The sequence below is a fragment of the Zootoca vivipara genome, chromosome 3, assembly GCF_965207765.1.
Source record: "Zootoca vivipara chromosome 3, rZooViv2.hap1.1, whole genome shotgun sequence".
Classification (NCBI taxonomy): domain Eukaryota; kingdom Metazoa; phylum Chordata; class Lepidosauria; order Squamata; family Lacertidae; genus Zootoca; species Zootoca vivipara.
In genome coordinates, this window is record NC_142586.1 from 72700182 (window position 1) to 72767945 (window position 67764).

The 67764-nt window shown below is 45.1% G+C and overlaps 3 protein-coding genes across 3 annotated transcripts; 1 reads left to right on the forward strand and 2 right to left on the reverse strand.

Moving 5' to 3' along the window:
* Positions 1-2345: 2345 nt before the first annotated feature.
* Positions 2346-15319, reverse strand: RHOU (ras homolog family member U). Its single transcript, XM_035108459.3, has 3 exons — positions 14474-15319; positions 11647-11705; positions 2346-6180 (listed from the first exon to the last, which is right to left on the reverse strand). The coding sequence occupies exons 1-3, from the start codon at positions 14781-14783 to the stop codon at positions 5725-5727; spliced, it is 825 nt and encodes a 274-aa protein (XP_034964350.1). The 5' UTR covers positions 14784-15319; the 3' UTR covers positions 2346-5724.
* A 27544-nt stretch (positions 15320-42863) lies between these two features.
* EXOC8 (exocyst complex component 8) lies at positions 42864-49837 on the reverse strand. The gene is made up of 2 exons (XM_035108458.3): positions 48173-49837; positions 42864-46031 (listed from the first exon to the last, which is right to left on the reverse strand). The coding sequence occupies exons 1-2, from the start codon at positions 49721-49723 to the stop codon at positions 45423-45425; spliced, it is 2160 nt and encodes a 719-aa protein (XP_034964349.1). The 5' UTR covers positions 49724-49837; the 3' UTR covers positions 42864-45422.
* A 120-nt stretch (positions 49838-49957) lies between these two features.
* Positions 49958-57723, forward strand: SPRTN (SprT-like N-terminal domain). Its single transcript, XM_035108455.3, has 5 exons — positions 49958-50342; positions 51366-51465; positions 52542-52670; positions 54397-54655; positions 55683-57723. Exons 1-5 carry the CDS (start codon positions 50092-50094, stop codon positions 56396-56398), a joined length of 1455 nt encoding a protein of 484 aa, XP_034964346.1. The 5' UTR covers positions 49958-50091; the 3' UTR covers positions 56399-57723.
* The last annotated feature ends 10041 nt before the right edge of the window (positions 57724-67764 follow it).

Below are 67764 nucleotides of genomic sequence, written 5' to 3' on the forward strand. Positions count from 1 at the left end.
CGGCTATGGAATACAAGGCAGGGGACAGAGGAGGTCTATTTGGAAGCAGACAGCTTCCCAGGACCCCAATTTGGAAGGAAAATATGTCCTTCCTCTATTACTATGCGCTGGAGTGAGCCATGTAATGGCACAGACCTATTTTAGGCTGTTAAGGAGAGCAAGCTCAATGTGCCATTTAAGCACCAACAATGAAATTGACAGCAGCCCATGAAATGCACCCCTCAGGACATGCAAGTAGCCTCATGCTGGCTGAGGGTTATGTAAGTAGAAATCACCAGACTTCCTTTGGGGTAGCAGTATGGGAGGGAGAGGAACGCTGTCTGTAAAACAGGCAGGCCAAAGAGCCATCAGAATTTATTTTCAGAGGGGAGGGGGAATGATAACGTTCCCACAGAAAGCTTGCTTTTAAGTATAGCCCACACTTTGGAAAACAAAATGTCCTAAGGCACATCAGATTATAGGCTACAGGAGACACTTCCTACTCAAACGGGCAAATTAGGTGTTTTTGTTTGTTGTTTTTAAAGAAACATTACTTCTAATTCAAGAAGAGCGTGTAGCTTGCAGTATACCAATATCTACTACGACAGTATTAAATCATTCAATTCATATGTACCAAGTTGTCACACTGTTTGGGGAAAAAGAGAAGTCAGAATGAGCTGCATTTTTGAAAAGCCATGATTTTTGCGGCCTTATGAAACTTGACTGCTTTATAGAGTGTAGTACGGTTTGGTATGCGGCCTGAGTAGCCCCCATGTGTTAATAGTAGATAGGCAAAGTTTCCACTCCCTTTCCAGCAAGCATTGTATTCTTTTGAGCTCCTGATAAAAATGTAATCATCCATCTTTTATTCCCATTGTACAGGGGAGCAATAAAGGAGGCAGGATGTGTGTGTTATATTGCCCCTTACATTTGAGTCAGTATCCACATACCCACAGATAACACCAAAGTCCTGCATATAGAAAGTTCAGAAAACCAGATGTTAACTTCTCACCATTATGAGTTTATTGTTGACCATATGCAAGCAAGTTAACATATAGAGTTTCTGTGCAATGGAAACTTATTTTCCAAGCTATGGCACTGCAGGAGAAAACATGTTTTTATTGAATCAGGCTCATTTGACTCCAGTCAAGATTTCCACTACATTTTGAAGCTTTCAGCAGATGATGTATATTTTATGCATTGCTCTAGCACACCTAAGTCCCATAGATTCTGGAATATTGGTTATGTCAAACTAAGACTCAAGAGTAGACCCAATGGAATCAAGTCCATGGATTTCAGCAAGTTCACCCTGTGATTTAGTTGGGAATTGGCCTCGATCTTACATGTAGTTCAACTAGGTCAGGAGCAGCAGTGTAGCCAATTTTTATCAAGGGGCTTTTAGGAAACAAAATAAAAAAATTCCTTCCAGTAGCACCTTAGAGACCAACTAAGTTTGTCATTGGAATGAGCTTTCGTGTGCATGCACACTTCTTCAGATACAGTACCATAAAAGGAACAAAAGGAGGCTGTTAGGAAAAGACACAGCTTGATTACCGTAGCTCTTAAATAAATAAATGTTCCAATTACTGGATTTTATATAACTGATTCAAAGTATTTGTAACGGTAAAATGGCTGTATATGCATTGAAGGATATGTACCCAAAGCACTAAAAACAAGCTCTTTTTGTAGTCATGGATCCCAAGATAAGTTAAGGAACATCATAGATGCCTCTTATCTCCAGCAGACTTCCTGCATTCCAGAACAATGTAGAATGGACTGCAAGATGCCACTGGGGCATGGAGAACATAGCTGCCAAGTTATCCCTTTTTTACAGGGATTTTCCCTTATGCTGAATAGGTTTCCTCGCGAGAAAAGTGAAAACTTGGCAGCTATGATGGAGAATCACCCAGAATTGGGCTTGGATTCCAATAAACATGGAGTGTCCCATCCATTCTTCCCCAAGCAACCCAAACCCCACCATATATTGTGCATGACAGCTCCCACCCTGCAAGAAAGGCTTTTTAGGGACCCCAGAGCAAACTTCCATCTACAAACTTCCCTTCCTTTCACTCATCTTAGAATCCAAGCCCAATAGTTTTTCTTCTCCTTATGTATGTACACTGTTACATTTTCTCCTGGAGCTGGAGGGAGAATTTAGAACGGAGGAATGGCATAGATAGTAATATGTTTAAATTCATTTTTAAAAACCTTCCCGCAAAGCCACTGCCCCGATCCAATTTGGGGAGCCCTGTAGCTATAATTTACTCAAATCGGAAAAGTTAGGCTATCTAATCACAGCCCTTGTGTAAGCTTGGCCCTCTGTAATATAGATCAGTTTGCTACACTAGAAAAGGAGAACAGTCCCGAAAGGTTGAAGCATCATTTAATGTTATTTAAACATGGCGTCAATGGAGGTAATCACAGACAAGCATGATAAGAGACATGTAATGCAGACTTGGAAGAGTTTGTTTTTAAACACATTTTAAGAACAAGAATGAACAAAATAAGCAGTCCGTCCGATTGTGAGGGTTTCCCCCCACTTACCCTTGATCTTCCCTTATTATCCTTACTCCATTTTGGTCTCTTTTCCTGGTTACTGTGACCTACTTTCTTATGGAGAGGGGATACCAAAAAGCAGAAGAAGAAGAGGAGGAGGAGGAGGAGGAGGAGGAGGAGTTTGAATTTGATATCCCGCTTTATCACTACCCGAAGGAGTCTCAAAGCGGCTGACAATCTCCTTTCCCCTCCTCCCCCACAACAGACACCCTGTGAGGTGGGTGGGGCTGAGAGACTTCAGAGAAGTGTGACTAGCCCAAGGTCAACCAGCAGCTGCATGTGGAGGAGCAGAGACGCGAACCCAGTTCCCCAGATTACAAGTCTACCGCTCTTAACCACTACACCACACTGGCTCTCATAATAAGAGGAGTTGAAAGGATTCAATATTTAAATCACACTGCAAGTGAAAGTACTTCCCCCTCTTTATTTCCCTCTGAAACTGTATGCACTGCTAGTTATGCTTTTATTACTTACAGCAATAAGTACAGTAACAAAACGACAGACTTACTGTATGCATTGAAAATTTAAAAAATACGTGTTCTACATTCTGATGGGCCATGCAAGTCTATGGTCCCTGGGAGTGTTTTCCTGGGGCTATGGGATGTATCAGACCTCGCTCTGAATAGAAGTCAGACCAGGGGTGGGGTGGGGTGTGTTGCGATAGGACCTCCCACTGCGGAAATCTCTGTGGCCCTTGCCTCACCAACACTTGAGGTCCAATATCATCAGAGGCCTAAAGGAAGCGTGCTGGGGGTGGGTCAGGGAAAAGCATAGCTTTGATAGATCTCACAAGTCCCCTTCTCAGTCCCCTGAAACTAAAGGAAACATATGTAAGCCCTGGAAGTCATGTCTGTGCATTCTCTCCCATTATAAACAACTGGAGAGGAATAATTCGCATTATAAAAAAACAACTGGAAATGCAGAAACCGTTACTTCTGCCCTGCTGCAACAAGTCCAGTGGGGCTTTGGACAACTCTGAATCTCTGCTGTCTGCCCCCACCATCACCACTCGGCAGGAGAGGGCTGAGTCAGTCTAAGCTACTGCCAACATTGAAACAGGAAACTTATCCCAACCAGGTTAGGAAAAATGAGAGCCACTGAAAAAACTGTAGGCAGCAACTTCACCTAAGGCTGGAAGAAAAATTCTTTAATGCCCTGGGTGCTAAACAATTGGGCAAGTAGGTGCCTGGGGTTTCCGCACTGGTATTTCTCATGTACAAGATGCAGTGAATACAGAGGTTCTGCAGGAGCCCTGTGAGATCTGATGTGGATTCTGTTTGCAAGGCTTGCATGTGTAGACTGCATTCAGACATAACGGGAAACTCATGTGCTTCCACCTGCCCCCTAGCTTCCACCTGTTTGATCCTACCTTATTCTAAGCATGGAAGTCTTGGATTCACATGTTCCCTCTCCGCTTATGTGCCAACATCTGCTTTAGCTTTTGAATTAACCACAGTTCCCAAAGCCTGGACTCACAGAGAACTGTGGTTAGTTTAAAAACTAAAGCAGATGTAAATCCAAACTTCATTCATGTAGCAGAAAACCATTGTTCCCCATTTTGCCTGAATTAGGTCAGTTTAAACCTAAGATGATAATTGAATGAATAAGAAGCCTACTTTAAAGGCGGTGGTTGGTGGGGGGAGGAATCTTGACAATACAGAAAAGGAGACAATAACTTAAGGCTTTTGCGCTCATTTTGCAAATATCAGGTTCCTAAATAGCTCAATCTCCAGAATTCAGAACATTGCACTACTTAATTAGAAGAGGAATTTCTATAGTTAGATATTAGAGCAAATAATATTCCACATTTTAGATCCATCACACTGTAATCTATTGCAAGGGCAGGCCATTTTGTTAAAATTTAAAACATACCTTTGAATTGTCTTGAAAGGGATTTGGGTCACCAAAATGTGTTGCATGTCGGCTAATGTTCATTTTTTTCAAAGCAATATGGAAGACCATAAGAAAGCATGGACAAAGCATGCAGCCCAGGTAGTTACCACCACTGCTAGCCTGCATTTGTGATCATTTGAAACAAAAACATTTAAATCACTACATGAAAATTGACAGGGACAGATTTGGTATATTTTGAATCAGGACCAATTCCTATGGCCATGCATTTACCTGGAAGACTTTTCCATTGGCATCAATGAATGGATTTCCTACTGCTTATGACTGATAGCTTGTTCTAATCCCACCTCACCTTATATTGATAGGCACTGAATTCCATCATGCAGAAAGATGGCCCTATCTAAGGTACATAAATGTGCGGTACCTGACTATGTGAAAAAGACTATAATGTAATTAGTTGAGATTATCTTGTAGAAAACATCGTCGCATTGATTTAGACCATCAGATACAAACATTTCACAGGTATTTGGTGCATCGTTTAAGGGAGGGATTACATCCTTTATAAATTGACTTTAAAAAAACCTGTCATGGGGTCTCTAGAAATAGAAAAGCAACCCAAGGCTATTCAAAATATCATCATTATTATTATTTTTATAATTTGGCAAGCATGCACATTTACACCATGTAAAAGATCTGTAAGTCAGGGGTCTACAAATAAGATGCAGTTATGTAAGCAGCTCATTGTGTTAAGACATCCCTACACTGTGCATGAAGTAGGCATATCGTCTTAAGAAAAATATATAGGATTTACGTGCAAGTTCTGCTAAGTTTATCAAACTATGGATGTTTCTGGAATGCATGTTATAGTTTCTGAAGATGGCAAGACTGAAAACGGGCTCGTGGGAAGCCAAATGTCATTAAGTAGCACACATTTTCTAACATCCACCTGTCAAACTCTGTCCTCCTATAGTCTTCTCCTGGTTTCTGTGTCACCTTGGCATCAGAGGCCTCTGTTGTGGCTCCTCCCACTTCTGCATGGAGTCAATTCCTTGGCGCAGCTTCTGGTTTCACAGAAGTGTGGGATAAGTTGTCCCTTGGCAACAGGAAACTCCACTGACTCCGGGTGGGAACCTTCCACCTAATGCACATCACCCAGCTGCCTCAGGTCCTCCCACCACCACCTCCTCCTCTTCCTCCAATGACAACGGATGACTTTTAGCAGCATGTAGAGCTGTGGAATTCAGTCCGTGTGCTCTGGAATAGAGAGATTTTGGGCTAATATAGCTTTGACCCGCTCCCAGTATCCAACTGTTGTTTTCAAAGCCTTTGCAAAATATACTATACAAAACAGCAATACTTTTTCCACCAGGATTTGGAGAGGTTTTTCATTTTGTCTGGAGTCCGGCTTTTCGATTTCTTTGGCTGCTGCTGAGTATCCGAGTACTGAATGCCAGCAACAATGGCTGCATCAAAGACTTCTTTGAGGTTTTTCTGAGTCAAAGCGGAGCACTCGATGTAAGAGGCGGCTTTCATTTCCTCGGCACAGAGCCTCGCGGCCTCCTCCCCCACGGGCTTTTCTTTGCATTTGTCCAGCTCAATGAGAACCTTGACGTCCTCCCGGAGGTCCGATTGTGTCCCAACGAGGATAATGGGTGCTTTGGGGCAGTGGCATCGGATTTCAGGAACCCACTTCTCGTTCACGTTCTGGAAAGAGGAAGGGCTCACCACGCTGAAGCACAGCAGGAAGATGTCTGTGTTGGTGTAGCACAGTGGCCGGAGCTTGTCAAATTCATCCTGGGCAAAAACAGGGAAAAGAAGCGTGAATGTTGAGAGACCATTTGCTCAGCCACAAAAAGCCCTTCAAAGCTCCATGGTTCAAGGTGAGGAAGAGAGTTGTTCCAACTCCCCAACGGCTTAAGAAATCACCTCACACACCTAGGAATTCTTCACAGACCCTACATCCTCTCTGTTGCCTCTTCCCCTTCTCTGCAACATCTAAATAGGGCTACATCTAAACTTACAGATCAGAGCTTTCAGGGAAATGCTGGGATATAGCTCTCCTGGGACTGCACCCACCATATGAGGTACTGCAAAGGATTGCATGTTTGAATGCTACCCCATTTGAAGAAAAAAAAAAAACCTCAGAAAACCAGCAAATCAGGGCAAAGACTAGGGTAGCCTCCATATTCCCCTGACAAGCAAAGGAGTTTTTGACATGGGACATCATTCCTTTTTATGATCCACCTTCTGCATTAGGAAGTGGCAGGGTCCTATAAGGCTGTCCCAGATGATTCTGCTGAATGCATAGCCATACAGGAGTGATGATACAATAAAAGCAGACCACGCATCCGGCAAGAACTGACAAGCAAATGGGAAACGGAATTGAATCAAAGGAATGGGTTTGCTGAAAAGACAGCTTTTACCCCTTTCCTGGTGGAATTCCTCAGAGATTACTATTGGGTTTTGTTTCCTATAACTATTTTCATTAGTGACCCTGGAAGGGAAGTGGGAGCACGTAGATGAAACTTACAGATGGCACTAACTTAGGAGGCACTGTAAATACCAGAAGGATTGATGAGAACTCATGTAGGATGAATGGGTTAGCCACCTGAACTGGTGCAACACAGGGGGAATTAAATGGAGTTAACACAAAGCTAAGCAAAAGGAAGGAAAATTGCCACCTGGAGATTTGGCAGCTGGAAAAGAGTTGTGCAGAACCTGATCTCCGGATCTTGTCTAATCACAGGATGGCTATGAACTGCCAGTGTGAGCAGTTGTAAAAGGGAAAAGGCAGTTCTCAGATGCATGAAGCAATGCAGAGATCCAGTCTGACGTACTTGGCCACAATCCAGCTAAGAGTTAGGTAAATTTAAACTAGAAGTGACTTTGCCCCAAAACATGAGGCAGTGAGATTTTCTAGGGACCGGAATGAATAACAGCAGCACTTCTTGAACTCTGCACCTCACCAGGTGGGCAGTTTTCGGGCTCCAGTGCATACCCAGAGACTGGGTTTTTGTACCTTTGCTTAAGCCCATTGATAGATTCTCACCAATGGCTAATTAGGATTAGCTCAGAGTAAACCAGCTACAAGGGACTACTACAGGAAAGAAACGGGGAATTTCTCCTGTAAGCAGAAACTAAAAGATCTTGACTTGTTTACTTTAAGATGCTGCAGACGTCCCACAGGAAGTAGCACAGTGATCTGATTTCCAACCTAACTGTGTTGTACCAATTTGGCAACCACAGTCTTAAAACTGATATTAGAGTAACACTTAATTCGGAGAAGTGTAAAACACTCAGGAATATTCCGGGGAAGTATGAGTTCAAAGTTCAAAATAGAGCTGCACAGGTATTTCTGGCTATTTGTCCTGGTCCTTTGGGCTCTGTGGTGTTAAGAAGGGCTTGCTGCCCCCTCCCCCCGAATATGGGAACAGTGTGGGTGGGGTTTTTTTTGTTTTGTTTAGGACTCCCCTGGTCAATCTCTGCATCAGGTTATCTATTAACCCTAAATTTGTAAACAGACGGCTTGCTGCTGCCTCAACACGGCTTGGAACATTGTCTGAGTAATCCCAGGCTTCCTTGCTCTGTGGGTACCTGCTCTCAGCTTGGGGTGACGGCTGTGGTACGAATGGATCAGGCTGACCTGTGCCAGAACACTTTGCATAGTCTAGAAAAGCACTTTTGACCTCTTTCAGCACTATGCAACGTAGTCTATGTTCACATTAGCAGCTTGAAATACAACGAACTAATTCCCCCACCCCTCTGCATTTTAAGCCCCATTCACATGGTTTTCTTCACATCAGAGAGAGGGAAGGGATGCCTCCACCCAACATGCACGATGTTTTTTGCTTCCTTGCCCCCGCAACCGCCCCCCCCCCGTCCCCGGAACTCTTATTCATTAAGCTCTCTCCTGCACGTGCATGCACGATGGCTGCTAGGGCATGTTCACATTGGCACTTACTCTGCATCCAGTTTTCTAATTGTATGGAAGCTGGTTTCAGGAAGAGAACACACCAAACAGCAGTGTTTGTTAATTAACTTACAAGATCAATATGATTTGTGTCTAATGGTCAGCAGTAAGATAGCACTTCTTGCAGAGTGAGTGGTAACGGGAAAAGGCCCTGAATATTGTTTGTTTGCTTCTTATTTCAATGTGTTTCTTATTTTGATTTGGTTTATCCAAATAGTTTGTTGACTGAGCAGAGGAAAGCAATGGATCTGGATAACTGAGGAATTCAGATGATCAAGACACAGCTGATAAGAGATTTCACACTAAATCCAGGCAAAGCAAAGGAAGGTGCGAGGGATTTAGCACCACACTGTCATATAAATGATCCTCTGGAAGGATTCAAGACGTAATATAGCCCTTCAGAGGCCTGCTGTTCTAGGTTCAGATTTATTGTTGTCATCCAATTTTCATGATCTACACTTGACACACTTCTGGTGCCATGAATAAAGATCACCCTTACGTTCACATTTCCCAATGTACTGCCTCCTTCCCCACTCAACCTCCATGCTATGTGCCCTTTTGTAGCTCTTTCTATGCAGCAAAACTGTGATTTTGCCATGGGTTTAATTTTCTGATTTGTGGATCCTGTGCGATGATCAGAGTGTTCTGGTCCTTCGCAGTTTATAGTCTGTTGCAGGGAGAGCCTAACAAAGGAGAGACCTTCCAGATTCTGTTTCAGATCACGGCAGTATGTGTCACTTCTGCACCACTAAAGATTCGACTAGGTCTTACATGAAAATCTAATTGTAGGGAGGAAATTTGCAACATACCACTCAAGAAAATCAGCTTTGTTGTGTAGCTGTGTCTTTAAGTGTAGGGTTTTGTGTATGTTTTACAAAAATTGCTAGTGGGACTGTTCTAGATTAGGATCCTAGTGTGGGTTAGATTTTGAAAAATCCTTCAAACCCTTTACGGCCTACGACCCTCGTACTTACGGGACCGTCTCTCCTGGGATATAGTAACACCTTAGAGGTCCCAGGCCCGAAGGAAATCAGATTAGCCTCAACTAGAACCAAGGCCTTCTCAACACTGGCCCCGACCTGGTAGAACGCTCTGTCTCCTGAGACCTGCGGGACCAGATTTCTTTCCGCAGGGCCTGTAAGACAGAGTTGTTCCGCCTGGCATTTGGCCTGGAGCCAACCTGATCCCCTCCCCCATTTTCCCTTTCTTTTTCCCTTTTGTATGAGGCTGCATTTTTAATTTAAATTTTAATGTATTGAGTCTTCTTGTTGAGTTGTATTTTAACTAGTTGCTTTATATTTGGTGTTAGCCGCTCTGAGCCCGGCCTTGGCTGCGGAGGGCGGGGTATAAATAAAAAAATTATTATTTTATTTTTTATTATTCCCTGTCCTGATTCAGAACCCCATAAAAAGGACTCCTGATCTGGACGGAGGCCTCATGCCGACAATGTTTGCAACACACACATGGGGAAAAACTCCACTACACTTACTGGCACAGATATGCAGTTAACCAAATCTTTTGTTGGGCCCAGAGGCTTCAAGAGCTGCAACTCCTTGCCTGCACCCAACCTTTCCTTCTTGCTGACAGCAGGACAAAAGCCCAACATCACCGGCCTCCCAAACCAATACAATTTGCCTCAGTTGTGGTAGCCTCAGTTTTAATTAAAATACAGCATGCTTCCAAGGGTTTTAAATTAAGAAGAGCGAAGCGCAAACACAGCCCGAGATGCACCTCCAGCGCCAATGTTTTGTTGCCAAACTGAAACATGCATCTTAACTTGCAAGGGGTCAGAGGTTCTTACTTGGAAATTTTCGAAGGAACACAGACGTGCAGTTCTTCAGAATACATCTAAAGAAATTACTACAAGCCCCCTTCCACTTGAATACACTTCTTTTCAGGGGCACTTGCAAAAGAAGACCGAGGCTTACAGGGCAAGAGTCAGGGACGCTGGGTTCATGAGCTCATTTGTTTCCCAGATTTAAGCCCCTTAGGAACCAAGGCCAGAGCCAAAGACTCCTGTCACTTGGCTTCGGAGGCAGAGTTTGAACTGAAGCATGCTGTACCGCACTGAAGCTGTGGGCCGCGGTTACAAATATTTGCACAATTAGAGCTTGTTTCCATGTCCTCATAGTAATTGTGACATTGATGACGCCGTGTTGCTTAAAACTGGAATGCGTTCCCACAAGGAGTAGAATTGAGGAGCAGATTCAGAGACCAAGATGAATTAGGAGTGCGAAAGAAAGCCCTCGATTATCAAGGCTATTTTTCCATCTCTTATCTACAGCTAACAGGCCACGGGAACAATGGATCTAGGACAAAGATGTCACGAGCAATCATGGCTCCAAAAGGCCCTCCATAGCAAGATGGAGAAGACAGCAACTAGGTGCCCACAGCTCATATGCCGCCAACTGCTGGATTACCCAGTATCAGCCAGCGGGAAACAGTCCCCATATGCATTGTATGTTTGAAGCGACCACTCTATGAAAATGCACTGTGTGGCGCAGTATATTTATGTCTTTTTGAGCCATCCATTGCAAATCAGGTAGTGGGCTGCTTGCAAATTCACCTTAAACATGTGCTTTTTTTTCACAGGTGGGTGACTCATCCCCACCCAGCTTTGCGCAACAGAAGAATACTCCTACCACAGATCAAAGCAGGAAGTATTTCTCCTCCCACTGTAGCCGTTCCTTCCTGTGTAGTCCTAGTACCGTGTTTCTCATATTATAAGACATGTCTTATATTTATTTTTTCCTCAAAAAAACACACTATGACTTATTTTCAAGGGGTGTCTTATTTTTTTCCTCCTCCTCCTGCCGCGGCCGGCATAGCTGCTGCGCCTATCACTATGTCTTATTTTCGGGGTATGGCTTATATTCCTTGAATGCTTAAAAATCCTGCTATGGCTTATTTTATGGGTATGTCTTAAAATATGAGAAACAGGGTACTTACATTACTCTGGCAACAAGAGAGCTGTTGCAAGGCTGCTCCTTCCCATGCCCTCAAGGTAACTGAGAAGCCACTGGGACAAGGCCATGCTTCAGCCCTTCCCTACACAAAGCATCAAGCCTTGGGAAGCTGGGATACTCCCAATGTGGGAAGGACCTGCATTTGGGGTCCTGCTGCCTCCTCCCAGCCTTCTCATGTCACCCAGGGAAGCAGCCTGGGAAAAAGTGACAATGCATAGCACACACCACTCCACCCAAAAAGGGTCTTAGCTCTTTCTTCCTCCCCTTCCCTCACTCTGCCCCAGGTTAGGCCACCCTTCCACTCAAGTAAGTAGTTTTACTGACCTGGCCAGCTGTGTCACAGAGCTGGAGCCTCACTGGCCGGCCATCAACGGATACAACAGCTGAAACGGAAGGTGGGGTAAGAGTCAGTGAAACTTTCATCCACTCATGAAGAATTATGTCTTTCCTCGTACAGTATTTACTTGAACCGGTTGTGATTTAAGGAGCTCAGAAGCCGCCTCAGCCCCAACCCCTGAGGCCTACCAAAGCCCTTCAGGGCTCTAAAAATTTGGTACACTCCAAAATGGGCTAAGTAGCAAAATCACTGAATGATACAAAAGAAAGAAGAGAGTTGTCCCCAAACACTCAGGCAGTTTTGTATCCCCAACCACCCACCCTGTTTCCCTTCAACTTGCTTGAGGATTGATTTTCTTGTCACACTCCCCCCCCTAAAGTCCTGGCACAAAGGAGGCCCCTAACCCAACCCCTCCTTGCTTTAAAGCAGAAAAGACAATGCAAATATTGACACATCCCTTGCGAAGCTGCTGCTCTTTTTGCATCCCTTTCAGTTCTGACTAGAGGATTTATCATTCCACCCTCAGAAAAGAACTAGCTTCATAAAGAACCACGTGTAATCACAGGCCATTGTTACCATCACTTCCCTGTTTAAACACAATATGCTATTTTTTAATTGAGGGGGTGGGATTTGCTTAGTTTAATCCCCTCCCCGACAAAAGGTTGCCGATTTATTGCTTTTGTCACTTTCTTTTGCTGCACCAATTTTCAATACTGCAGAAAAACTGTGCCCTTCAGGTATTTGCTTGCTGCAAAGCAAAGCCGCTTACAGTTTAATGTGAGGCAGTAACGTGCTCCAGGAAGGAGTGGCTGGCTGGACTGGGCTCACATAAAGTCTCCAAACTGTACTGCTGTGGAAGCAGCTGAGCACACCTAACTAACTCCCTTTGAACTCTATGGAACTTACTCCCAAGTATACCTGCTGCAGAGGGCTGCGTTGCTCAGGTCTAAGCTGGTGCAAAGGACAGGGAGAGCACCTTTGGTGGCATGAGGTTGTAAGAGCCTGTTCTTCAAAATGAGAATGTTTCACCACAAAGGACAAAGGCTAGCGGCAAACAACGAAGAAGACCCCAGCATTTCCACAGCAGGTCAGCAGTGTGTTGTCTGTTTGAAGGGCATTTGAATACCTGGACAGTGAACACACACAAACCACCTAGGACTGAAACTCCCAACTGTAGGTGCGTGTTTATCACATGTTCTCAGGCATGAAAATGCCCTTCAGATGTTGGAGAAGAGACATAGTCAGCACAGAAATGCACGGGGACACTTCTTTTCTGTAAAAAATGTGAAGCAGCTCCCAGATTTGTATCTATCCCCGAAGGAGTTAAGCCAGGACTGATGACCCAGCAGCTTCCACTTAACACCCAGAAACCTTATTAAAAACTGGGAAGATTGACAGGGGCTATTTAATTACAACAATTCACACGGCAAACAGCAGAAAGCCATCTCTCCACGCTGTTCCCTGCCCCCCCCGAAAATCAATGGAGATTTAAACTAATAGAAGATGGGGGAAGGGGACTGGACAAGGGCTTACTTTCCCCCCTTCTGAACCCAACTAAAGGGATAAGGATTATGAGACAGCCAAGAGTATTTGCAAGATGATAGGAAAGTGTGACGTTTTGGGGAAAATAAAGAACAGAATTATCTGTGTGGACACAGCACACTCAGCATAGCTTCTGAGCCCGGGGTAAATCAGACCCACACGAGCCCTTGGCAGTAAAAGTACTTTGCCCTGAAAGAATAATATCTGCCATATGAAGGCATATTTATATATACCCCCACACACTAGAGGTTGCCCCCGTAAGAACTAGTTAGAATTCAAAGGATTCTGTTTTTAGTTGTTACCAAGTTCCTAACCCTCATGGCTGGAAACTGCATGGAAAATACTGTTCTAAATGGTGGAGACTTCAAAACTCAGAAGCAAACAAGAAGTGCATTAAGGTGTATGCACGTGTCAGTCCCATTTAACACAGTGGAACTTAATTCCAAGTACAGTAACTCCAAGTAAAAATCGCTTGTACAGAGTCAGACCATTGGTCCAGCCAGCTGCAGGTCTCCAGAATTTCAAATGTGGGCCTATCTGGGCCCTAGAAATGCCCGAGATTGAATCAGGGACCGTCTGCGTGAAAAGTCAATGTTGCACCGCTGAGTTACAATCACCCTTGACCTCGGTTGTTTCCAAGTCCAGGTCAAGATTTGTAAGAGCCTTTCAACCTTGCAAAAAACAAAACGTATTCCAGAGGAAGCACAGCACGTCTGCATTTTAAACGGCGCGTGTTATATACAACTAAATACGAATAATTCGGTTTATGCAGGGCCCTTCTTCAGTTCGGGCCCTCAGTTCTGATCTGGAACGGGCATGCGAAAGAAAAGAACGAACAGTTTCTTTTCCACGTATCTCTCGGAGCTGCTTTCTCTATCAGACGATCCTCCCGAGCAAAGAGGCTTAATCTAACCCGTTTGGTCCCCTGGCCGTAAGACTGATCCTTTCCCAATATATTCGGATGTGGAGAAGGGGGGGATCCTCTTCCGGCCCCTCCTTTCTACCTGCATCCACCTGGAGCTCAAAGAGCAACGCAGCTCTTCCTCCCGAACTTCCCAAGGAGGGGAGCCGCCCCTTTTTGAGTCTCGAGGCTGGAAATGGACGGCGATTGAAAGAGAAGCCAGAGAGTCCACGCGGCGCTCCGAGGGCGAAACGCGCCTGCCCAGCCGGATCGCCTGCTGGAGGGGACGCCTCGCCGCGACCCTGCTGCCCCGAGGGGAAGTGCTTCCTCGACAGCCTACGAAGAACACTCTTCCGCCGCCGCCCCCTTACCTGAGAAATTGTCGAAGGCGGTGGGGATGTACTCCGTGGGGTAGCCGTTGGTGGTGTAGCTCACCACCAGGCTGGTCTTGCCCACCGCGCCGTCTCCCACCAGCACGCACTTGATGCTGCGGCGAGGCTCGGATCCGCCGCCGCCAGTCCCGCCGCCGCCCGCCCCGGCCCGGCAGCGGCTCCCAAGCGCGGCCCCCAGCGCCGCTGCCCGGCTGCTGCGGACCCTCCGCGGCGGCACCGGGGGCACTTCGCAGCCGCCCGGCAGCGGCTTGCTGATGTAGCCCGTCTCTCCTTCTTGCTGCGGCGGCATCCGCCTGGCTCCCGGGCGGGAGACCCCCTCTGAGGACAGCGGGACCCGCCGGGGCTGAGCCACCGGGGGACAAGGGGAAGCAAGCAAGGCGCGGCGGCACGGCCGACCGAGGGGAGCCGTCCTAAGCAGGAGCGCCCAGCCGGCGCAGCAGCAGCAGCTCGATCGCTTCTTCCCGATCGCCTGCAGCTCCGGGTCCCTGCACAGCGAGAGACGCGCCTCCTGGATCCTGCGGCTCGGCCAGCCGCGCTTCTCCGCTCACTGCACGCCGACTCGGGAAGCCTGGCCGGGCGCTCCGCTTGCAGATGACATAATACACCAGGAGACCCGGGGAGCAAGCGAGTGAGCGAGCCGAGCAGGGCGGAGGGCAGCCGGAGGGGAGGAGCCAGGCGCAGGAGAGGCGGCCGGCAGGCGGCGCTCCAGTCTGCCCAGGCGGACGCGGGAGGCCAGCCGCCGCCTCCGCCGCAACTTGTGGACGGCGTGGAATCCTGGCTGCGTTCGAGAGCGCTTCTCATTGGACGACCGCTGTTCCTTTCGAACGCTGACGGCAATTCGGACGACGCCTATTGGCCGGGCATGTTTCGCAAAGCTCCCCCTTGCCACGCTTCGCCCAAGGCTAACGCGCTGACCCGCCCCTCCTTTTCTTACCTGCGAGCGGAGCCCCTTCTCCTTCCTCGGCGGCTTCCTGACCTCTTTCCCGCGAGCCCCTTCCCCGATCTTCTGTTTCTCCAGGGCTCTTCTTCCCCGCGTGGCCCCCCGCCCTGCCAGAGCGAGCGCTTTCCAAAGGGCAGCCGCGTTGAAGAGCCACAAAGAGCCCGGTGCCACCTTGAAGACGGCCGCGTTTAGGGTTGCATTGGGCTCTCGGCCGCGAAAGCACCGGCCCTAATGAATGACCTGGTCTTTCAGGAGGCACAAGTCACTGCGTGGCATTTGCAGAATGATACTCAAATAAATGCTACATTTAACACGCTGGGAAGCCCACCGCAGTTACCGACTGGGGGGGCGGGGACATCGTGGTCTACGGAGCTGAGATTGCCTAAAGGGGCAATAAAAAGAGGCTGCTGCCGGCCCAGGTGTCCTTTCTCCAACCCCGTACACTCACTCATTGTGCATAAGCAAAACGGGTTTCTTCCCTGCGAGCCATTCTCTTCCCTTCTTATCCTTTCTTTCCCCACCCCCACTTCTCCAGGCTGAGCTGTAAAACTGTCTAATCTTATCAAAGCTCAGCCTGTTTCACAGAGGGAAAGCAAGTTTCTTAGCCAATTTATCAGTATTAATGAGACAACTATGTGCTTCGGTGCAGCTAGGCACTCTTAAAACTGCTCTAGTTTTTATTCCGTCGTGTAGTTTTGCCTCCCCAGTTCTGGATTATTACTGAGGATGCTTCCAGGCAGGTGTTTATTGTGGACTTGGCTCTCCATGTTTGCAAATGGCTGTTCACCCATTGCGGCATCCATACAACACCACTGACAAAGAAATGCCAGCCCAAACCCCTGCCCCACAATTTAATCCTCATATGCCTTTTCTAGGGGAAATATAAGAGGAGGAGGAGGAGGAGGAGGAGGAGGAGGAGGAGGAGGAGGAGGAGGAGGAGGAGGAGGAGGAGGAGGAGGAGGAGGAGGAGGAGGAGGAGGAGAAGAAGAAGAAGAAGAAGAAGAAGAAGAAGAAGAAGAAGAAGAAGAAGAAGAAGAAGAAGAAGAAGAAGAAGAAGAAGAAGAAGAAGAAGAAGAAGAAGAAGAAGAAGAAGAAGAAGAAGAGAGCCTATTGCCAAAGACCTGTTTATGATATCTCAAAGACTTTGCAAACTACCATAAGCCCCTATTTGGAAGAGTCTAAGAGTAGAAGAGGAATGATGCCACCTATAACAATCATCCCCCCCCCCCCCGCAAAGAATATGGGAAATATTTGTTCTGGGTGGCTTCAAAGCAGAAGAGGGGAAGCAACGTTTACTTTGCATGTGCTGTCTGAAAGCTCAGGAGAACACAGGCATTTCAGAACCAAATGCAAACAATATGTTTGATATTTAGCAGCCTCTCTCTGCTGACCCCATTATATCCCCAGCCTATGCAACAAATGGTTTTTGTGTGTTTTCAGACCTGCAAATGCCCTCCAGGCATTATAAAAAATGCACCCTCAGCAAAGCTGTGGAAATGGGTAGCTCTTTGCTGTAAATTAAGTGTAACATCACCTTCAGTAAAAAAATTCCTTCAGTAGCACCTTAAAGACCAACTGAGTTTTTATTTTGGTATGAGCTTTCGTGTGCATGCACACTTCATCAGATGCACACGGAAGCTCATACGAAAATAAAAACTCAGTTGGTCTTTAAGGTGCTACTGAAGGAATTTTTTTATTTTGTTTCGACTCAGACCAACACGGCTACCTACCTGTAACTACGGTATCACCTTCAGTAGTGAGAGACTGAGTTTTGAGGGACAAGATATTTGAGCAGCAGCATATCTGAGGTGGCTCAGCTCTGCTTTAAACTAGCTCACACCTGTACAACAGAGATGGGGAATTGGTTGCCCTCCAAATGTTGGACTACAGCTCTCATTATGCCAGACCTTTGGCCATGCTGGCTGTGGCTTATGGGAGTTGGAGTCCATCAACGTTGAGAGGGCCACAGGTTGTCTTTGTTGTTTTGCCATCCTTTCCTGATGTCGCTGCATTCTTGCCATCTGGAGGCACCCTTGTGTGCAACAAAAGCAGGATAAAACAAGCCCAGAACAATTGTTAATATAAAAAGTTAGGTTGCTTCCACATTTTCACTATTTTCTTGTGAGATTCAGTCATGTACCAGCAAATTCAGGTTGCACGATCATAGGCTGCATGCCCACTATACCTTTTACACACATTTGAAGCACATTTTCTCCCCCCTAAAAGAATTCTGGGCACCATAGTTTGTTAAGGGTTGCTGGGAATTATAATTCTGTGAGTGGTAAAATGCAGTACCCATCATTCTTTGAGGGGGAAAACGAGTTTTGAATGTGCTGTAAAGGTATATTGTGTACACAGCCATTGCAAACCCAATTCTCCCCAATATTAGACATTCTGCAATAAGAAAAGTGCTTCTTTATTCTGCTCTGTGTCCCCAAGAGTATTGCATTATTGCCACCCGGTGGGCACTCTTGCACCATAGCACAACAAAAACAGGACAAACACCCCCAAACGCCACAACATAATGTAGTACAAAAAGTTACAGAATTTCAGCAGGACGTTACAGTACATGATGCACTGAATGAAGCAGTATGTCCCCCCTAAAAACACTTGCAGGTGCAAACAGTATTGCAATAATGAGCACAAATAATCATGAGTGCACAATAAAAAGAACATCGGAAGGGTCCCCCAGGCTGCAGCAAGACCTTTCAAGGCTTAGAGCACGGGTGTCAAACACAAGGCCCGGGGGCCAAATCCGGCCCGCCAGACCTTGTCATGTGGCCCGCCGAGCGCCCCAGCCAGCGGGACCCAGCAGCGGGACCTTGCTGCTGAAGCGCCGCGCCGACAAACAGCTGGGGCCGGGGGGGGGGGTAGAAAGGCGGCCAGAGCAACGCTGCGTGGAGCGCCCTGAGCCACAGCAGGAGAAGGAGGAGGCAGCTTGCTGGGTCAGCGCCCGGCAGCGCCGCACAGAGAGTCCCGAGCCTCTGCGACGCAGCAGTGCTCTGTAGCACTTTGAATCCTCCTCCTGCCACGGCTCGGTGCCTGGAAATGGCTGCTGCTGCTGCAGCACAGAAAAAGCACCCAGCAGTGCCGTGTGGAGGAGGAAGATTCTTTTCTGCCGCTGAATCAAGGCGGCGACCCCCCACTTCCCTTTCTTTCTTCCTCCCTCTCGTTCTTATTCTTTCTTTCCCTCTCCTTCCTTCCTTCCTTCTTTATCGCTGTCTTCTCTCCCTCTTTCTTTTTCTTTCCTTCTTTATTCCTTCTTTCCTACTCTTCTTTCTCTCACCTCTTTCCTTCCTCTCTCCCTCCTGCTCCCTCTTTTCTTTCTTCCTTCCTTCCTTCCTTCCTTCCTTCCTTCCTTCCTTCCTTCCTTCCTTCCCATCTTTCTTCCTCTCCCTCATTCTTATTCTTTCTTTCCCTCTACTTCCTTCCTTCTTTCTCCCTTTCCATCTTCTCTCCCTCTTTCTTTTTCTTTTCTTCTTTATTCCCTTCCTTATTTCCTACTCTTCTTTCTCTCCCCTCTTTCCTTCCTTCCTCTCTCCCTCCCACTCCCTCTTTTCTTCCTTCCTTCCTTCCTTCCTCCCCTCCCCTCCCCTCCCTCTCCTCAGAAACATAGGATGCTGCTTTATACTTCTGGCCCTTAAACCCTGGAACCAGGAGAGCAGCTCCAGTGAGTCAACCTCAGCCAGTCCCTTTGGTGAAGGGTGGTGGCTCACTGGCAGAACACCTGTCCTGCATGCAGAAGGACCCCAGCATCTCCATGTACTAGTAGCTCTGCAAAGGTCCTGCATGAAACCCTAGCGAGCCTCCACCACCCAGTGCAGTTACCAAAAATCATTTTTCAATAAATTGTACAATAATTGTACATTTGAATATCTACTTGCCATTATTCTGACTATGTTTCTGCTTTCAGAGCTAGTTATTACTTACATTATTACAAAAAACAGTAATAATTGAATGCAGTGACAATAATTTATGATAATAAAGAGTGGACACATAGTCCTACAGATACAACCGGCCCTTTGAGGGTGACCAAACTGCTGATGCGGCCCCCGATGAATTTGAGTTTGACACCCCTGGCTTAGAGCTATTGAAATAGTGCTGTCCCTCTAGCTGTCCCACTGGGCTTCTTGCTGCTGCAGTGTCCTCTTTTGGGGGGGCAATGTCAGTTCCTCACAAGGCCTCTGTCTGCTGCAGAAGCTCTTCCTTACAACAATAGCTGATCATTTCTGCTTGTCATGAACAAAGATGCTAGGATCTTTGATGCTATTGCTGGGATATTGTACTCATGGCATGTGCTGTCAGCAGCAAGTGACCGTCTCTCATTAATGCCATTATGAGCTATTGTCATCAGGGAAAACTAATCAAAATAGAGGGACATCACTGATGTAGAAAAGGAGCTATGATCCTGGGGGTGAAGAGATTATGACACCACTTCTTTTTTGTGTGGAATAAAAAACAATTGCAGAGGTAAAAATGATTTAATGGAACTACTGCATTTTCTAGACAAAGGACTTGTGTGCTTTTTTTTTTTTAAAGCAAGTTTAGTACTTGGATTTCAGTACAAGCACAGTACTTGGATTATGAAATACAAATGTCTGAATTGTTCCTGCCTTTTCAGGATTGGGTTTTGAGAATTCACCCCTCCACTATGGCTGTGTTGAATTGTAATGTAATGTATCCTACTGAATACACTAGCCTTTTGTTGAACAGTATGATCAAGCTAGTTGTTGTGCAGAAAAGAAAAAGGGAAAAAGCCCTAGTGAAACAATTTGTACTGTGATGGCAAATCAAAGAGAGTTTGTTGGTGACAAGACATTATAGGATTGCTAAATCCTTATTGGTGAATGAGAACAGTAGCATTTACTTTGTGACAATTCTTGAATGTTTTAGCTTCCGGATGAAACATGGAGAGATAGATTTGATTCAAAGACATTGATTAGAGCTAATTATTTAGTCAATATTGCCAGCAAAATGTTTTATGAAACAGATCCAAAGGCTGATTCTTGGAAATTATATGTCTCTAATGTCAATGTTGATTTATAGCACTGCATTTTTGTCTTGTTACTTTTTACTGTTTCCTCACACAACTTACATTAATGAAGCCCTTCATTTATAGGGTATGTAGCTATTCCTTGCTTGCTATTATTGTATCAGATCTACTACTGTATAAAATAAAAAACCTTGCTAAAATTAAAACCACACTTTCAGTCCATGTATCTGGAAAAGCAAATCGTTTTCTTGAAAAAGAATATGAAATTAGCTAGTGTAATCAACTACAAATGAAATCATGGTCATCGAATCGTAGGATTGTAGAGTTAGAAGGGACCCTGAGGATCATTTTGTCCAGGCACCCCCAAACTTTGGCCCTCCAGATGTTTTGGACTACAATTCCCATCTTCCCCGACCACTGGTCCTGTTAGCTAGGGATCATGGGAGTTGTAGGTCAAAACATCTGGAGGGCCGCAGTTTGGGAGTGCCTGATTTAGTCCAACCCACTGCAATACAGGCATGAATATATCCAGCTGTCCTGAACCTGCAACCTTGGTGTTATCAGCACCACACTCTAACCAGCTAAGCTATCCAGGTATGGCGATCTGAGCTATGATTCCTGCATTGTCTTTAGTTGGGGACCTTAGACACCACTGAAATCAAACTTATAGGTAGGGTCAAGCCCACCCATGAGGCGGACTGAGGCAGCTGCCTTGGCCGGCAGAATCCCATGGAGATGGTGCTTCTGGTGAGATCTCGCTACCACTTCTCACTTCTCCTGTGGTGAAGGTGGGGATACCCTCCCCTTCCTCTGCTGCTGCCGCCCGCCACCAACAGAGTAGCAAGAAGAAGAGGCTGTGGCTTCTGGGTTCCAGCAAGATCTCGCCGGAACCTGGAAGCCACAGCCACATGACCTCCAGTAAGCAGCCTCTTCTCATTTTGTCTCGGGCGGCCAAATGGGATGAGTCACCTCTGCTAACAGGTATTTTACTTAAGTCAATTATCCATGTTTTTTTTCTATATTGGTGCACAATTAGCTGTTCTTCAGTCATCAGATACTACTCCAAAGGACCTTCTTGGTCCAACCCTGTGGAATGCCCTCCCGTCAGATGTTAAGGAGATGAGTAATCATATAATATTTGGGAAAGATCTGAAGGCAGCCCTGTATAGGGAAACTTTTTAAGATTTTTTTTATATAAATAAATTTTATTTATAATCCTCACACAGCGAAAACAAGAACAAAGAAAAGCAAACATTTCCACAAACACACAAAATACATACTCTCAATCCAAAATATCCTCAATACATTTCTATTACATCCATTTACAAATCAATACATAAACTATTCCCCCTACCCCTCCTTTTATTCCACCCCTCCCCATCCCCGCCCGTCCACATTCCCCTCCCACTCCCATCTCACCAATTTTACTTATATTACTAATTTTGATGACAATTACAATTTGTATGTCACCCATATTAATAAAGTTATTAAGATTTAAGGCTATTAATATTAATAAAGTTATTAAGATTTAAGGATATATATATATATATATATATATATATATATATATATATATAGGGACCCAGGTGGCGCTGTGGTTAAACCACTGAGCCTAGGGCTTGCTGATCAGAAGGTCGGCGGTTCGAATCCCTGTGACGGGGTGAGCTCCCATTGCTTGGTCCCAGCTCCTGCCAACCTAGCAGTTCGAAAGCACGTCAAAATGCAAGTAGATAAATAGAAACCGCTACAGCGGGAAGGTAAACGGCGTTTCCATGTGCTGCTCTGGTTTGCCAGAAGCGGCTTTGTCATGCTGGCCACATGACCTGGAAGCTATACGCCGGCTCCCTCGGCCAATAATGCGAGATGAGCGCGCAACCCCAGAGTCGGTCACGACTGGACCTAATGGTCAGGGGTCCCTTTACCTTTACCTATACATATATATATATATATATATATATATATATATATATATATATATATGCTGGAAGCCACCCAAGTGGCTGGGGCACACAGATGGGTGGGGTACAAATAAATTATTATTATTATTATTATTATTATTATTATTATTATTATTATTTGCTTTTAGAACTGCTGTTTTCATAGGTCTTTTAATATTCTCAAGAGATCTGTCCCATAATTTATTTTAAGAGATTTTACTTGTACCTCAGTCTCTAATGTACTTTGCTTTCATTACTTTACATCAGTTTTTTGTCAGCCGTTCTTTGTTCCTGGCATTGTTTTGTATTCTTCATTAACAACCCAGACAAAATTTTCATTTAGTGTATTTATAAACAAAGTATATGATGTGTTAGAGCTACCGTGTTTCTCCAAAAATAAGACACCATCTTATATTTATTTTTCCTCAAAAAACCCCACGGTGGCTTATTTTCAGGGGATGTCTTTATTATTATTATTATTAAGTATGGTACAGTTTAACCTACAAGGTTAAACTGCCTATCACCATGGCTTATTTTTGGGGTATGGCTTATTTTAGGAGAAACACGGTAGTATGCATGGCTCTCGAATCTGGGCTGCTTCCAGATGTTCCATGGAAGGGCATCCACGGCATCTTATTTCCATATTGCCACTGGACAATTGTTGTTTAACACTGGGTGGTCTTCTGAATGATGCGATGCGCCACCACTTCCTTCAAGGCAGATTGTACTTCCTGCTCCTCCAGTGAGACATTAATAATTCCCTGGACCCACCTTTTCATCCCCCTATGGCTATCTCTAAGAAGCCAAGGTGGGCAAGAGTCAAGGGTTCAGGTGGTGTGATATAGAGGGTGTCAGTGTATTGAACCAAGGGGCAGACTAAGATCTGTTTGAAATGTGACAAAAGAGAAGGAACAGGAGGCTTCTCATCTGAAATCAATGCCATGTGTTAACTCGGACAAGGAGGTGTGCAAGATGGGCCGCAGCAGGTGCTTATGCGCTTCCTCGTTAGGTAAGATTAATTTCAGACAAGACAGGAAAAAGGGAAGAACCGAAAGCACAAATCAATTGCACGCCTTGTTTCCCTTCCTCCTCAACTTTCCATCTAATCCAAAATGGCCCTACGATGCCAGTGGCAGCCCAGGCAGGAGGTGGAAATGAACCTCCTTTCATCAGTAAAAAAAATGGTGGCAGCAGTGTTACCCATCACCTGACTGAGCATGCACCTAGAATCTTTCATGATTGAAATGATTTACTTTTTTACAAAAATTTCCTGTCTCCTTTGAGGCTAAAATTGATCCAGGGCTTCTGCTAAACAGAACCCACTGTTTTAAACTGATCTGTGTTATGTCTGAAATTGATCGCCTGTTCTGCATCCCATATATACTGCATTCCATATATGCTGGTGAAGGCTTGGTGGGTCAGTTTGCCTGGTGGTCTGAGTCCCTTCCAATCCTTGGGATCCTCTACCCAGTACGGGTTAAGAGCAGATTGCTAACTAGACAATTGTAAGATAATGGCACTGGCTTGCCATTTAAGTATAGTTCCGGAAGTCTCTTTGACTTCCAAAACGTTAGGAAGCCAAGGCGCAGCTTCCGATTGGCTGCAGGAGGCTCCTGCAGCCAATTGGAAGCCATGGAACCCATGTCGTAAGTTCGGGTTCCAAAGAATGTTCACAAACTGGAACAATCACTTCCGGGGTTGCTGCATTCGGGAGCCAAAACGTTTGACTCACAAGGCATTCGACTTCCGAGGTACGACTGTAGCTTCATTAGTATAACCAAAGAAGTTGCTCCATGCCCAGAGGGCAAATTACCGTACCTCCTCACCTGGTTGGTAGTTGGAAGGAAAATGGCCAGGGCAGTTGTGTGTGAGCTGAGCTGAAAGCAGGAGTCAGGCTGAGAAGCTGAGAGACAGAGATGTGCTTGGTTTGTGCTGAATCCAAAGCTGTGACTAATGGAGAAACAAGACCTGTTGGTGTTGAATGCTGTGAGCCCCTCCATCTTGGGCTCAGTGTGTGTATATATGTGTAAACAAACCTTATATCCTAAGGACAACACAGTCTCTGTTGACCTTCATTCCAGGAAAAGCAAACCCTTGGTGAACACCAGGAACCCCTGGAATCTCTCACTGCTCGGAGATTGGGGTGGCATGTAACACAACATTCAGAGTAACCTCAAGGAGGAGAGTGAACTTTGTGATAAAGCAAGGAAATGCAGTTTAAAGGGTACATTTTACTGGGGGAAATTCATTTTGGCTCCATGTAGTGTGTGACTGATGAACATGGCAGACCTGCTTAAACACTCATTGTAGACTGGGGGACGGAGGTCTCTAGGGAACATCAGTCAGAGCAAATAATGAGAAAAGCAGATATGCCGTATCTCTTACCTATGATGTAATGCATACCAGCCTGATGAATGCCTCATATATGAATTCCAACTCAAGTTCCTGTTAAACTGTTATTCTTCTTCTCTGTTTTTCTGGAAGAATCCTCCTCCTCCCAGTTGTTGCTAACTCTGCTTCCATTTGACTGGCATATAATAGTGAAAGGTGAATAGAGGTTCTAAAACTTTCCCCTCCTAATTGGATTACTAGCCACTTCGCATATGGCAAAGCTCCTACAAAGAAGTCACTTACACATAGGACATTGTCACATAGGATGATCTTGTGTGTGTGTGCGCGCGCTTGCTTTTTAAATCTACTAAAGACATAACAGAGGCATACATTTCTGCATGCACAAGTCTTTGCTCATGTAAGAACATGTGGATTTTGGACTTTAAGAATGGGTGCGCAAAGTGTATTTTCCCATGGAACAGCAAACAGATCCCCACATCACTTATCAGTGTGTATCAGGGCACCAAACCACTTCATTCAAAGACATTGTAATACGATGAATAAACAGCTGAGTTAATGCTTTTGACACTTCGATTCAAACTACCTCTGGCATGAACATATTTAGCCCAAGGCAGTAACAGTGACTTATTACCATACAGGGCTGGTGTGAAATGAAACATTTCGATTTTATTTTTTCAAATGAAGCGTCCAAAAACATAACGGGGCATTTATGCTACCCTAAGCAAGGACATGTTAGAGATTCATTCCCTGTGTCTGCTGTCATGGGATTGTTGTCTATCCCTCCCTGCCCCCCCCCTGGCTGCACCCATGTCTACATTCACTGGCACATCTCTGATGTTTGGACATTCTTAGCCAGAATCTGAGACTTTCAACATTTACATCTGCTGACATTCACCAAATTCCAGACATTCACTGTAATCCAGCACATACCTGGACCCTGACAACAGTATGAACAAATCATTAACACTAACGTAGATCTAGTCAAAGTGAAAATATTATCTCCAATGTTGTTTGAATTAAATGTGCATTGAATGTGAGCTGCATATTCGTCTTGATTAACGTTTCGTTCATCTTGCCAGGATTCTGTCCTCCACCTGAGCAGCAGTTAACACCCCTCCTCACCTGCTCCCCAAAAGCCTGTGGAAATCTTTCCAAGTCCAGAATCCATTTAATATGAAAGGAGTCATTTTTAAGTTGCACAAAAGAGCCAGTAGCTGCCTATGTTCAGATGCTTCCTTCCAGGCAAGAATGGATGGAGACGTTTGCTGGGGTGACCGTCTGATCACTATAGCATCCTCCTGGAACAGGCAGCTAAATAATTGGGAAGAACAGGCTTAGCACAAGCTTCTGTAAACAGCAATTTAATTGCAGAAGGCATTAAGGAAAATTCAGCAGAGAACCGCGAAAAGAGCACTAATATTTTCACATAAGCTGGCTGCTTAAAGAGCACCATAAAACGGCTTCAAAAAGTCAGAATGACTGTTTATTTTATTTTACTCAGTGGTGCTACGCTTGCATGAATAACCCCTGGTTTATTGCATTCCACTACCAGCACAGAAAATGTGGGCTATTAAAGTGGTTCAGAATACAGCTGTGATAATTACCCACCATCTAGCCTGATTTCCTAGGAAATGGGACTCAAGGGAAACACGGAACTCAGCATAAGTATAGTAGGAAGCTTTTGTGATTTCTTGAGCTCTCCATACCCTTGGCCCAGAAAAGCATCTTGTCCCAGTTATATCCATGATCGGCATTTATTTTGTTCAGGTACATTACACTGTCAAAATTCATGACAGTTAACACAGTGAAGAGAGATGGATCCTGCTTTTTTCTGGGACACCTCCTAGAAAATACTGATCGAGGGATGGCTTAAATAACCTGCACCAAACAATGATTGTCCACAGTGCTCTGTTATTGATGGAGGAAACTCTTGTGCACATACATGAACATACAACAGTCCCCAGATAAATAAATTTCAATTACATGCATTGTGGGAATTTTACATTCCTGGTTACGGTGGTAGCTCGGTTTACAAACAGTCCCGTTTACGAACGCCTCCGTTTACAAACGCCGCAGACCCGGAAGTGTTTACATCCGGGTTCTGCGGTGTCAGATGCACAGACGCAATCTGCGCAGCGTGCACGTGCGCAGAAGTGCTCTATCAGCACCACGCGCAGAAACGTGCCTTTGGGGAGCGAATGCCTCCGTTTACAAACGCCTCCGTGGAACGGATCACATTCGTAACCCGAGGTTCCACTGTACTTGGGTGCCTCCAGATGGAAGCTTCATATTGCAAACAGAGAAATGTTGATGTTTTTATGACCGTGGTGCTATAAAGTTCATTAGTGGGTCATAAAACACTTGTGGACCCACGCTGCCAAGTTGCAATGGTGCCCAGCCACGTTCCCGCTGTGCCAGTTTAAAATCCTCTTCTTGTATCTAGCAGAGTTACTGCGCAACTGGAACCAGATAGCAGTTTGCCGGTGTCTTCAAGAAAACAAGCACACTGTAGCTTCAAAGACTAACTTAAACTTTATTTACTGAAGCTTAACATAATACATCTAAACCAACTGAACTAAGCTGCATTTTAGCAGCACTCTTATCTCTTAACACTCCTCTCACCTAACTTTCTGCTCTCATGCTCCGACTCAAACTTCACACAGACAGAGAGAGAGAGCATTCTCTTTAGAGCATGATTTATGACTACACGGCAATTAGCAATCAGCGCACAGCTGTGGGCTAGCACCCAGAGAAATAAGAACGCCTGAGAGGGTTTTTTTAACTCCTTGCTGTCCAGAATCCCAACACCCCCTCTCGTTCGCAATGTCCTGGGTGCGATTTCAACATCCACTCTATCCCATGTTCAACATTTCACAGAACTTATTGTGCTTTTCAAAAGTCAATGGCTTGGTAAACCCGTCAGCAAGGTTTTCCTGACTAGAACAATATCTGAGCCTGATTACATTTGCTCTTACACTTTCACATACATTTTTGAAGCGTATATCCAAGTGTTTTGTTTGTGCTTTAAATTGGCCTGAATCTGCCAATTTTAGGCATGCTTGATTGTCTTCCCATACTGTTACAGGCAGGAAACAATTCTCACATATCTCCCTGACCAGACATGTGTAGAATTCCAGTTCTCTGCACACACCCGAAAGAGCGCTGAATTCTGCCTCAGTTGATGACAAAGCAATGAGGCTTTGACGCTTTGAACGCCAGCCAACCACTGAACCTCCGAATGTTACCACCATTCCGGAGATTGACTTCCTGTCAGAGGTATTGGCCCAATCCGCGTCAGCCCAGCACTGAAGCTGTGTATCACCCTGAGCAGATAATTTTAGGCTGAACTCCTTGGTCTGTTGTAAATACCTAAGGACCCTTTTTATACCATTCCAGGCCACAGTAGAGGGTTTTGAAGCCTCTCGGCTCAGGAGATTGACCGCAAATGCTATGTCGGGTCTACTCCATTGGGACAGATAAAGCAGACTTCCCAAAGCAGATTGGAACACCTCCTGGTTCTCAAATTCTGGTTTTTTCTCTAACTGGATGTCTTTGAGAAAACACACTTCCATTGGTGTTCTCACACCCTTACAATCTGTCATTTTGAACTTTTGCAGTAATTGCTCTATTTTTGCCTTTTGGCTTAGTAAAAAACTGCCATCATGTTCTCTTTGGATCTGAACTCCTAGGTACATACTCACAGGACCTAGTTCTTTGAGTCTGAAGTGCTGCTTCAGCTGCCTAGCAAACTTCTGCACCTGTTTGTCTGTCTGGGCAACAAGAATAATGTCATCAACGAACACAAGAGTTAGTTCCTGCTGCGGGCCTGACCCTTTCAGGTACAGGCAGCTGTCTGCCAGACTCTTTTGAAACCCTAGCTTGTTCAGAGCTTCATGGAGACATTGGTTCCAATTTCTGGCCGATTGTTTCAAGCCATAAATGGAACGGTGCAGTCTCCATACCAGTCCCGGCCTATCGCCCTCGAATCCAGGCGGAGGTTGCATATAAATCTCCTCTTGCAGTGGGGAGTTCAAATATGCCACATCAATGTCAAAATGTGCGACCTCTGAACCTCTCTGCGCTGCAACTGTTAGGAGCAACCTCATTGTCTCACTTCTAGCTGTGGGCGCATACACCTGAGAATAATGGACCCCAGGTCGCTGGCTGAAGCCTCTGGCCACCAATCTTGCCTTATATTGTGGCTCTCCACCTGGGGTAGGTTTTAACCTGTACACCCAGCGACAGCCCACTGCCTGCTGGCCAGCCGGCAGGGCTGTGAGTGTGTAAACCCCCAGAGATTCCATGGAACCAATCTCCTTTTCCATGGCTTGTTGCCACTTGCAGAACTCTGCCTGAGGCAATTTCTGCACCTCTGCGAAGCTTTCTGGTTCACACTGTGCAAACCCTGCGTATATATTGGCCATTGAAAAACGATCAGGAGGTTTTCCTTTGGTGGTGCGCTTAGATCGTCTTGGCACCTCAACCAACTCCTCCTCTGACCCAGACGCACCTGTACCGGACTCTGCCTGTGAGTCTGACATACCAGGTGAACCACCACGTGACCTGCTTCTCTTGCCACGTCCCCCTGGACTGGCTCTGGCTGATGGTGACAAGGGAGACCTGTTGCGCTTCTGCCTGCCAGGCCTTGCCTGCGGCGAAGAGAACGGACTCCTGCGGTCTGGCTTCACCTCCCTGTCTAGGCTTGCCCCCTCTGACTTGACACTCTGAACCACATCCTCAGCAGGTTCACTGCCACCAGCTCCATCAGCGTTTTTCTCTGCTGAATCTAAACCACTGATCCAGCTTCTGAGTACCTCAGGGTTCGCATGGATTCTGGTCCAGCCACTCTGTTCGCAAAATTCAGCATTTCGGCTGATTGTCACCTTGGACCGATCACCCCCTGGGTTAATAAACCTCCAGGCCTTGGATCCTGGCTCGTATCCGCAAAAAATCATTTTTCGTGATCTTGGGCCACCCTTCCTGCGCAACGGCCTGGGGATCAATACCCATGCTTCTGCGCCAAATGTTCTGAAATAATGTACTTTAGGCTTTCTGCCGTGAAGCATAAAATACGGCGTGTTTCCTACCACTGAGTTGAACGTCCGGTTCAACGTGAATGCTGCGGCCTTTACAGCTTCCGCCCAATAGCACCTTGGTAGCCCTGAGTCAAACAGTAGAGCTTCCATTGCTTCCTGAAGCACCCTGTTTTTCCGCTCTGAAACTCCATTCTGCTGGGGAGAGTAAGGAGCTGTCATCCTATGCTTAATTCCTTTTCTCCGGAAAAACTCCTGCAAACTAGAGGCCAAGAACTCCGCACCTCTCTCTGTCTGAAACGATTTGACTCGGGTGTCAAATTCCAGCTCAATTGCAATTACCCACTCTCTTATTTCATTGGCTGCCTGACTTTTGTCTTTAAGCGTAAAAACCCAAGACATTCTAGAGAAATCGTCCGTTAGACACAAAATGTAACGGGAATTCCCCATACTAGCCACCGGCATCGGCCCACAAAGATCTGCGTGAACAAGCTCAAATGCTTGCTTCGCCACTCTATCAGATTTTGGAAAACTGGCCGTATGGACTTTAGATTTCATGCAAGCTCTACACTCCAGGAACTTAGAGCAGTCCTTCATATTGCAGCCAATGGCGCAATCCACCTGCTTGCGCACATACCGCCAGTTTGCATGTGAAAAACGTCGGTGCCATAAATGAAGGCATTTGTCATGTGCGGGAATGTTAGCGCACCTGGCTTCTGCTTTTTTAGACTTAGCACCGCCCACCTCAGCAACTTGCGCCCCCTTTGAGGCACCACTGTCTGTTTCCAGCACGTACAGACCCTTGCGGCCTTGTACCTGGACTAACTGCTCACCATCCTTGGATATGGTACAGACTTGGTTCCCAAACTGCACCTGAAAACCAGCCTGGTCTAAAGCATAAACAGACAATAACCCACATTCCATGCCATCCAGTACATATACATCAATGTCAGATTTTAAACAGGGCATAAACATAACAGCAACTTTTGTAATGTCTCTCTTTGTAGCATCAGCTAAGGTGACTGTAGTCCCAGCTGGAATTTTCCTGCAATTTTTCATCTGGTCACTAGGTGGGGCTAGGTGACTACTCGCTCCACTGTCAATTATCCAGCGTTGTTTACAGTTGGTTTTGGCCTGTCCAACAAAAGCATATGCAGCTGTCCTTTGATGTGTTCCAGCACCGCTGCCTCTGCCCCGACGCATCTGGCCTCTTCCAGGACGTGCTCTTCTCCTTATCTCCCGGTTACCATGGAGACCGGCCTTGGGGCAATTTCTCTGCAGGTGTTGCTCAGAGTTACACACATAGCACCTCTTAGCTTCAAACGCATGCACAAAGTTCTCTTTTTTTTTTTTAAATATTTTTATTAATTTTCCAATTAAAACCAATTATATCACATTCAATATTTCAAATTATACACATATATATATCAATCAGACCGAATGTTATGCCAAATCATCTAAAGAATTTTTTATTTGGGTTCCCATGCTTCAAGAAATTGGGAATTCCTCGCAACTGTCCACTGCCGTCTTTTTTCTAAAGTTCAAATCGTCCTTCAAGTTCATAATAATCCAGATCTTCCCCTTACAGTCACATAGATGTTTTCCACTTTCACGATTGTTTCCCAGCTGCTGATATAAATATCAAACAAAGTCTCACAGATGTTCTTTCTCCTGTGTGAGTTAATCAGTCCAGCCTCCCCATAAATCTTCTTAATGGAGCTCCTGTTGCGTTGAAGCAATTCGAAGTAGCGCCATCTTAAAAAGCTCAAATCACTTTCGCTTTTCTCTCATAGCCATGAAGATTTACGATCATTATAGAATTTACAGCTTTTCCAGGCAGGAGACCCAAACATCAAACCATAGACTCTTGGTAAATTAATGGATCTCCTTGCCCTATAGCTGAACTTAGCTTCAGGTCGCTGCTCCAATTTAAAGTGCGTCACAGCTCATAAATCCTCCAAACTCCTTCCGTCCGACTAGGGGGGGGCTTTTCTCATCAGTAACAACAGTTATAAGGTTCAACTCACACAGTCTTTTGCTTCTCTTTCACTCCAAACAAGCCAGGACATCGCGTCCGGGAAGGTACGAGGCAACAATATGAAGAAAAAAATAAAATAAAAACTCACTCCCCTTATCGCTCCGTCCCCATCAATCCTTCTTCCAGATGCAGTACAATCTTTGACTCCTCTCACTCGGCAGCATAAATTTCTCAGCAGTAAACAGCGCTTCTTTCCCTCCTTCTGAAGTATGTCCATAGATTTAAGCCTAATTATCTTCTTTAACCATGGAAATCCCCGCCATGCAGATTAGCGTCCGGGAGTCCTGGCCCTTGTAAGTGCTCAGCCCAAGCTCCCCCCACTCCAAAAACAGTCGGAGTGGGTCTGGGGGCATCGCGGGCCAGCGGCCCCTCTCCGTAACCCCCGGAGAGGGTAGGGGGTTGCCATTTACTCCCCTAGCAACCGCCAAATTCCTTACAAAGGTCAGAGAGATGGAAAACAGGTCCGCCATTCCTGCAGGCGGAAACCGGAACCCGCATGCACAAAGTTCTCAGCTACTTCTGCACCCCCACGTCTGGATGCTGGGCAACCTCCCTTCGCAGCTTTCTCTTTCTCTCTCAGCCTTTTGTTCTGATGATCCTCCAATCTGCCTGTCACATAATTTAGATCAAGCTGATCTTGAGGCATGGCTTCCAACGTGAGAGAAAGTGTCTCATAGCTGGGGTCTAAAGAACTCAACAAAATGTAGACTTTCTGCTGCTCTGTGAAGGGTATCTGTAGTTGCCTCAGTTTATTAAACAATGCCAGCATCTGGGATATATGCTGCTTTACGCAGCCCCCTGGCTCCAAACGCAAATCAAACAGCTGCCGGGTAACGTGAATCCTGGCCCCTGCTGTATCACGCTGATATACGCGTTGCAGAGCCTCCCAGATCTCGTGGGCGTTCGTGGCCTGGTCTATGTGCACCATCTGGGATTCATCAATTCCCATGGTTAAATAAGCGACAGTTCTCTGGTCCTGCCTCAGCTCTGCAGCCGCAGTAGCTGGAGGTGCTTGTGCGGGTGGACCTTGTGTACGTGCCCAAAGCCCTTTAGCCACTAAAAAAACCTCCATCTTCTTAGACCAGTCCACCCAATTACTCCCCATCAGTCTTGGGAATGGCACCACGAAAGTTTCCTGAGCCTCAGCCATCTTTCCCCCTGGGGCTGGTGATACTCACACTACTGCCGCTGCACTGTTCTCTCCAGCTTCCAGCTCTCAGCACTCAGCTCCCAGCTCCGGAAAATGGCTTGCTTTCACCAGCGAGTTTCTACTGCCCTGTGCCTTAACAGCATGCACAGGCAGGCCTCCAGCTGGGCTTCTCTAAGCTACCGGCTCTTGAAGACACTCCGACCTCCTGTCCTGGCAATCCATCACCTCAGGACGCGCTGCCATCAAAGCGTTGCTATCTTTCCGTGTGCTGGCATAAACAACCATAACCTGTTGATGTTTTTATGACCGTGGTGCTATAAAGTTCATTAGTGGGTCATAAAACACTTGTGGACCCACGCTGCCAAGTTGCAATGGTGCCCAGCCACGTTCCCGCTGTGCCAGTTTAAAATCCTCTTCTTGTATCTAGCAGAGTTACTGCGCAACTGGAACCAGATAGCAGTTTGCCGGTGTCTTCAAGAAAACAAGCACACTGTAGCTTCAAAGACTAACTTAAACTTTATTTACTGAAGCTTAACATAATACATCTAAACCAACTGAACTAAGCTGCATTTTAGCAGCACTCTTATCTCTTAACACTCCTCTCACCTAACTTTCTGCTCTCATGCTCCGACTCAAACTTCACACAGACAGAGAGAGAGAGCATTCTCTTTAGAGCATGATTTATGACTACACGGCAATTAGCAATCAGCGCACAGCTGTGGGCTAGCACCCAGAGAAATAAGAACGCCTGAGAGGGTTTTTTTAACTCCTTGCTGTCCAGAATCCCAACAAGAAATGTAACCAGCACTTAGTTACTGTGTATCACAATAGCCAAAAAAAAGATGCTTGTGGTTTTTGGATAAGGTGATGTCTACTTCTCTCTCTCTCTCTCTCTCTCTCTCTCTCTGTATGTGTGTGTGTGTGTGTGTGTGTGTGTGTGTGTTTGAAAATATATATCAATACTGAGGTCTTGCACAAAAGTGATTATCTGCTGTTTAATTCGGCTGGATTTGGGATGGCATAATCCAAAATAAGAATGCCCCTCCATTGCAATAGGCCCAGAAATTAACATTATGATGAAGAGATATTGTGAAAGACCTGTGTATTAAAAATTAAAAGAAAAAGGCCCAAGTGTGTACTACAGTTACAGTCTCCAGGGAGCTAAACCATATGGTACCGCTATACACAGGAACTCAGGAATCTTCTTTATACAGAGTTCGGACCACTGGTCCATGAGTATTGACTGTCAGTGGCTTTCTACGTTTCCATGCAGAGGACATTCCTAGCCCATCTGGAGCCTGGGACCTTGTGCAGGAAAAGCAGCTTCTCAACCACTTCATCTCAAGGAATATACGTCACCCATCCATCAGGTGAGGCTAGATGCAGTGTTGCAGTACCAGCACACAAACACTGCTGTATACTCAGCTCCCCCAAATGTGCTCCTATACTGGAAAGAAAGACTCTGTTGGCACTTGATCACAGTTTATCTCTGTGCTAAACTAGGTAAACTGCAGGAATGTGAAACCAGCTGAAGATCAAAGCCCATTTAAAGAAGGCACATTTTATGCACTCATTGATAAGGGTTTTTTGTGATGTTTGTTGCAAGCAACTATCCGCTTACGTAGTTAAAATGTCGACAGTGAAACAGGAAAAGAGCACCTGCAAGGATATAACAATATTGCCATGGCTGATTATCCTTCCCCAATTAATCACCAGGCTTAAGTTTTAATCACCCTTTCCTTCATTATTGCCTATCACTGCTGCTCACACACTTACCAGGAGTAGAGCACAATGAATGACTGGTTCTTATTGGGCTGATATTTAATGTTGTCTGCTTGCCCAAACAGCTTCAGTTTCTATTCTGCCACGCATGCAACTTATTGAAACCTAATTAAGCATCAGAGAGATCAAACAGCGAGATATTTCCTGGCTATCTGTTATTAATATACTTCTCAGAGGTGATAAAACTGGCTGTAGCTGCAGCCTGCATTCCAATTTAAATCGCCACAAATCCACTGGCCATAAGTGAATGTCCTGGACCAGGATCCACAGATATTTTAGATATTAACAGGGGAAAGCTGGTTTGATGTGGATACTGTATTCTTAAATACACTAATATTACTTACCAAGAAATAAATTCCAGTGAACAGAGTCAATCCGTTTTAAGATCAGGCTGTAAATGGAGGTTTGGGGAACAAACTCAGTCAATCAAAGGCACATTATGTTTCAAAAAATAAGAATGAATGAATGAAAGCTAGAGGTCTTATCCATGTTTCACCCATGTTCCTCTGAAAGCATATGGTAATGTTGAAACCACATGTCCAATCACAGAACATTTCAGGATTTTGGCCTCTGCCATTGGCCCTTGAGTTGTGATTTGAAGTTTGGAAGTTTAGACAGACAATCACGCTGGGAGCAGGACCCCGGTTACCTAATTAGGCACTTGGCAGGAGGGCGGTACAGATCAAAGAGAAGTTTCAGCTAATATATACCATAAGTACAGCTCAGAATTCTCTTTTGACATTTGTGTTGACATCCTCAGTCAATGGAAACAACCAATACATATTTGAATCTGAAAGAGACCACATTAAAGTCCTGCCGCATTTTTCTTCCCACAGCAAAGTAAGATCAAACTTTTCCTTTTCTCCTTCCATTTTTTAAATTTATTTTATTTGTTTATATATACCTCACTTGATTGTAAAATCATCATCATCATCACCACTCTCAAAGCAGGTTGCAAAAGGAATGTATTTTATTTTACATAGCAAGCATACATAAACCAAACATAGAACATATATTCAAAATCGAAACGGATCAAACAGGGTCATAGTACCCAGAAGTAATACTTTAGATTAGAACAGGCACCCCCAAACTTCGGCCCTCCAGATGTTTTGGACTACAATTCCCATCATCCCTGACCACTGGTCCTGCTAGCTAGGGATCATGGGAGTTGTAGGCCAAAACATCTGGAGGGCCGAAGTTTGGGGATGCCTGGATTAGAACAACTCACCAGTACCTATTACAGTACCTTTCTCAGTGTGGGGTCCATAGAACTGCAAGCACTCACAGACAAAAAATGACCATGCCCCTATACGGCCATCCAAAGACGCCACCTTGTGGCAAAGAGCTGTGGACTTTTGTGACTCTCACCAGAGGTTTTCAATCAGTGTGCCGTGGCACCCTGGGGTGCCTTGAATCACTGGCAGAGGAAGAGGGCAGCGGAGGGAGCGCATCGCCCCCAGCACCACGATCCTGTTGGGGTGGCATCGCGGCTGCCCCCCCCCATGCTGGGCGTCACGCCCCTGTGTGCAATGCGCCATGCCCCCTGGATACGCACCACGCCCCCACCTGCTCTCCACCCCTGGTGCCAGAGCATGAAGCTCTGCCACTGCCTTGAATGATGGTCAGGGGTGCCAAGGGCAACACTGGCCTCTGTCCCTCTTTCCTTCCCTCCCTCCTCTGATGCCCTCTCATGTCTCTGCCTCGGGGGATGGCCAGGGGGTGCTGGTTGCCAGAAGCTGAGGCAGCCTTGGAGGAAGCAAGCAAGTGGGCAAGGGAGCCCATCTAGCCAGTTCACCAGCCCTTGCTGTTGGGAATAGACAGACAGCAGCGGCTGCCCAGAGGACTCCCAAGGGGAGGGGAGAGGAGAAGAGGTTGAGGGATCACTTCACAAGGTTTGATAAAATGGTGAGAGGCTGCACGCTCTGCAGGCAAGGGGTGGCATAACTGGGCTCCGGAGCCCTACAGGGGTGCTGCAGAAAGAATGTAGTTGGTCAAGGGAGCCGTGGATTCAAAAAGGCTGAAAACCTCTCCTCTAACCTGAAGGCAGCCCATGTTGCAGCTCAGCAAGGGCTTGATAAATCTTGGTTTTTCTTCCTGTGTGCAAATACCTGGTGGGTGGGTCGCATTTGGCTCGGAGAATGCAGAGCTGTGTTGGCTTCATTCAAATGGGCTGATGCAAATTCTAATGCCTGCTTGAAGCAAACTAAAGAATTCCTAGCAGTGCCACTCAGAAATAGGAGCCAAAGTGCCTTTTTCGCTTCCTGTGGATAGCGGGTGGGCAGGGTGGCGCTGGCATATTGTTCTTGCAAGGCTGCTCCATTTCCGATGGACAATGCTGCCTCCTGCTGCACAGACTGCACTGTTGCATTCGTTACTGCCCGTCTTGCACCAATGTCTCGAGTCAGGGAGGTGACACAATGCTGGGGAAATGGGGGACACTCTGCTGTGCAGTCTAAAATAAGGAGCACTTCTGTTGTTTTAGGGAATGGAACAATCCTTTAAAACAGATGCCCTATAAACAGTACAGCTCATGTCTAGCCAAACCTTATATCCCCAGCTTGCATATATAATTTTATCCTTACCAGGTGGCATATTCTCATGTGATTACACACACACTGTACAGTGGTACCTCGGGTTACAGGCGCTTCAGGTTACAGACTCTGCGAACCCAGAAATAGTACTTTGGGTTAAGAACTTTGCTTCAGGATGAGAACAAAAATCGTGTGGCGGCGGCAGCAGCGGGAGGCCCCATTAGCTAAAGTGGTACCTCAGGTTAAGAACAGTTTCAGGTTAAGAACGGACCTCCAGAAGGAATTCAGTTCTTAACCAGAGTTACCACTGTATTTCGCTACCGTAGTTGCTTGCAGTCTTCACTTATGCTGGCTTGGGGTTTTTTCAAAAAGGAAAAAGGTACAAAGCTAATCACTTCATGTTTAAACACAAGGAAAGGTAATTTGGAACATTGTTCCAGTTGCAATGGGCTTAAGGCTGAAATCCTAAATTTCTTAGGAGTAAGTCTGTTGAATAGCAGAGGGACAGATTTCCAAGTAAACATATAGAATTGTACTGTAAGTGCATCGGAGTGAAATGTATTCAATTCCAACCACCTCATGCAATTTTTCTGTTGCTGTTGCTTAAACAATTACTATATTTTGTAACTTGGTAGTCATTGTCCTTCCACCAAGTATCTTAAATAATAGTGATCAAGACTCCTCATCATATTTCCCACACTTTGTGTACACATTCATATATTGACAAAATTCCACCCACATTTTCTAATTTAAACGCAATACCCATATATACATTGTCTAGTAATACAGCTCTGTTTATTATCATTTCCACCCACCCACCATATTTAGCAATATATAAAAGCATAACTACAGAAATGCGTGCAGATTTCACAAATGCACTACTCCTATGCACAAGTGCTGATGGTGGGGAATCCAGCTATTGTTACAGCAGGAGTTACAAGGTAGTCTACACCCTGTAGCCAGGAGCAGAACCCCCATGGTGTTTAGACCTGAGAGATGCTTAAATTTCCTCCCTCTGGCTATTGCAGCTACCAAGTTTTCTTCTTTGGCAGGCTGGAAGTGCTGCCAGCAGAGCAAAGCTGTTGCCTCAGACGCTAGCCACTTAGGGCTGTGGGAGACATCCATTCCCCGGTCATTCCTCCTGAGCACACACCCCTCCCGCCCCCAATTTCAGGCCTGTGTGTGGACTTGTTGAAGGTTGCAGTTTCATTGCCATTGGTGATGCAAGATTCAGCTGTCTTTCAAGCCAGCTTCTGTATGTTTGTAGAATTGAGGGAGGCGTCTTCTCCTTCATCCAGTGGCATAGCTAGCCATTTGGGCACCCGGGGCGGTGCAAGGAGGCAGCGGGGCAGGGCACACAAGAATCCCATTCTGCTTTCTCAAGCAGCGTGGAGCCTGCAGGGAGTCCACCCACCACCTTCCCCTCAGCTGTAGAGCGCTTGAGGAGGAGGCGGAAGGCAGATTCCTGTCCCGCGCTGGTCGAAAAAGCAGCGCAGAGCTTGCAGGCGCCTCAGCCACCGCATCACTCCCAGGAGAGACGTGTGGCTTGGGCGCAGTAAGTGCCGCCCCCCGCAGTATGGCGCCCAGTGCCTCCTGCCCCTGCACACTACACCTCTGCCTTCATCTCAGCAAAATGTAGTGGACCAGCCCTGGTGGGTGGTCTTTGCCATTTCCTTCTTGGCCAGTGGTTGGGTCTTTCTGTCTCTCTGACACACACAACCTTCTCCCCAATATTCTTCAACTGGTAAGAGAGAATAAAGGAAAGGAACCTCAGAAACACAGTGACATGAGATCTATGGATCTTTTATGACTTGGGGAATATTGGGGGAGGGAAAATGTGAGTGCTATTAATGCCTTTTCCTCCACCTCTTCAAGGTAAGATCTTTACCCCCAAGACCATTTTCTCTAACACATCCTTTGTAGAACTTCTTGCAAAACAGTGACACAGACTATTTACTACGAAGTGGGAGAAATTTAAACCATCTAGTTAATCTCATTTCTAGCAAAAGCTGAGCCCTTGGGAATCAAATTATTCCTAACCAGCCCTTGGCTCCAGTAAACCTCCTTCACATCACACTTTCAAAAGCTGCAGGGAACAATGTGCTAGGGATCTTGAACATTGCCTGGTTTTACAGGCATACCAATATTGCTTTAAATATTTTTCCTTTTAATGCTAGTATACCTTGATGGGATTTGGGTCTAAGGAGGCAACATCATTTAAAGCAGCTTCTGGGGATCAGAATTGCTGATTTGAGATCAGCTGAATTATTATTTTCTTCATGTATTTATAGAAAGATCTTTCCTTTTAAAATCATCCACACAATTAGTCCATCATGAGCTGAACCAAATTAAGGACGGATTGTGAAACAAAAAATAATTGATCATCAGTATCAGAGATGCAGGTGGCACTGTGGTCTAAACCTTGCTGATCAGAAGGTCTGCCGTTTGAATCCCTGCGACAGGGTGAGCTCCCATTGCTCAGTCCCTGTTCCTGCCAACCTAGCAGTTCGAAAGCACACCAAAAAGTGCAAGTAGATAAACAGGTACTGCTCCGGTGGGAAGGTAAACAGTGTTTCCATGCACTGCTCTGGTTCACCAGAAGCGGCTTAGTCATGCTGGCTACATGACCCAGAAGCTGTACGCCAGCTCCCTTGGTCAATAATGCGAGTTGAGCGCCGCAACCCCTGAGTCATCCACGACTGGACCTAACGGTCAGGGGTCCCTTTACCTTTACCTTTTATCAGAGATAGCTGAGTTTCAACATGTATGGCTTTTGCATGGCGAACATGAAATAAGACCAAATTTGTTAGAAGGCAGGAAAAAACTGGTTAAAAAAACAGCAGTATTCCTCTCCATTTATAACTCAGGGATGAAGCCTTTATTCCAAAGCTGTCAGAAATATTAGAATTTTTGCCCTGCAGCAAAACACTCAATAACCACCTCTCCTCAGAGAAGGCAAATACATGGCACTTTCCAATTAACTGCTCCTCTAAGCAATTATACTGATCAAATAAATGAATAAGTGACGGGCATGTAAATGGTAGACACAGCTAATTTTATTCATCTGGAGGTTATAGCACTACTTCTATAAGCACTTAATGTGTTATTTCAAGCTTCAATGAGAAACATAAATACAATTAATATAGTCCAACAAGGAGAACTTGGGTGCACACAATATGGCTGCCCTCATTATCAAGTGAATATTGCAATAATGAAGGCTTCTGGCCTCCAGCTTGTTGAATTATCTTGGTGCTGGGGCTTTTTTTGCCCTAGCTGTGTATATGCATGTTAAGCACATTTGGACATCAGCGTTCCCCAACCCACCTCACAGATTATTGACTAGCACTGCTTATGGGGAGCTTATGACTCCCTGGTTGCCACAGTTCCAATGCCTACCAGTTTGTTTACAGAAACAATTCAAAGTGCTGGATATGACTTATAAAGCCCTACATGGGTAGGCAAACTAAGGCCTGGGGGCCGGATCCAGCCAAATCGCTTTCTAAATCCGGCCCACGGCGGTCCGGGAATTAGCGTGTTTTTACATAAGTAGAATGTGTCCTTTTATTTAAAATGCACCTCTGAGTTATTTGTGGGGCCTGCCTAGTGTTTTTACGAGTAGAATGTGTGTCTTTATTTAAAATGCATCTCTGGGTTATTTGTGGGGCATAGGAATTTGTTCACCCCCCAAAATATATATAGTCCGGTCCCCCACAAGGTCTGAGGGACAGTGGACTGGCCCCCTGCTGAAAAAATTTGCTAACCCCTGGCTTAGATTCAAGCTATCTGAAAGATCATATTCCCTTACAAACCTGCCTAGGCTTTGAGAAATTCAGGGGAGGCCCTTCTTGTGGTCCTGCCACCCTAAAGGCACGCTTGGTAGGGATGCAAGAGAAGACATTCTTGGTGAACTCCCTCCCTATATAAGCTGGACTGGCTCCCTCCTTGCTGTGTTTCAGACTTTATTGCTCCATCAGGCTTTAGGAAACTGACTACTTTTAATGAAAGGATTGGTGCTGGGCTGTTTTATTGTACAGTAGTACCTCCGGTTGCACACGGGATCCGTTCCAGAGCTCCAGTTGGATCCCAAGGTGTGCGTATCCGGAGGTGCTGCTTCTGCACATAGCGCGCTTTAGCACTTCCCAAAGGATACGTAATCGGAGGTGAACGTAAGTAGAAGTTCCACTGTATTTGTATTGTCTGTCTGTCTGTTTGTCTATCTATGATTTTAATTCTATCAATGTTTAGTTCTTTTAAAATGACTTCTTCACTGTTTCTAGCTGTTCTTATTTTTATCTGTAAGCCGCTTTGACTTCTTGTGGAAAAGGCGGGTTATAAATAAATAAATATATAATAATAATAATTTAAGAATAAAAGAATTCGCAAGCTGAATCACACCAAAGTCCAGCTGAGCACTTTATCTCCAATTCTATCTTTTGACACTCACATACAGGAACAATCTGCTATGAGAACGTCTGTCTGTGGATGCATTAAGCAAGCAGGTATTTGAAAGAGGATCTTATCTACAGCTGTTGAGTGTGGAAAGATATGAGGAAAGTAAGGGTCTGAAAGGAAGTGTATCATGCTCAGTTGCACACGGTCCTGAAGACCACAATGCCATTCTTAAGTTCATCCCCAGCATCAACTATTTAGGGGTATACTGCTTCTGATCCTGGAGGCTCTATTTAGCCATTATGTCTGATTGCAATTACTGTAGTAAACATAGCTTTACAAAAGGAATAGACACTTTCATAGGATCATTGCCCTTTGTGAACCAAAATTCTATTCATGTCCTCCCGTGTCTCCGGACAGCAAACATGCATGTAGAAAGCATGGGCAGTAGGCTGTGTAATATGCAAAATCCCATGTCATTTCCCCCACTCCTAATTATAGCATGGAAGTCATAGCACAAACGGTGTTAATGTGGCATACCATTGATCACTGGAGCAAATCAGGAACTAGGGTAATTGGTGTGACTCTGCACAAATTTTAAAATATGGGTTTTGTTTAATAACTAAGGCAGACTCGGATGACCTTGCTTTCTTACCAAATACTAACACACACACATTCATGTGCTCAATGCTCCATATCAGGGTTTACTTGATACAAGGCTGTAGAGAATTCTGACCTCTGTCATCAGCAAAGGAAGACCACTGTGGCAAGAGGGAAACAAACCTGGTCCCACCTACTGGCCAAAGACAGAGCCGCTGCAGGTGACTTTCCTCCCCTCTCCCTGCCGGAAAGAACACTGTGCTCCCACTGATGAATGACTGTGGGATGCAAAAGCAAGAGGGAAGGGCACTCTGGCCTCATCCATCAGCCAGAGGAGCAAGATCCATCAATTGCTATTCAAGCAAGAACACCATGAACATTAGATTGAACCTGGCCCCAAGGCATATGAATGCTTGCGGTTCAAAACTTTGGTCTGGCCTTGAAGAACTGATCTCCCTACTCTGCCTTTCCCCATCCTTGTGTGTCTTATAAGTTTGTAGGCTAGATGAGGCATGTAAGCTATGGCCAGCTTCTCTTTCAGTCTGTCTCTCTTGATGAGAGGTGCTTTGAGACTCATTGTTCATACACATACAGAGGCTTAAGAAGACAAAACACAATTTGAAAGATTGTTAGGGCACACTTTTTTAATCCAGTCATTTGTGTTAATTTACAAATACAGTCTGCATGTTTAGGCATTATTCTCATTCATAAATAATTTGGCCTCCATACATTCACAGGCATGATATAAACAGAATCGTAAGTTACTAAGCACCGGGACTATTTGTTGTTCGTCAGAAACCCAGAATTGCTCTACATAGTTCAGTGGGGCCCTCTTCAGCAGTCTACTGAACACCCAATGAGGAGTTTCTCTGTTAATTAAATGGCAGCTTCTTCAGTCTGCTGGATGAACAGTCCTGAGGGGGATTTTCTTGTGTGTATTTTAAAAAAAATCATACATACAATGACTGGAGAATGCAAAGCTGTTTTGTGTGTCACACACACAGAAAGAGAGAGCAAATAATTATACCTACTATCCTTTGGCATAACAGCCCATTTACCATGACTGCATATTAGACAATATGTTCAAGGAGGGATGGGAAATGTGTGGCCCTCCAGATGATGTTGGACTCCCAAATCACAACAGGCCCAGCCAGCATGACTAATGGATTGTGGGAGTTGTAGTCCAACAACTTCCAGAGGGCCATGTATTTCACATCCACACACTAAGCATTTTCTACACCACACTCTTTTAGAGATCAAAGGAAGGTGAATCACACTACATGTGTCACACTCAGCTGATCCCAGTTGCCATCCAGCCACTGGCAGTGAGAGGCAAAATTAACCATTTGCAAGATGTGACTTGCCCTACAACACTATGCATTGTGCCACCCTTCTCCAACCAGATACCCTCAAAATGTTTTGGACTAAACTCACATCTGTTCTGGCCACCACGGCCATGCTGGCTGAGGCTGATGGGAGCTATAGTCTAAAATATCTGGAGGGCACAGAGCTACATAATATCAAGCAACATTTTGAACCAAACACTTCTACAATGCTGCGCCAGAAAGTAATTTTTCCTTATAACTTTTTTTCCTGGGGCAAACTATTGGTACTCTCACAATTATGCTTCCTCTATTATTTTTATGTTCTCAAGTTCTCAAGACCAGAGGGAACAGATCTCCAAAGGCCACAATTGTGAATTAAGGCCTTTAATACTTTTCAGCATACAATCCAGACAGTTTATTTTACATCTTTTTAAAGAACATTAGCTGTTTCTTCTTATATTCCATGGAAAAATGTCCCCTGGTGTCATTAACTATGGTTCAGTGTCAATTATGCAATCCCAGTGTACAACATGGTGGGGATGTCACAATATGTTAGGCAGTATTAAATTTGCAGACATAACACCTACCTATGCTTGAAAAGAATAAAAACCTAAAACCCTCTACCTACATTATACACAATCATACTGTGTGCAGAGCTACAGACAAGCCTGCTAGGAATAGGCCTTGGTTATAGTTCCTACAAGCTTTCATTGTCTACTGCACACGTGCCTCTACCCCCAAACCCTAATTTTCACTTATGGTAACTCAAAAGCTCCTTGCTATTCATACAAGGTCACTTCTCACCCCTGTTGCACCCTTCATCACTTGATCACAAATGGGTAGTTTTTCACATCATGAATTCTGCAGGGGTTCCCTTTATCAGGCTGATTTGGCAACATGTAAAACTATTCTCTGTTTTATTTGTTTTCAAGTCATTATTCGTGTTGATTACATAAGCAGTTATCAACCTAGATTCGATGATACACCTTTCCTTCAATTAACATGCCTGGTGGCAAGCCCCCCCCCCCAAATGTATAGAGGGCCATAATGGAATTGTGTGCATGTTTTTGACAAAGCACTTCCCACAGCTAATTTAACAATGCAGGTTTGGGTGGTGTTTTAAGAAATCTGAATAACAGATTTGGCCCTATGGCTGCCAAGGAGCTGTGACTAAACTGCAAAAAAACAATCCCCAAGTGGAACAACAGTCCGTGTAGCAACTGCTCATTCAATCCAATTCTCACCTGCCACAAATGAGACTGAATTTGACTTTGACAGCATTTGTATTTGACCACCATCATTTACGTTTATAGATTTATCATTACCAAGAATCAGTAATGCACACAGGAACTGCTACACGCAAGACTGAATTCCATGCTCCTGCCAAGTTTTAATTTTCAGAGGAATTTTAAGCCACACATTTTTGAAAAGCAGCATTTGCTGTGGTTTTTACAACCTTTTTTTCAATTTATCAAAGAGGGAATTATGCAAATTTGCTTTTTGTTTCTCAAACTGATTCTTCTTTTTCTGAAGGTCAATATAATAGAAGCACTAGGTGTATCTCATCATTTATATTTCTGTAAAATACTTATCAGAAGCTATTCTTGATCATACTAATTATATTTAAATAGTTCATTAGCCTTTGGGCCAAAACACACTTTGACACTAGATGAGCTCCTTTACCTAATGCCACAACCTTTGAGGAAAATATACTAGATGTGGCTCTTCTACTAAAGTACTTGCTTTGTCTTCTTCTTTTTTTGCAGGGCATAATTAGTTAAAGGGAATGTTAATGTATGTTTGAAAATGTGCACATGTATACATGACATGTTATACTAAAATAATGAGAGATTACATTTCACACTACAGAGGTAGTACTTTCAGGATTAACACGCACCGGTTTTGAAGTATTCCTCAGATCTTGCAGCTGCTTAGCCGGTTTCCCTACTCCTTCCTCAAACCTCTTCTCTACAACAGGAAGGACAATTTCATGAAGGAAAGATGCATTCTGCCTGATGAATGCTTTCTTCTCAGGGTCCTGTTCACAGCGTAAACTGTAATCAACATGCTGGATGGCCACAAGGATTATCTCCACCAGACTTTCCAGCAGAACCATATGGAGCTCTGGGAAGTAGAGCTTGAGAGCTTCCTCCAAGAAGGTCATGGTCTGTTTGGTGAAAGCCACAACAGTATAGCTAAGATTTACCCAGCAGTCATCACCAGTGTACTGATCAAAATTGGTCACACCACAGCTCTTCATCTCCTCTCTAAGTTTTCCTAAAGCTTCAGGGGTCATCAAGTTCATTCTCCGCCACATCTCTTCAGAGTTACGATGTTTTGTAGCCTCCATTATGATATCTTTCTGGCTCTGCAAAGCCCCTTTGATATCCTTCACTAGCAGGGTATGAATGATGAAGGTCAGATCCAAACCAATCTCACTGAGCTGCTTGCAGTGTTCCTTTGCCACCTTCAATAACAAGTTACATGATTAATTTTACTACATCTTTAAGCAGTTGCACAAGAGAGACACGCTAAAAGATAAGATAGCTTTAATCCCATTGTGAACAGCAGGAAAAACACATGACGTACATTCAGGGTTCGAAATGAGCAGGACGCCAGGCGCACTTGTAGATTCCTAATTTTAAAATTGAATTTTAACATTGTATTTAATCTGTATTTTAATTGAATTGTTTCTTTTATGCTTGTTTTGATATTTTTGTTGTTAGCCGCCCTGAGCCCGGTCTTGACTGGGAAGGGCGCGGTATAAATATTATTATTATTATTATTTTGTACCTTAAGGATTCTCCATTTGAGAGAACCTCAAAAAGTCAGGGTGCCATTTTTTGCACCTGACTGACACTCAAGGATTACTGAAATGTATGTGCTTTGAAGCCTCAAAGTATATGTTAAGGATAGACAATATGTTAAGGAGATTAACAATAAAGAGTAGAGTGTTTTGAAAACTGAAGTATGGTGCCAATATTTTTATTGTAAAAACCAAACTAAATATGTCATTTCTGCTAAAAATGTGATATTAACAATGTGTCACTTATGTGAATTGTTTGTTAATTCATGCTTATCAAAATAATAAATAAAAAGTGTTGCTGACCGCCCCCCACCCCCAGTGGCAACCAGACATTCTTTTTTGGTGCCCACAATCCAGGTCCCAGAAAGCATTTGGCTCCTAGCTTTTCTATCCGAGTTTCTAACACTATATACATTAAGGAGGAGAAGAAGATATGATCCAGCATTAATCCCTACCATTCTGGCCTTCAGAAAAAGGCAGTCTGTATCCCAGAGTGGGAAACATTTGTTATCCAGAGGGTTGCATCCCCTTGTGAGGGACCTTTGGGGGGGGGGTGTCATATGCCAGTGATGTGCATGACAAAAGACAAAAGTGGCCCGAGCAATGGCTGTGACCCTTACTTTTGTACAGTAGGCTACAACCCAACAACACAAAACCTGGAGATTCTACATATCTCTCCATCCAGGCAAACAGGAGGCATTGTCAATAATACATTTCTACCAGGCAATAGCATCTAAGGAGGATGTGGAGCAGAGCAGGTAAGGGGTATGGCCCGTGAAAGGGATATGGCCTAAAGATAGTCCAGAGAGACACCTGGAGTTTACAAGCAGCCCCTGGGCCCCAGGTTCACTGCCTTTGCTGTATCACATTGGTCAGAGCAGCAGGCAATGCAAGGTAATCCAGGCTGTCTCTTTCCTGGCAGGATAGGATCAGCCATGACAGTCTTCTTCACCTAAAGCAAAGACATGAGACCACCTTTTCCCACTAATCAGGGCATCTCACTGGAGGAGTGGGTTGCGGAGCAATTCTGTCCAGGCAAACTTCTCCAAACTTGGGTAAAAGTAATTTTACCCAACACATTTATGTATTTACTGCATCTCTGTCCCACCTTTTTATCTAAGGAGCTCAAGGTGGCATACATGGTGTCCCACCCCCCTCCTTTAATCCCCCACATCAGTCTGCCCACTACTGTTCCTAGTGTATTTGGGACTGCCACATGATTAGGGCAGAAAGCAGATGTGGGCCCCTACACTCCTCATTGTTTTTGCTGGCTGTAGGGAGGAGGCACCTTGGATATCCAGTACAGACTGCCTTTTCCTGAAAGACAAGTAACAACTCCAGAAGGTCTCAAGAGCAAAATACGCTTTGATCAGATAGTCAAAATCTGTAAAGTCATGCCACACGACTCGCCCTTTCTTTTGATCCTAATCTTAAAGTGGAATGACTCCTTTACGCTAGAAGAGCAAGAAATGCTTGTGTTGCTCTGCTTTAGAATTAAGCAAAAAGCACTCTAACATTATAAGAGTTGAAAAGGGAGAGAGGCTCTGAGTGATGGGGAATGTGGAGTACAGGATAGCCAATGCAGCTACTGCAATAAATTATTTTCACAGCTTCTTTACAGACAGAACACCCTGTTTCAGGACTGGGAATTGGACTAAATGACTCACTGGTTTCCTCCTTGCCCTGTATTCTATGACATTATCTGGAAAACTGAAGTAGTTATAAGAATGAAATTGTGGTCATCCAGTGTGTGTGTGACTGAACATAATACACCCACGTTTGGGCCTATATTTTCTTCATACCTTCACACACTCGGCAGCAGTGGATAAGCTCTCCTTACTGTCAAACACCTGCTTGCTAAATGCATCCACAAACATCCTCATAGCAGATCGGGCCCAGACAACAAAGGCAGAATAACATCCACTGTTGCCTGCAAAGTCTGTCTCGAACTCCCTTGCAGTCTCTAACAGGCTGGTGAAGAAGACATGGCAGAGCTTGTGAATATACAGCAGAGTGGCACCTTCAATGCGCAACTGGCGGATGGCTGTGTGTACTGCAGCTTCCCTGTTCCTCAAGAAAAGTTCACATGCTTTGGTTGATTGACCCAAGCGGATGAGCTGAGAAACAGCTCGGCGGGTAGCTCTAGGCCCACCCCGTAGAGACCTATCTGGAGAAAGTTCAAATACAAGCACATCAGTGAGCTGTCGGACTCTTTCGTCCACTTTTGTTCGTAGTTCCCTGACTGGCTGGGTCACAGGCTTATCTCCCAGGTACTCATTCAGTTTATCTAGCAAATCAACTGCCCCTTCAAAGTCTCTCTGAGCAATGCAGACATCCAGATCCTCGGGCAACTCCTGAATCCATTCTAGGGACAAATCCACCACTTCTTCGTCCGGTGTTGCCTCCTCTTCATCCTCATCCTCAAAAGGATTGGTGGCTTCTGGAGGGGAGGGGGGAGGGGCCCGCACTGGGGCCTCTTGCTCTAGCCGCCGCTTCTCACTGAGGACGCGATTCCTCTTGGTCTCCTCCAACACTTCCAGCCACTCTTTCTTGATCTTGGCGTTCTCTGCTTGGAAGATACGGCTCTCGGGGAACATGAGCAGCTTGAACATGTCCTTCATGGGCGGGTTGTCCTTGACGTTGACCACCGCCAGCCCATCCAGCGGGTAAAGGGCATCGTACCGGTATGCCCCGCGCTTGTTAGGGAGCCATGCCGCCACAAGCAGGCAGTCATTCATGAGGAAGGCGTGCACCCTCTGGACCTGCACCATGTGGTCGGCATCATACTCCACGAGGTCCCCGTTGTAGACCAAGTACTTGCCGGGGCTCTCTGGCAGCAGGTCGCGGCAGCCCTCCACCTTCTCCAGGAGGGTGGTGAGGGTGCGTTGGCGGCCCTCCTCGCTGGCAGCGTTGTCTTTGGCCGAGAGGGCCAGGAAGGGGTTGGTGTGGGGGTCGGCAGCGGCCCGCCGGGCGCCCCCCAGGGCCGGGTCGTCGCGGTCGGCGGCGCTGGCCTGCTGCAGGAGGGCCTGCGTGACGGCCTCCATGATGCCCTTCTGCTCGGTGAGGATGTGGCTCAGCTGGTACATCTCGCTCTCCAGGTAGCTGATCTCGCGCGCCGTCTCAATGAACTGCCGGTAGTTCTGGTAGACGTTGCGCTTGAGGCTCTGCGCCGTCTCCTCGCTCAGCGCCTGGATGCGCTGCCGGTGCTCCTGCAAGTCCCGGTCGCCGTCCGACTGCTGAGACAGCTGCTTCACGTACTCCTCCGCCGCGTAGCTGCCGGACTCCAGCTGCCGCCTCAGACGGCTCCCGCCGCCGCCGCCGCCCGCCGTCCCCTCGCCCACAGACAGCGCCATGTCCGAACCCGGAGCAACGAGAGAGCGGAGCGAGCGGCAGAGAGGAAGAAGGCCAGCGCCAAAAGCCAAGCCGCCAGAGCGCCTGCGCCCGACGCTGACGGCCTCGCGAGCGCGACGGAAGAGAGAGGGCGTGGAGCGGCCGGCACAACGGCGAACCAGACCCAGTGAGTAGAGCTACACACGGGGCGGCACTTCCGGGCTTAGCGGGGCCCCGCGCAAGCGCGTAACGAAACCAGAGCGGATGGGGATGGATTGGGGGGGGGAGGGAGGCGCGCCTCTGTACTCCTCCTAGGGCAAGTTGTTTGGCGCATGCGCCGAAGTTTGAAGAGTTCGCGACCGTCGGCTGGCTGGCATCCTGCCTGGGCGAGATGGACGGCGACTTCTTGCTGGCCCTTCGGCTGCAGGCGGAGTGGGAGGCAGAGGACGGGGAAGCTCAGGGGGCGAAGGCGGTGGCCGCCTCGCCCGGTTCCCCGGCGCGGTCGCTCTCCGTCGTGGACAGCGCCTGGGAGCTGCTGGACCCGAGCCCGGACGTTCGAGGCCTCTTCCTGCAGTTCAACGAGACCCTCTTCTGGGGCCGCCTGGCAGCCGTGGAAGTGAAGTGGAGCCCGCGCATGACGCTGTAAGGAGAAGGGCGATCGCGGGAGAAGGAAAAGGCGGCTGTGAATCGCCCTTAAGGCTGTTACTCGCTCTGGGACCTGAGGGGGCGGGGAGGCGGGTAACAAATGATCAAAAATCATCATGATAATAATCAGTGCTTTCCCCCCCCCCTAAAAAATGTTTGGGGGTACTCTCATTTTAACTCAAGAGAATCACCATTTTATAGTTCAAATCGGGAATAATAAAGACAGTAAATGGTCCAGCTGACTGGTGTGAGGATCGCCCAGGGAACTTTTTTTCCAAGATGCACCCAAAAAAGAAAGGAGATGGACTAAGTTGGATACCTCACCCCGCTTACCTAGGACTAAGCCCTGTTGAGCGACGTAGGACTTAACTTTTGAGCAGATGTGGCTAGGATAGCAGTGTTAGTCCTTAAGGGAATTTCCCAAAATCCATAACTGAGCAGTTTCTATTGGAACCACACTGAATGTCACAAAATAGTCATCAAGTTTTGGTCTTGTTCCAGGTGGCATGACTGTATCCACAAGCACACAGTCAAAAAGCAGCTTCTCTGTATTTGTATACTACGTGTGGGCTCCTGGTGCTCGTTTACAACTTGAGGAGCATGTTGTATTCTGTCTTTTATCTGACCTTTGTGAGAGATGCAGTTCGTGTAGGAGAGGGCAACTTGTGACCCTCCAGATATTGCTGTATCCTGACAATTCTCCATGCTGAATGAAACTGGAATCCAACAATATATGGAGGGCTGCAGGTTTCCTGCAGTACATGGTATCACAAATTAAAAATCAATAACTTATTATGTCTGCTAGTATACTTGCTGCAGTGTGAGGACATTATTTGTAAACTAAATATTCTAACTCAAATTGTAACAGAATTGGAGAAAGTGCCTGCTTTCGTACCTCTCAGGAGGTCCTAGTCCAGCCACTAGCAGTGGGCACCTAATGTTTAATAAGAGTACCTAATATTTAGCAAGTCTAGTTTGTGTCTTAGTAAACAATTTGCCTTTTTTTATTTGTATTTCTAGGTGTGCAGGAGTTTGCTGCTATGAAGGCCGTGGTGGAATGTGCTCCATCCGGCTCAGTGAACCACTTTTGAAGTTGCGGCCAAGAAAGGATCTTGTAGAGGTATTCCTCTTTTGTATATAGATATGAACCAAAACATGTGCATTTCTTGCAGCTGATATGTACATTCCCAAAATCAAATGTATCTTGTAGTTTCGGAAACAAACATGTTTACCAGTGCTGCAAATAGCTATCTTATATTACAGCTACTTCTGCAAAGACAGGAGAAGCAAGCAGCTGCTTGCTGCTTGCAGAGACTTCTCCATCCTCTCCTGCCCTTTAGTGGTATTTTTTACCCATTATTTCCGCTTATAATGTGAATGTCTCCTTGAAATGTTGTGTTTATTTCTCATAAAATATTTCTATGTGATACCAGCATAGGGTGCAGTAATATAAATTAAAATCAACCGATACAATTTGAAGCATAAAAACAAAGGAACAGATAAAATCACACCAATCAATCAAAATCTAACTACTGTGGACCCTCCGGATACAAACTTAATTCATTCTGGGGGGTCCGTTCTCATCCTGAAAATTACTTAAGTAGAGGTGCCGCTTCTGCACACACACATGGCGCGGTTGAGCGCTTCTGCGCATGCGTGCACGGTGAAACCCAGAAGTATACACTTCCGGGTTTGCCGCGTTCGCAACCTGAAAGTTACATTACCTGAAGGTAATGTAACCCGAGGGTCCACTGTATGTGGTCAACTCCCCCTCCCCCGAAAAGTCTGGTGGAATAGGTGTGTTTTCAGCTGATCCCCAAAACTGTTCTGTGTTTTAGGGGGGAGGGTATTCCATAGTTGGACTGCCAGTACAGAATAAGCCCTCTTTGCTGCATAACAGGTGCCTCTCAGATGCATAACAACAAGGGAGGCATCAGTTGCTGATCTTAACACATGGAAGGATTGGTTTGGGAGGAAACTTCAAAGGTTTGTGTCCCAAATTTTGGTTTATGAAGCTGGGATCATGTCTGACTTATCTCAAAGAATGGAAAACTGGAAGCAAGAAGATTTTAAGCTTTATTTTTTAAATTGACTACCATTTCTTTTGGTAGTCAACTTAACAATAAGTAATCGAATGTTTTACCTGTATGTTAGGACACAGCATTTTAAGTAATCCAGTAATAATTTTAATTTCAGACCCTGTTACATGAAATGATTCATGCCTTGTTATTTGTCACTAATAATGACAAAGATCGTGAATCCCATGGCCCGGAATTCTGCAAACACATGCATCGGATAAACCGCCTAACTGGAGCCAATATTACAGTAAGCATTCTCTGTAACGAATACTAGTTTGTAGATTTGGAAAACTGATTTTTGGTGGAAGGCCACACTCCAGAGTTGCACTCTGGGAAGGGCGTTTGGAAGCCGCCCTGAACATCTTGGTTAAAACGACTTTTATTATAAATGAGGGAATATGTTTTTTCCAGCGTACAATACCCTTCCAAGACTGTGTCCTTTCTTGTACAATAAAAATCAACACTGCTGTCCTCTTCCCCAGTTCAGTCCCTTATGGTGCTGTGGTGTTGCTCCCTGTGAGGCAGTGCTCTCATTGCAGGCTGCCAGAGACTCCTGCACCTTACAGCCATTCTATCCCCCACAGCCACTCCCAAACAGTGTTAGAAACTGAGATATGAAAGCTAGGAGCTAAATGGCACCTTGAACCTAGGTTATGGACGCAACAACAGAATATCCAGGTGCGCTTTTTTTATAACAAGAATACAAAGCTGAAAATTAATGAAAATATTATGTTCATTTTTCACATGGTCTAGTCCTTCCCCTGCCCACCTCTCTGTTATTCTTAAGAGCAGGCATCCCCAAACTTCGGCCCTCCAGATGTTTTGGACTACAATTCCCATCATCCCTGACCACTGTTCCTGTTAGCTAGGGATCATGGGAGTTGTAGGCCAAAACATCTGGAGGGCCGCAGTTTGGGGATGCCTGCTTAAGAGGGTCTCCTCTCCAGTCTTCAGAGAGTAGTTGGAAATTGGGAGGCAGAAAAAGGTCCTCCTTTCCTTCCACTCTGCAGTTGTAATCTGAAATTTTACGCGCAGTACTGCGCCCAGAGCTCTGAAACTGCTCGCGCTAATGAAATTCCCTGTCCCAAAATGTGCCTAGAACAATGGGAGTTTCAAACAGTCTCTCTTACCAGATGCATTTCACAAACACGACGACATGTATTTTTTCCTCAATAGCCCACCATTCTGTCTCTTCTTCCCCTAACTGCCCCAGCTGTCACTTCCAGTTCCCCTGACATTCCAGTTCCCCTGACAAAAGTTGCCAAGAGTGAAAATGTTACTTATCCTCAGGCAAACTAGCCTTATGAAATATATCAAATCCAAAACAGAAACATTTTTTAAACCCACCTTACTAAGCCCCGTGAATCATTTGCCACGGCAGCCTTCCCCAACCTGGTGCCCTCCAAATGTTTTGGACAACATTACCTAGTACGTTTGGCTAGGATTAGTGAGAAATGTAGCCTGAAACATTTGGAGGGCACCAGGTTTTGGAAGGCCTCCATGGTGTGATGTGTGAGTTGGGAAAATTGTGGTTATTGTTAATCATAACTTTCTTTCAAATGAGAATAAATAACTATGGTTTGGAGTGGGTTTAAGATTCTAATTTGGATGCAAATGTGGTTAACAATAACCATCGTTCGACTGCTTCAGACATTACAGCAAACTCTGAATATCACAAGACAGGAAATTTACATATATCTCTGTAGAACTGAACATACAAGCCCCTGCATACCTCCAGTTGCCAAACCATGTTTTGGCCTTGATATTTGAAACAGACCACAGAATTCTGTTGTTAGTAGATACCGTTTGATTTTCTTCTGTGTTTGGGGACAGCTCCAATATCCATGCCTCTTGCCTGTAGTGACTTGGGAAGCCCTGGTTGGCCTGATTCCATCAGTCTTCACGGTGGGCTGCGGGTTCATCTGGTGTGAATGAATGTTCTGCATTAAGACAAATTTGTTGGTTATATTTAGATCTATCATGAGTTTCATGATGAAGTGGATTCCTATCGCCAGCACTGGTGGCGATGCAATGGTCCATGTCAAAATAAAAAGCCGTATTTTGGCTATGTGAAGCGTGCAATGAATAGAGCACCATCTGCAAACGACTTCTGGTGGGCTGAGCACCAACAGACGTGTGGAGGTACATATACCAAGGTTAAGGAGCCAGAGAACTACACCAAGAAAGGCAAAGAGAAGATCCCACAATCAAAATTCCTAGCTGATGGCAAAGGTACTTGAATATCATTTAGTTACTAGTATCTTGAAGCCCGTTAAATTAACGGGTGCTAGAACATGCAATTCCCTCCGCCCATTCCCGCTCTCTCTCTCCCCCTCCCTTCTTTTCTCCACCCACACGCGCCGGGACTCTCCTGGGCTGCCACCGGCGCTGCTCCTCCATCGCTGCTCCACCTCCTCCTCCTTGGCTGCCGCGGTCCATGCCTAGGCAGGGGAGGGGGGAAGGTAGGGGCAGCCAGGGCCCTCTTTCCTTCCTGCCCTCCCCCTGGGCTCGAGCCCCCTCCTTGTCCACCGCCGCCTCAGGACCAGGCCTAGCTCCAGCGGCTGCTCCCACCGACGCTCTCCCTGTCGTTCGCCCCCCCCCGGCAGCCGCCGCAGCGCTACATGGCCGTCGCTGTAGCCAACCAAAGTCAGTCAGACACTCAACCTTGCGATTGCACCGCGAGGGAAACAGTAGGCAGGGGGGGAGAGCGCGCATGCGTGTGCGCAATGCCCGCTTGCTGCTGGTCGCCGGGGGGGGGGAGCGTAGGGGAGAAAAAAAGGAAAAGAAAGCAGCCTCCTTCTCCTCGCGCTTTAGCGTAAGCACAGTGAGGCGCTGTCTGGCCGGGAGTGGCGGTTGGCGGCCGCAGGGAAACGGGAGGCAGAGGGGTGGGGTGGGGAGAGCACCCGTGTGTGTGCGTCCAGTCTCTGCGTCCAATCCCTGTGTCCGTGGGGCACATGCGCAGTAGCGCAAACCCAGGGACACAGGGACTGGACGCAGAGACACTTGGACTTTATTATATAGGATTACCAGCAGAGGATGGTGATGTTATTACCAGCCTCATAACCATTTCTACACTGTTTTTCATCAGTTAATATTACTGGGTGGTTTATAGCATAAACCAAAGAGTACATAACTAAAAGTGTTAAGCAGGGGAAAAGATTCTTCTGATGAATGATCGCTCCTAGAGATGTAATAGAGTACTGCTGGTGAATGTTTTCCAAATATGTGATTGTTCTGTGTATTTCTGATGTATTTGCAGGAAACGCTAATGGAAGCAATATGCAGACCCTAATTCCTTTTAGTGGAAAAGGATATATCCTTGGAGGAAAAAGCACCCTGTCACCATCAGAGAGGACTGCAAGTCCAAGCAATGATAAGAACAGATTGCTGCTCAGTTTGCAGCATCATTCACCATCTGGTTTGATAAGATCAAATCCTCAAAATGCAAGCATATCCTCACCATTTTCTTCTGAAGGTGATAAGAATAGATTTGCTTCCTATGTTGCACTCCCTAAAGTATCAGTTGCTAACAAAAAAGCGTACACTAATGTTAATGGCTCGCCCATTAAAAATGTTTCTTTTAATGGAGGAAGATCAAAGTCAAGCCCTATAAATGTTACGTGGGATTTACACTCGAAGAGGATACCAGTAAAAAGCATTTCTGAACCATTTACGTCAACTCCCAAATCCCATAGTTCATCTCCTAGAAATAGCAGCACACACAGTGGTGGACCAGCAAAACGGGCAAAAATGGAAGACACTGCTTCTTTTGAAAAATACTTTATACATAAAGCAGATCCAGGGTTGACCAGCCCTTCTTTGAAGAGAAAGCACGAACCAGTAGCCTCAGAAAGGCCAGCTACTTCTGCCAGTGCTGAGAACAGAAAAGTTTCCTGCCCTGTCTGCAGTTCTGAAGTTTTGGAAGCTAAAATTAATGAACACCTAGATTCCTGTCTCCAAGATTCCTTATCATGATTCTGACATTAAGAATGCTGCTTTGCTCAGGGGTTATCTATCTTGACTGTATCATGTGTATTTATTCTCTTCCATATTTTGGCAGGGGGGTGGGGAGGGGATAATTGACATCCTCATCTGTGTGAAGGAAGCTTTCTTCAGCTTGGAATAGTGCTAGTAATGCCACCAACTTTCAGTACACATTTATAGCCATAAGAGGAAACAAATTCTGTTATAGAAGTTCTAAAGCAGGCATAGGCAAACTCGGCCCTCCAGATGTTTTGGGATTACAATTCCCACCATCCCTGACCACTGGTCCTGTTAGCTACGGATGATGGGAATTGTAGTCCCAAAACATCTGGAGGGCCGAGTTTGCCTACGTCCATTCTAAAGAAATAAACATGCATGGTTTTTAACTGACTTATTTTTTAAAAGTCTATTCACTCATTCAAAATACCTGTTTGTTTTATCTCAAAAGCTACTTTCAAGCCTTTCAGTAGTTTTGCAGACTACTATTTTTGAGCCATTTAATATCAACGGAATAAAAAATGAGTGTGAATTCATATACTTCCACCTTTGCTTACATTTGAATCAGACTTAATTTCCTGGAAGCAACACATTTTATTATAATAAATAGAGATGGTTAAAGCTGCACTCATGATAAGTTTTCACAGAGCTTTAAAATGTTCTAGGAGGGAGGGTTAAGTCTCCAGATTGTGGCACTGTTCCTAAAACTGTTCATTGGCCCATCTCATTGTTGGCTAATGTGTCTGAAGATTATGGGAAATGTTTTTGTGAGAGAAGATGGGATAGATGAAATATACCTTTGTAGATTTGAGGAGCCATATGTGACATAATGGTTTATATCCTCAGGCTGTCTGCAATGAATGAGATGCATCTAATTCTGGAATCGGATTGAGATCTCACAAGTCTCACTTTTTAAATGTAGAAGAGCAGTTTGCTGTTCAAAAATCTCCACTTTCTGGAATTCAGTTTTGTTCTAATAATTTACATATTCAGCAGAAGAAATGGCCTGTTCTAATGTTGATAGAGATCTGGGATGTGTTATGCCTCTGCTTCATGCCATTCTGGTTATGTTCATTTCTGAGCCCCAAGTGTCAACATGATTGCTTGTTGACGATTAGGATGTTCCATTTTTATCCCTCCCCCCGCCTGGTTGAATTTGGTCAGATATCTAGAACTCTCTTCACAAACCAGAAGGTCTCCTTTTCATCTATTGAGGTATATGTGTGCCTGTAAATGAAGCTTTCAATTACATTGTATTTTGTGTTGAGCATTTCACAGCCAACTGATAAATTTTAAATAAAAATAACTTTTCTTTTTTTTTTAAATATTTTTATTAATTTTCCAATTAAAACCAATTATATCACATTCATTATTTCAAATTATACACATATATATATCAATCAAACCGAATGTTATGCCAAATCGTCTAGAAAATTTTTTATTTGGGTTCCCATGCTTCAAGAAATTGGGGATTCCTCGCAACCGTCCACTGCTGTCTTTTTTCTAAAGTTCAAATCGTCCTCCAAGTTCATAATAATCCAGATCTTCCCCTTACAGTCACATAGATGTTTTCCACTTTCAACCGATTGTTTCCCAGCTGCTGAGATAAATATCAAACAAGGTTTCACAAATGTTCTTTCTCCTGTGTGGGTTAATCAGTCCAGCCTCCCCATAAATCTTCTTAGTCTGGAGCTCCCTGTTGCGTCGAATCAGCGTCATCTTAAAAAGCTCAAATCACTTTCGTTTTCTCTCATAGCCATGAAGATTAACGATCTTTATAAAATTTACAGCTTTTCCAGGCAGAAGACCCAAACATCAAACCATAAACTCTTGGTAAATTAATGGATCTCCTTGCCCTATAGCTGAACTTAGCTTCAGGTCGCTGCTCCAATTCAAAGTGCGTCACAGCTCATAAATCCTCCGAACGCGTCCAGGACTCCTTCCGTCCGACTAGGGGGGGGGGGCTTTTCTCATCGGCAACTCCACATCTTTAAAAAATATGCTCAGTAACAACAGTTTATAAAGTTCAACTCACACAGTCTTTTGCTTCTCTTTCACTCCAAACAAGCCAGGACATCGCGTCTGGGAAGGTACGAAGTATGAAGAAAAATAAAAAAAAAACTCAATTCCCTTATCGCTCCGTCCCCATCAATCCTTCTTCCAGATGATATACAGCCTTTGACTCCTCTCCCTCAGCAGCATAAATTTCTCAGCAGTAAACAGCGCTTCTTCCCCTCCTTCTGAAGTATGTCCATAGATTTAAGCCTAATTATCTTCTTTAACCATGGAAATCCCCGCCATGCAGATTAGCGTCCGGGAGTCCTGGCCCTCGTAAGTGCTTTTCAGCCCAAGCTCCCCCCACTCCATAAACAGTCGGAGTGGGTCTGGGGGCATCGCGGGCCAGCGGCCCCTCTCCGTAACCCCCGGAGAGGGTAGGGGGTTGCCATTTACTCCCCTAGCAACCGCCAAATTCCTTACGAAGGTCAGAGGGATGGAAAACAGGTCCGCCATTCCTGCCGGCGGAAACCGGAACCCAAATAAAAATAAATTTTCAGAAACAGCACCTGAAATTCAAGGTTCTGTTCTATAAAAGTGGGCTAGAAATTCCAAAATCTGCTCATTGTAAAGGTGCTGGAAAATTCAGCTAATGTTAACGGAATTTAGTATTGTTTTATGTATTATTTTCATTGTGTTTAAAGAAAATTAACACCCCATTGTTATTGTGGGGATTCAGACTATATATTCAACTGGTAACAAGTATCCTGCAGATGTAAACCACACTGTTTCAGTGATTTGATGTGAAGTTCTGTGGTAGACTTTGTCTTAATCAGTAAAGTAACAAGAGACATCTGATCTCAGTGATCAGCATGGTCAAGCATCTGTCCATGTGCCTGCAAATACCCCTCCATTGACTGTAGCTCCTGAATCAGGCTACTGGTGGCAAGGAGAAGGAGGAGGAGCAGCTACCATCTTATTGCTGCTCAGCCAGTAGTTATTTCACCAGGCTGTTCTGTGCTAGCTCTTGCCATTGCCCAAGAGACTGAGAAGTGGCCTTCAGCAATGAGGAGAAGCAGCAGCAAATATACTGATGGATAGGTGAGTGACAGCTGAGGAGAGGAGACGGTCCAGCAGCTACTGCCAGTGAGCGGGTGAGGATCTAGGACCTTGGCCCCACTTTTAAGGGATATATTGCCTGAGTGTCTTCAAGTCATCAGACCCAGTACTAACCAAAGATTTCCCTCACTTCACTAATCAGCGCTTTACATTTGAGAAGCATTGTACTATTATCAGGGCAATTAAAACAAAAAAAAAAACAGTGCAATCTCCAAGTTTTGAGGGAAATGCTCCAAAAGACCTCATTTAAAATTGCTATGTTCTGTTAGGGTTCCTGTGTTCCAGTTACTTTCTTAATTGTAGAACACAGCAAAAACCTGTCCTCAAGGAATGCAAGTGGTAGCAAATGCAAGTTTAATTTTTGTGCGCTATATAGTAAACTAAACATGGGTGATGGTTGCAACTAGCCGTGTGTTTTTGTTTTTTTACCAAAACATCTGTTAATATATAATTAAGAGCAATAGAGGAGGGTTCACCCTTCATTTATCCCACATGCCAAATAGGCAACTATCTTCAAAAGTTCTGTTCTGTGGCTATCCTTAGCAATACTGACTGTGCAAATCAAAATATTAAGTGGAACTTACAGCAGGCACTTCTTGTCTAACTAGATATGCAAGAAACTCTCAGGATTTGTAGTCTGAGAGCATATGTGACTGGTCATGAGATTTTAGTGAGTACTGTGCAATTTTGTGCATTCAGACTGAGCAATAGAAATCCACAATTCTCTGATTAAAAGCACTAATCCAGGGGTTGCCAACATGGCAACAATGGATCTAAAGGCTAGCATCACCAGTTCTAATCCTTGCAAGATCTAGGCTTCTTGCGTAGTTTTTTTTAAAAAATATGGTTTGTCTAATGCAGAGGTTTCCAAACTTTCCCCTGTTGGTGACACGCTTTTTAGATGTGCATCATTTCGCAACGCAGTAATTCAGTTTTACTAGCAAACCAGAGGTTAAACTAACCCCTTTCCAGCCCCAGTAGGAGCATTGGGAGCGTTCACGCGGCACACCTACACACTGCAGCCAACACACTAATGTGTTGCAACACACAGTTTGGAAAGCTCTGGTCTAATGAATGGTTAAGGAGAGGTAGGAAGCATGGAACTCTGGAGGGACAATAGTTACACAGAAGTAAGAAACTGAGAGCACAATGCCTGATACCTCCTACTAAACTGGTAAACCTTATCAAGAATAGGCAATACTTGGAGGCAGTGTGGTGTGTTCTTTCTCTCTCTCTTTTTTTTTTTTGAATAATTTTTATTAATTTTTAGAAGAAAAAAAAACACATACAAAGTATACAACATAAACTCTGTCCCTTCATTTTCCCTCCACCCACCAGCCCACCTCTGCCACCAGTGAGCCCCATGGGTATTGGGGAACAAAGGGGTCCATTTTAAGCTGGGTTTGACCTCCCCCCTCCTTCCTCCCCCCTCATCTCCCCCCTGCCACTGAGAGGACAAAGGCGGAGGATCTCTGGGGATTGGCTTATCCCCCAGCTATTTCTTCACTGTACTGGAAAAAAGAAAAACAAAGAAAAAAGGAGAGAGAGAAAAAAAAGCAAAAATATGAGAAGGGGAAAAAAAGGGAAGGAAAAAAAAAAGAAAAAAAATATTAATGGCTTCCACGACTCTCCTCCTCCTGGATTTCCCAACCTCTTTACATAGTTATGGCGGGTTTTCTAATCCAATTCAGAATCTTATTCTTATAATATTAACACAATCCTCCTCCTTCTTCATGCTGTCCCCCTCTGAGCCCCCCCCCCCTGCCACTGGGGTAGCCCGAGGAGTCCAGCAGTCAAAAGGTTCCATTTTTGTGTCTGGGTTTCCCTCCACCCTTCCCTCTCCCCTCAAGGCACCCCCTGCCACTGGGTACCAAGAGTAAGAAGGGGGAGACAGGCAGTTTTCCACCCAAACACCTGATCACCAAAATTATTCAAAAACAGACTCTAAGCATATTTCCTCAGCCATTCTTTTTACTCCCTCCAGAAAGCTCTTAACCTTAAACTATAAAAATCTCTCCTTCCCCCCCCCAATGTCCCTCCTCCCAATTGGATCAGCATATCCTTTTAACAGGCCAAGATTCCGACACCGTTATTCATAGACCAAAAACAGTACCTTAAACTAAAATTTTTACCCCACACCAATTCTTTCCCACATCCACTTCCAGACCTCTGCTCCTCCCTCTTTCTGCCTTTCCCTCCCTTCACTAACACCATTCAACATTTCAGTCTCTCCAGGATTTTCACTTCCATCAATCTTCTCTTCACTTTGCTTCTCCTTGTCGGCCTCATCTCTTTGTTCTGATCTTTGTTTTTCATCATCCAACACATATTTTTTATAGTCTGAATCAGTCTCCAAATTGTCCTCAAATTGTTGCTCCTCACACACAATCTCATAATCAAAATTGTCCTCTAAATCTTGCTCTTGCACCTCATTCTCCTTTTCTGTTGGATTGAAACATTGCCTTTCCTTGTAGATATCTTCCCATGTTTGTAGATAACCCAGCACAGCTTCCTGGAAAGCTCGAGAGAATTTTGTTTTCATAGCTCACTTGACCACAGGCAGACCAGAGATAAGGGCAGAAAGGTACTGGAAAATTCCTCTCTACAACGTTTTCGGCTCCATCTTGGCTGTTCTTATCCTTTGTCTTTAACCTCATCAGATTTCAAATTTACAGTCCGCTTAAATCCTTTTAAAACCTTTTGAATCAATTTTTCCAATTCACAGGAATAAAATCGTCTTTCTTAGCCCTTTAGCAATTTGACAGCTTTTGATAGCTGTTAAAACGTCCTCCCCCTTGTTGCTGCTGAACCTCAAGGGGCAACGACATCGGGGGGGCTGGGGAGGTTTGGAAAAGTCTTTCTTTCTCTCGGGTCCGCAATCTTGAAAGAAGTTTTCCCTTTTCGGCTTGGGAATATTTAATGCGCCTCCCGATTGTCCATTTGGAAGAGATCGGCTTCCGTTACTTTAGAATCTCTTCCTATCTTCAAATTTAAAATTTTTAAGATCCGAATAGAGATTTAACTTACTTTGAAGAAGTCTTTTATTGCCTTCTTTTATTGCCTTTTATTGCCTTTTATTGCCTTGGAAGAATCCGCCGCTTGCAGGCTGAGGACTCGGAGCTTCACTTCAAGGAGGTAAGATGAAACCCAAAAATGGCTCCCGCGACTCCACTCCGCTGGCTCTCGATTGCTCTACTGAGCTCTCGGGCAGCAGAGGATTCGCGTTCGGAACAAACAGTTGGGCACTATGTCACCGAGACTCTCTACTCGGTGTTTTTTCGGGGAGTCCGCTCGCTCTGCGGACTTCCCCCCCCTCCACGAAGCCAGGGACTTCAGAGCACGAAGTCCCTGCGTCCAACTTCACCAGCGCGACGAATCGGAAGCCCTTTCTCTCTTTTTTAAGCTGGCTTTTGTTTTTACAAAAGTGGGATTGAGGAAGATACCTAGTTGTGTGTTCGAGACCATACTGTGGGGGTGCAGTAACAGGAATGTCTAGTCTCCCAGAACAGGTAATGAAAGAAGTGCTCAAGGAAAAGGCGAATTGTTTTATTTGTTTACAATATATGCCACCTTTCTGCCTGACAGTAGGCCTCCTAACAGACCAGTAAGCGAATTAATCATAATAAGCAAGTCTTTTTTAAAAAGGCACTCGCTAGTGGGAAATCTCCACTCTCCAAGCCTTACATATTACTGTTTTAGTAGGGCTAGAGTGAAACAAGGGTATTATTTACAGTACTGTACTGTATCTAGTTTTGCTGTTATGCAGCATTGCTCAACACTTCTGACTTCCTTAAACTGCCACTAGATGGTACTCTACCCAGGGCAAAACTTAAATTTGAAAATGGTACTGTATATAAAACTTTGTGTGAACATGAGCACACGCAGAAACGTAGGTTAGAAAATTCATGAAAATAAAACTTCAAAAGCAAGGTATTGAGCCAGTAACTGATGCATCTAAACATGATGTATCCACTACTCAAATAGGTAGTGTGGGAGCTCTTCAGACTACCCTGTTCCCATGTAGCCCATGTGACTGCATAATATCGTGTTTCCTTCCTATACATCAGGAGTGGGTTGCCTGTGAACCTGGGCCTAATTCAGACCTGAGGCAAGAGTGATCTGTCCATTTCATGGCATCCTGCTGGTCAATGAGGAATAGGGATGGATAAGGTAAAGGTAAAAGTACCCCTGACCATTAGGTCCAGTCGCAGATGACTCTGTGGTTGCGTGCTCATCTCGCTCTGTAAGCCGAGGGAGCCAATGTCTGTCCGCAGGCAGCTTCCGGGTCATATGGCCAGCATGACTAAGCCGCTTCTGGCGAACCAGAGCAGTGCACGGAAACGGCCTTTACCTTCCTGCTGTAGCGGTACCTATTTATCTACTTGCACTTTGACGTGCTTTCGAACTACTAGGTGGGCAGGAGCTGGGACCGAGCAACGGGAGCTCATCCCATTGCGGGGATTTGAACCACCGACCTTCTAATCGGCAAGCCCTAGGCTCAGTGGTTTAGACCACAGCACCACCTGTGTCCCTCCAATAGAGATGGATAGGGGAGAAATAAAAGTGGGTGGTCATGCTCATAACTAGCGTGTGGCCCCTGACAGGGCCCCCCCCCCCAGGAAAGGTGGCCCTTTGGAGAGGGAAGGAATTGCCACACCTATGCTATAAAAGCTCCCTTGCATATACACTGATTCCCTCTCACCTGGGGGAGCTGTCTCAACAGGCACCATATCTTAAGCTGTGGGTTTTTTTTTTCATCTGAATATGCAGATTGTTGGGAGATAATATACACTGCCCTTATTTGACTCTTGTACAGCCTCCAAAAGTCAAGCTATTTGCTAGGCACTGAAACAGCTAGCTTCTCAGCCTTTGGAGATGTTTTAGATGAACATACATACTGCCCCTTTGTCGGGATGACTTGGCTATCTGAAATAGGTCTTATTTGTCAGGAACAGAGCTCTTTTTTTCCATGCAAATGGGAGGAAAACTACCTGACAACTTTCTTAAGTAGAAAGAAACAGTACGAGAGACTCTGGATCAGGCCGAGGGTCCATCTGGTCGAACGTTCTTTTCTCTCATCCAGAGTGGATTACTACACAATAGAATACCCATTCACCATTTATACAATAAATATTTCAAAGGTATGATGAAAATTACCAAAATAATTACTAAATTACTAAACTGAAAATGCATAAAACCTATCCGTATACTCTCTCTCTCTCTCTCTCTCTCTCTCTCTCTCTCTCTCTCTCTCTCTCTCTCTGTGTGTGTGTGTGTTTTATTGAAAGGAGAGATAAAACACCATTTTGACAGAATGCAGAATTATGACTCCAGGAAATCAGAAAAGCAGTCTTCATATATCATACAGGTATAAAGCAGCCTTCCTTAGTTTATGCAACATTTGCAAGGACAGGGTTGTGAGAGTGAGGGCTGAAAGGATTATGGAGATGATACTGATTAAAAGCATGAGACTCTTAATCTCAGGGTTGTGGGAAAGAGTTCTGCATTGCAAGGGGTTGGACTGGATGACCTTCGGAATCCCTCCCAATGCTACAATTCTACAATACTTCAGTCACCTTGTTATCTGGGAAGCAGTCAAAACTGGTTATTCCCAGTGAAAACAAGATGAGATTATATGTACATTGTGCTAGTTGATTGGATATGACTCTCAGAGTAAAAGGTGTCTAAGAGTCTCTCTCTTAAGATCCCATTCTATCTGTCAGAATAGCTACTATTAGGTCGCACCATTTCACACTCGTGTCTCATGTATGGAGCATCCTACATGGAGTCCCAGCCAGGAAGCTCCTTCTCATCATTCTGTTTTGCGCTTCTGATCTCTAGCCTTGACTCTGGCTTCCTGTCAAAAACCCTCTTATGCGTGTCAAACCAGAAGAACTTGCTGGCAATTCCATTACCCAGGAAGGTTTGGGTGGTAGTGGTGGTGTATGGGCAGAGCCTTCTCTGTGGTAACTTCCTGCCTGTGAAGTGACTTCTCCTCTGAATAGGAGGATTATTCTTTCATCAACATTTGAAGAAGAATCTTTTTAACCCAAGCCTTGGGGAGGGATTGACGTTTTAACCATTCAGGCTTTTTCTTTTTTTTCTTTTTTTGACACATCCTTTTACTACTGTGGATGTTCAGTCTTTTATCATTGAAGCATTTTATAGTGTCTCTGTTAAGATATTATGTGACATATTTGTTGCCCTGAAAACGTATGATGAAGGGAATAAAATAAAATAAAATAAAATAAATAAAATAGGTAACCACAACATGATTCTCTTCCATTAGGTGAGGGGTAGAGGTCTGGTTTAACTATTAGACTCACATGAATATAGCTAGACTCTCAGTTTCCATGCTCAACCACAAAACTCACTGGGTGATTTTTAACCAGTCACTCTATTTTAGCCTTACCTTCACCATTAAGTTGTCATTGTGAGGATGAGGTTGGGGAAAGAAGTATCAATGTATGTAGACTGCTCTGAGCCCCTTGGAAGGATGACACCATGAATGCCAAGCCAAAGACATGAGAGAGAAAATATTTGAAGAAACTTATTAACATTTGTTAATTTTGAATCATTTGAGGACTTTAGGATTTTTGAGATGTCCCTTCCAACTCTACAATTCTATGATACTACTTAGGCCTTTGCTCCTATTAGGCTAAGACCCCTCATACCTGTAACCTTAACAGTCATCTACAGGTTCACCACTCCTATCAGCCAATCACCCATTCCCACCACCCTTCTGAGTAATACCCCTCCCCACCCTCTGACTACACATAAGGGTCTGGTGACTTCTGTTTCAGTGTATCAGAAGAATTGTGCATGCACACGAAAGCTCATACCTATGACAAACTTGGTTGGTCTCTAAAGTGCTACTGGAAGGATTTTTTTTATTTTTTTTTTGACCTGTAACCTAGACAGCCCAAAAACCTGCTTTATGGAGTTGTGTTTGCAAGACGGTCTCCCTGGCCAGCCTGGGGGGTTTCTCCTTCCTTAGAATATAGGCTTGATGGTCTGTGGTGACAGTTAACAGAACAGGGAGTCAGATGGGCCAGCAGCGATCGTGATCCTTGAGAACTCCTTTCAGTTGCTGTCACCTACCATATCCTTTCTCTTTTTTAATGAGCAGAAAGAAGGGAAATGAAATTGAAAATTTACCCAGCACAGGATATGATGACTATGACAGAAACTGACCCAGGGCAACTCATAATAGGAACATTCCAGAACCAGGCCGGGGCAAATGAGGCAATTGGCATGACCTTTCTAGAAAATCCATTAACAAGGAAGCGTTTTTATTTTCGTAGATTCAGGCTCTACCTGAATGCATCAGCAGGAAATGCGGAAACCAGTTTATTTTCCCCAAGGTAAGCTGATTTGCATGCCAGAATAGTAAGACTGGCACGGCGTGTTCAGATTCTACAGCAACTTTCCCTCCAATAGCTGAAAGGCAGGGAGAAGCTTGGCAAGCGCTGCTTTTTCCCATCACTAAAGTGCTGTGATCTCCGACTTCTTGGAAGAACGCAAATGTTACATAAGCACTGTAAGCACTAGGCGGCCTTCAGGTTTATGGGGTCTACTTAGGTTTTGACTAGACTCCCAAGGCCTATGAACCAGAACCAGAACCAGGTCCCATGTATCTGGGGACAAAACCAAAGATAAAACAGGAGTTCTGAGCGCAGAGCCAAGTACTGTAGCTTCTACATTCCATGAGCCTTTCACTCAATGACTTGCGTAACATACTCCTTGCTCAGGGCCAGACTGCCCATTGCTGTTAATGTTGTGCTGTGTCTTTAATTTCCCTTACAGTATATTAGTTTCACCTGCGGTTAACTATATTATGTTCCTTACAATTTGTTACCATCAGCAGTGACTACAGTATCATATGAGCACTGATCCAGAGCATATTTTCTACGGCGTTTATATTTACTTACATGTAAGACTGGGTATGTATCTTAGTTGTATATATTGTATTATGCATTTTATTTTATACGGAGGCAGGTTTCATTGCATGCATATTGTAATTTCAGCTTGTTAAGAAATTGGACTGCATCCTTCTCATATCAATTCTTACAAGTCTGGCTGATGAAGAATTGATCAAGATTGGCTGATAAAGCATTGAACGAAACAGATTGGTTATCCGGAAACTCTGTTCCGGCGATATTTGGTGACAGACTATGTATACGTATATTGAACTTTTGAATTATTCTACTGTGAGTGGTGAATAAGATTCAGAGACTTTGGTTGCA

What these genes read in the sequence shown, in the direction of transcription:
- RHOU (XM_035108459.3), bottom strand. Translation starts at nt 14,783, where the DNA reads ATGCCGCCGCAGCAAGAAGGAGAGACGGGCTACATCAGCAAGCCGCTG. An exon ending in CGCCTTCGACAATTTCTCAG is followed by an intron (nt 11,706 to 14,473) that starts GTAAGGGGGCGG and finishes CTTCCGTTTCAG; the next exon opens with CTGTTGTATCCGTTGATGGC. An exon ending in TCTGTGACACAGCTGGCCAG is followed by an intron (nt 6,181 to 11,646) that starts GTCAGTAAAACT and finishes GTTTTTGCCCAG; the next exon opens with GATGAATTTGACAAGCTCCG.
- SPRTN (XM_035108455.3), top strand. Translation starts at nt 50,092, where the DNA reads ATGGACGGCGACTTCTTGCTGGCCCTTCGGCTGCAGGCGGAGTGGGAG. An exon ending in TAACTGGAGCCAATATTACA is followed by an intron (nt 52,671 to 54,396) that starts GTAAGCATTCTC and finishes GGTTATATTTAG; the next exon opens with ATCTATCATGAGTTTCATGA. An exon ending in ATTCCTAGCTGATGGCAAAG is followed by an intron (nt 54,656 to 55,682) that starts GTACTTGAATAT and finishes ATGTATTTGCAG; the next exon opens with GAAACGCTAATGGAAGCAAT.
- EXOC8 (XM_035108458.3), bottom strand. Translation starts at nt 49,723, where the DNA reads ATGGCGCTGTCTGTGGGCGAGGGGACGGCGGGCGGCGGCGGCGGCGGG. An exon ending in CTGCTGCCGAGTGTGTGAAG is followed by an intron (nt 46,032 to 48,172) that starts GTATGAAGAAAA and finishes TTGTTATTGAAG; the next exon opens with GTGGCAAAGGAACACTGCAA.